Source organism: Natator depressus, chromosome 15, assembly GCF_965152275.1.
Source record: "Natator depressus isolate rNatDep1 chromosome 15, rNatDep2.hap1, whole genome shotgun sequence".
NCBI classification, from domain to species: Eukaryota; Metazoa; Chordata; order Testudines; family Cheloniidae; genus Natator; species Natator depressus.
Window position 1 is genome coordinate 299,714 of NC_134248.1, and position 70,745 is coordinate 370,458.

General features: G+C 49.7%; 1 protein-coding gene across 3 annotated transcripts; it reads left to right on the plus strand.

Annotated features, from left to right (window-relative positions):
* The first annotated feature begins 1,822 nt into the window (after positions 1-1,822).
* On the plus strand, positions 1,823-33,064 carry PES1 (pescadillo ribosomal biogenesis factor 1). Of its 3 annotated transcripts, none has more exons than XM_074973092.1 (17): positions 1,823-1,915; positions 2,629-2,708; positions 7,999-8,152; positions 9,005-9,114; positions 14,329-14,500; positions 14,946-15,035; positions 18,037-18,153; positions 18,448-18,525; positions 18,999-19,088; positions 19,273-19,403; positions 19,957-20,082; positions 20,419-20,603; positions 20,854-20,990; positions 22,136-22,303; positions 23,459-23,530; positions 31,545-31,947; positions 32,529-33,064. In XM_074973092.1, exons 1-17 carry the CDS (start codon positions 1,892-1,894, stop codon positions 33,047-33,049), a joined length of 2,658 nt encoding a protein of 885 aa, XP_074829193.1. In that variant the 5' UTR covers positions 1,823-1,891; the 3' UTR covers positions 33,050-33,064. The 3 variants fall into 3 exon arrangements, with proteins under 3 accessions (XP_074829193.1, XP_074829192.1, XP_074829194.1); XM_074973091.1 differs by having other exon boundaries at positions 1,828-1,915; positions 20,851-20,990; XM_074973093.1 differs by lacking the exon at positions 31,545-31,947 and having other exon boundaries at positions 1,837-1,915; positions 20,851-20,990; positions 32,529-32,692.
* The last annotated feature ends 37,681 nt before the right edge of the window (positions 33,065-70,745 follow it).

The following is a 70,745-nucleotide window of genomic DNA, read 5'->3' on the forward strand; positions in this document are numbered from 1 at the left end:
GCCCCAGGGGTCGGTTTTGTTCAACATCTTTATTAATGATCTGGATGATGGGATGAATTGCACCCTCACCAAATTCACAGATGACACTAAGATGGGGGGAGAGGTAGATACGCTGGAGGGTAAGGATAGGGTTCAGAGTGACCTAGACAAATTGGAGGATTGGGCGAAAAGAAATCTGATGAGGTTCAACAAGGACAAGTGCAGTGTCCTGCACTTAGGAAGGAAGAATCCCATGTACTGATATGGGCTGCAGAATGATGGGCTAAGCAGCAGTTCTGCAGAAAAGGACCTGGGGATTACAGTGGACGAGAAGCTGGATATGAGTCAGCAGTGTGCCCTCATTGCCAAGAAGGCCAATGGCATATTGGGCTGTATTAGTAGGAGCATTGCCAGCAGATCGAGGGACGTGATTATTCCCCTTTATTCAGCACTGGTGAGGCCACACCTGGAGTATTGTGTCCAGTTTTGGGCCCCCCACTGCAGAAGGGATGTGGACAAACGGGAGAGTCCAGTGGAGGACAATGAAAATGATTAGGGGGCTGGGGCACATGACTTACAAGGAGAGACTGAGGGAACTGGGGTTATTTAGTCTGCAGAAGAGAAGAGCGAGGGGGGATTTGATGGCAGCCTTCAACTACCTGAAGGGGTACCAAAGAGGATGGACCTCGGCTGTTCTCAGTGGTGGCAGACGACAGAACAAGAAGCAATGGTCTTAAGTTGCAGTGTGGGGTGGGGGCAAGGGGGTGTCTAGGTTGGATATTAGGAAGCACTATTTCACTAGGAGGGTGGTGAAGCACTGGAATGGGTTACCTAGGGAGGTGGTGGAATCTCCATCCTTAGAGGCTTCTAAGGCCTGTCTTGACAAAGCCCTGGCTGGGATGATTTAGCCGGTGTTGGTCCTTCACTGGATTAGATGACCGCCTGAGATCTCTTTCAACCCTAACATTCTATGATTCTATGATCATAACTCATATGATTCTTAGAATAGGAAAAAATAACAAAGATGAGTTCCTAAACCCTTTAGGTCTATTTAAAGAATATGTTAATACCCTTCTAGCATCTAAAATATGCAACTCAGATGGCCCTTTGTCAGCATGCAGCTTTGGAAAAAATACTGGTAAATTAACTGAAACTTGGAAACTATTTTTGGTAAAAACCTGGGGCCAGGCGTAAGGACTCGCCGCGTCCTCATGAACCACAGCGAGCGGCAGGTCTGCCACCAAGGCGCGCAAGTCCCCGCCCCCTCCGGCTCTCCTCACGGCCCCAGCAGAGAGGGGCAGCGCCGAGCACGCCGCGGCCGGAGCTGCCTTCAGCGCTCAGACCTCCGCAGGCGGCTGCCCCCCCGAGACGCCCAGAGCCGCTCCCCGCCCCTTGTCCGCAGCCCCCGGGCGACTCCGGCGGGGCAGGGCGACGGGGCAGCCAACGCGAGGGGGGCGGGGCGGGGCGGGGTAACAGGCGCCCGTGTGGACACGCCGCGCTCCCACGGCCCCAGATCAGGACCGTCCCTATAGAACCACAGCAGCGGCCGCCCCGCCCCTTTCCCGGCATGCCCCGCGCAGCCCTGCCCCCCCCCCCCCCAGCGTGGCCTGCGCAGTCTCTGGACCCCTTTCCCAGCAGGCCCCGCGAGCCCAGGGTCTGCCCGACTCGTGCCTGAGGGGCGCGCGGGCGCCCCTCGCTGCCCTGCTGAGGCTCCCCGCGCCCCGGGCCGGCGGCGCTGCAGGCTCCGCGCCGGGAGCGAGGCGGTGGCCTGGCGCAGGGCCGCTCGGATGGTGCCGCCCGCGCAGGCAGCGAGAGGCAGCCCCGGCCCGTGGGGTCCTCGGCGCCGCGCGCCACGCGGGAGCAGTCGGAGCAGCCGCCTGGAGACCCGCGAGCGCGCCGCCGAGCCGCAGCCATGGGCGGCCTGGAGAAGAAGAAGGTACCGGCCCGCGGGGCTGCTGCGCCGCCTCGCCCCTCCCCGCTGCCTGGGCCCGTCGCGGCTCGGCCCCCGCGCTGGGCAGCGGCTCGCGAGCTCGCTTCGCCCCGGAGCCGCCTGAGCAAGCGGGTCCCCGCGGGCCGGGCTCGGTCTCCTCCCGGGCGTGCCGGGGCGCCGCTCGCTGCCAGCAGCGCGGCGGCCCCGGTCTGCGGCGGGCCGGGCCTGCTGCCCCGGGCGCTGCTTTCCGTGCGGGCGGGCCACGTGCCGGCACCCGGTAGCCAGCGGGAGTGTCCCGTCCCCCCCCCCCCCCCCGCATTAGGGCCCCTCGTGGTATGGGCTTGCCGGCTCCTAGGGTGCCCACAGATCGCTCTCCGCTGGGTGTCAGGGCACCTCGTGTAAATCCTTTCTTGTCTCAGCTGCTGTGGGTTCCTGCTGCATGTCCTGCGCTCAGGTAATAATCCACAGAATATTGCTGCTATCGATAGATTCCTAGGATCCTAGGTAGCTGTTCTCTACAGGATCCCCAATTGGGAGGTGAGCCTCTTTTTCTGTATCTCGGATCCTGTGTGGATTAGTCTGCTTAATCTCTATACTGAGTTACTCACCTCACCTTCTCTGAATCAGTCACTAGTTTTCCTTGTGCTCGGTGATCCCAGTTCAAGGAAACTTCTGTCCCCTGTGCAGCTAATGAATCTTTGTCCTTGTTTCTTCCTAAGTACGAGAGGGGATCAGCCACAAACTACATCACTAGAAACAAGGCCCGGAAGAAACTGCAGCTGAGCCTCGCAGACTTCAGGTAAGGAATGGTTTAGGGTTTCCAAGTGAGGTGAGAGAAGCTGAAAAATGTTGAATTGTCAGCCTTGGATATTGACTTGTTCTGTTCCTGTGTAATGTGACTTACAGTGCAAGAGCTGTCCAGCCTCCTTTGCTAATCTGTGATAGTCCTGCCCTGCAGCGTTCCTCTTCTAGAGGCGAAAGGGGATTCTGTTTGCTTATGTATATATATGTTGCTCCTCTCAGCCAGTTCAGTCTGTTTTCTGTGTTAAGGTTGCTAGTAAGCATATAAAGAGATGTGAGCATCTGGTCTTAGGGCTTGTCCACACCGGTACTTTACAGCGGTGCAACTTTCTCACTTAGGGGTGTGAAAAAACACAGCCCAAGTGCTCCAAGTTTCAGCGCTGTAACATGCCGGTATAGACAGTGCACCAGCGCTGGGAGCTACGCCCCTCGTGGAGTTGATTTATTTAGAGCTCTGGGAGAGCTCTCTCCCATCGCTTGCTGTGACTACCCAAGCCACATTAAAGCGCTGCCAGTGTAGACAAGCCCGTAGTGAACTGTTTACAAAACCACCATTTTTCTACCCTTTTTTGCACATACCTGGGGCTCAAACTTTAGATCCTCCCCAAGTTGAACTCAGTTGCTCAGAATCTATCTCAGCTAGTACATGGTACCCACTCTCTGTGCACGGAAGCCATATTGGAAAGTTATTAAGGGTAAAACTTGTAACTCCAGGTTGGCCAAGCCCAACTGATGCACCAAAGAGATTCAGATCCTCATGTGTTGCACTGGGAAGCATGTCGAAGTGTACAGTGTGGTGCACCATGGGTAGTCCAGTAGCACTGTCTCTTGGGAAGCTTTGGCAATGCATGGTGAAGCAGAAACAAGTCGCCCAGGGGTGGCTGGCAGCAAGGGTCAACTTCACAGTATGCAACTCTCTCCTTCCCATAATGTTATCTAACTCCCATAATTTTTCACGTCTTTAAAAATATATATATATATGCCCTGTACAGCCCTCTTCCTTGCTGTTTGTCACCTTTGACAGAATCACGGAGCCTGTACAGCTCTGCCTATTGGCATGAGTGTTGCAAGCACAGGACGCATGCTCCTTCGGTATTTACAGAGCCTCAAGAGGAATTAAAGTACATTAACTCCTCACTTAAAGTCGTCCCTGTTAACGTTTTGTTGCTGATCAATTAGAGAACATGCTTGTTTAAAGTTGCTCAATGCTCCCTTATAACGTCAAAAGAAAAGGAGTACTTGTGGCACCTTAGAGACTAGCCAATTTATTTGAGCATAAGCTTTCGTGAGCTACAGCTCAGAATGCATCTGATGAAGTGAGCTGTAGCTCACGAAAGCTTATGCTCAAATAAATTGGTTAGTCTCTAAGGTGCCACAAGTACTCCTTTTCTTTTTGCGAATACAGACTAACACGGCTGTTACTCTGAAACCTGTCCTTATAACGTTGTTTATAAGGGACTGCCTGCTTTGTCCACTGCTTGCAGAAAGAGCAGCCCATTGGAGCGAGCTGGTGGGGGCTTGGAACCAGGGTGGACCGGCAGCACTCCTATCAGCTCCCCTAAGTTTCTTGTGTGGCAGCTGCCCACCAAGCTATCAATTGTCGGACAGTTCAGCTGTCCCTCCCCCCACTGCCCTGTGCTGCTCCTGCCCTCTGCCCTGGAGCTGCTCCCGAGAGCCTCCTGCTTGCTGTGCAGTGGGGGAAGAGGGGTGCTAATGTCTGGGTGTCCCCCTTCCCACTGCTTCTGGCCCCCATCTCCCCAGAGCAGGGGAGACAGGATGGGGCTCAGGACGAAGAGAGCTTGCTGGCAGCAGCTGCTGTCTCAACTTGCAGATCTACTTAAAAAGGCAAAAAGAAAAGGAGGACTTGTGGCACCTTAGAGACTAAAAAACTTATTTGAGCATAAGCTTTCGTGAGCTACAGCAAAGGCAGTGTATTTAAAGTGGGGTCAGTGTACTTAAAGGGGCAATGCGCATCTCTCTCTCTCTCTCTCTCTCACACATGGTGTGTGTCTCTGTCTCTCTCTGTCATGCTGTCTCCCCTCCCTCCATTCGTGCTGCCTTGTAATGTGTGAGGCTTGTAGTGTGTGGAGGGCTCAGTCAAGTGCTATTCATCATTTAGCAGTAAGGCATTCCCTGGAAAATACGCCACCCTCTGCCACTTCAACCAAGCTTCACATCACTGCTGTGTACAGTATTAAATTTTTGTTTAAAACTTATCCTGTGTGTATGTATATGTGTGTATGTATAATAAATATAAAAATATAGTCTTTTGTCTGGCAAAAAAAATTTCCCTGGAACCTAAACCTCTCCTCCCCCTTCTCCCCCCACCCCCTTACATTAATTCTTATGGGGAAATTGAATTCACTTAACATTGTTTCGCTTAAGGTAGCATTTTTCAGGAACGTAACTACAACGTTATGCAAGGAGTTACTGTAGCGGGGAACAAGATGACGTCTTGGAGGGCAGATTGCTGTGGGACATAGAGTGAACCCATTCAGGGTTGTTGATCACAGAGCAGCTGTACGTGGTGGAGTGCCTATTCTGGGACTGAGAAATGAACACTTACTGGTGGGATCGCATCAAAATGCAGGCTTATGATGACAAGCAGTGGCTGCAGCACTTTGGTGTGCACAAGGCCACATTCCTAGAACTGTTGAGCTCACCCCAGCCCTTCAGCGCAGGGACACCTAACTAAGAACTGTGCTGACAGTGGAGAAGCGAGTGGGGATTGCACTGTTGAAATTTGTAATGCAGGATTGCTACTGGTCAGGTCATTCTCAGCAGTGTGCAGGACATAGTGGATGGCTTTGCAGCAGTGGGGTTCCTGACGTGTGGTGGAGTCGTAGGGTTATATGCGTGCCATCTGTTTTGGCACTAGACCACCTTGCCACAGAGTACATCAACAGAAAGGACTACTTTTCTATGGTTGTGCAAGCGCTGTGGATCACTGGGCATACTTCACTGACATCAGTGTAGGCTGGTTCAGGGAAGGGGCATGACACTCATGTCTTTAAGAACACAGGATTGTTCATAAAGTCACAAGCATGGACTTTATTTCCTGACTGGTGGATTGCCATTGGTGATGCTAAAATGCCAATAGTGATCCTAGGTGACCCAGCCTACCCTTTACTCCCCTGGCTTATGAAGCTGTACACCGGCTACCTCAACAGCACCAAGGAGAGATTCAGCTATCGGCTCAGCAGGTGGAGAATGACAGTTGAATGTGCTTTTTGGTGATTGAAGGGACATTGGTGGTGTTTACTGACAAGATTAGATCTGTGGGAGGGAAATTCCCAATGATGGTAGCTGCCTGCCCATGTCCTGCATGATATCTGTGAAGTAAAGGGGAGGAAATTGCTGCTGAGATGGAGGGCAGAGGTGGACTTCTGTCTGCTGAATTTGAACAAGGGCTATTAGAGCTCAACAGGGCTATATGGCTCAGGGAGGATTTGAAAGTGCACTTTACTCCTGGGGGAATTCTGCACCCTTGTGTATGTGCAGAATATATGGGCCGTGCATAATTTTTTTTTTCTCTGCAGAAAATACTTTCTGCTGGAGATGTTCTGCAGTTACACTTTTCACCCACCAGGGGCTGCTGTGGCGCCAGGACAGAGAGCTTGCCCTCAACAACCCTCCAGTTCATACCCAGGTCCCTTCCCAGCAATTATTTCCCTCTCCCTTAGCTCCTCCGTTATCCCTGGCTCCCTCAAGCCTTTGCACTGCTTCTGAGGGGTGTGGGAAATATGGTTCTGTATTGTTGTGTACTCCAAGTTCTCTATTAATATACCTAGTAAGAAATCTATTTGTCAAAAAACATTTCCTGAATCTTTTTGTTGTCTGTATTGTTATAGACATATTTGCTGACATATATTTTTGAAATTAATTACCAAAATAATTGAAACTGATGTGATTATCTTGTTGTTCTGACAAATAAAATTGTCAGAATTTTCCATTTTTTGCCACCAAATTCCCCCAGGAGTAGTACTTTAACAGTGAGCCATAGTAATGCATTGTGGTATACCGTGCTCTCCCTGACCCTGCTATTTTGGAGCCTGTTACGAACTGTGTGCTGCTTGATGTACATCAATGAATATAATACTGACAATGCACCTATTAATTTTGCGGTGCTTGGTGTACATTTGTGGTTATTACAGTGTGTGTCACTGACCTTATGGGTTGTGTCCCACTGTGTACGGTAACAAGTAAGTGGGTGCTTTCAGAACTGCTAGGCACTCTGCAGCATATGCTATGAACGAAGAAAGATGAATTAGTTTTCCAAATAATATAAAGTTATTCAGTAGCAATACCAATGCAAAAAAAGGCTGTGTGATTTAAAAGCAAATACAATAAAAACTTGTTACATTCTGTTTCGTTAATATATTAAGGGGAAAGAACATTCATATCCATTTTAGTTGCACACACTGATGTGTGAGAGCTATGGCTGCTGTATATGTGAAGCTGTTGTCCTTAATGTCCCTTGGGGTGGAGTAGCAGTGTTTATTTCCCCCCTACTGTTCCATGACGGTGGTTTGTGGGGTGTTGGTGCCTCTGTCAAGTGTAGAATGAAGCTCTTCAGGTCTGTGGCGTGGCATCAGATTGATTGTTGGCCTCTTTGACCTTCTGGTATGCCTGACACAGTTCGTTTGCTTTCACTTGGCGCTGCTGCTGGTCCCTGTTGTACCTTTTCTCCTGCGTCTCCCATGCAATCTGCTCATAGGTGTTTACGTTTCCTTGGCTGGTCCATGTCTGTGGCTGTGCCACTGTAAGGTCTCTAGTATAGACATAGCTTCAGCCTGTGACACAGGTGTGTTTATGTTCTTGGGTAGCACAGCTGTCTTCGAAGGGACTTGAATCTATATTCTGAAAGACTGCACATGATGACTTAGGCAGTACTTTTCAGATTATGCTATAAACAGTTATGAGAGAATGACTGCTGGGCCCAGTGCTGCTTTACACTGTTTGGAACGTAGCCTTGAGTAGCATGTTCCAAACTCTGCTACTGCTCTGTATGCTGCAATGCTGTGTATGGCAACTTAGCACGGATCCTGCAAAGTCGGTTGCAGGGAATGTCCCAAACCACTTTCCAAATCAAACATTAGACCCATGCAGGGGGTGGGCTTGAGTATTTCCAGGTTTCCAGAGGTTTGTTTACCACCCACTGCCCACCTTGTACAAGGGCACTAAGCCACCTTAACTCTCTAATAATGAAGTTCAGGGGCATCCCATCACCAGTGCCTTGAGCCACTAGTGTCTTTGTGTGGTTTCTCATCTCTGTGTCTGTGTTGCAGGCGTCTGTGTATCCTGAAGGGGATCTACCCCCATGAGCCCAAACACAAGAAAAAGGTGAACAAAGGCTCCACTGCTGCCCGGACCTTTTACCTCCTCAAAGACATCAAGTTCCTCCTTCATGAGCCCATCGTCAACAAGTTTCGGGAGTATAAGGTAGGCTGAGAGGGCCAGCTGAGCCCTGTGAGTTATATTAGCTCTGTTCCATTTGAAAAAGACATTCCCCTACCACCCCTCTACATACAGGCTCTGGAGCTCCTGGCCTCCCTTGCCTGGGCTGCTGTCCACCTCCCATTAGGTTGTGCGTGTTCCTAACATGCCATGGCTCTTGGGGCTGCTCTTGTCATGGGCAGTCTGGGCTTTGGAAACCGAAGGAGGCAGGCACCAGCTGCTGTGTGTGACTTCTTAGGCTGGTGGCTTGGTAGAGTGGGAAGCTGCGGATCTGAAGCCTGCCTGGGAGTCTGTCACTGCTGGTGCAGATGGTCTGTTGCTGTAGATCCAGCTGTGCTTGTTAACATGCCACAGGACCTTTGCTTAGGATTTTAGGCCTGTGTGAAGGACGCAGCCCTAGTGGTGGGGCACTTATATTGACAGAAGAGAGCAATAGTGGGCTTTGATTCTGAGTGGGTGGAGGTGCCTGGTTTATTACTATGCGCTGAAGGGCAGAGCAGCATGAGCCAGTGAAGAGAGTAGTGGACTGGGAGCCAGGACTCCGGGGTTCTTTCCCCTGCTCTGCTCCTGACTTTCTGGGTGACCTTAAACAAGTCCCCTTAGTCCTCTCTGCCACTGCGTGATGTGCTGCTGTGCTGTGAGAAGGCAGGTTTTGAGGCCTGTTTCCTGTTGGGTCTGTTAATCGAGCCCTTGGCTCCATGGGAATGTGCTGTATGTGCTGTGTACATTCCATGGGAATGTGCTGTATGCCTTGACCTGAAGTGTGATAGGTGCAGGAGATGGTCACATGATTGCATTCCCTTGTATCAACCCCCTGGCCTCTCTGTCTCCGCTCAGGTATTTGTCCGGAAGCTCCGGAAAGCGTACGGGAAAAGCGAGTGGAACACCGTGGAGCGGCTGAAAGATAACAAGCCCAGCTACAAGCTTGACCACATCATCAAGGAGAGGTGAGGTGGAGATAGCCAGGGCTGGGACACCGATAGCACGGTGTGAAACAGCCCTGTTGTTGTATAGCAGATAAGGTGGGCTGGCTGGAACTTAGAAGGCTTAGTCTGATTAGCGAGAATCCATCCGAGCAAGCAGCTGGACCAGGGACTGTCACGCCCCCCAACAGTAGGACTTGTATCTGGGACACTGCTTGGTCTTGACCTCAGGCAGCCTCTTCCAAGCATTGAATCCCACGACTGCAGCTCATGTGACTGACTCATTCCAAGATAGAATCACAGAAGTGGAAGCGACCTCAAGAGGTCGTCTAGTCCAGGCCCCTGCACTCAAGGCAGGACTAAGTATTATCTAGACCATCCTTGACTGGTGTTTGTCCAATCCCCAATGATGGAGATTCCATAACCTCCCTAGGCAATTTATTCCAGTGCTTAACCACCCTGACAGGAAGTTTTTCCTAATGTCCAACCTTGCTGCAATTTAAGCCCATTGTTTCTTGTCCTAGCCTCAGAAGTTAAGAAGAACAATATTTTTCACTCTTCCTTGTAACAACTTTTATGTACTTGAAAACTCTTATCATATCCCCTCTCAGTCTTCTCTTCTCCAGACTAAACAAACCCAATTTTTTCAAACTTCCCTCATAGGTCATGTTTTTTAGACCTTTAATAATTTTTGTTGCTCTTCTCTGGACTTTCTCCAGTTTGTCCACATCTTTCCTGAAATGTGGTGCCCAGAACTGGACACAATACTCCAGTTGAAGCCTAATCAGCGAAGAGTAGAGCAGAAGAATTACTTCTCGTGCCTTGCTTACAACACTCCTGCTAATACATCCCAGAATGATGCTTGCTTTTTTTTTTTTTTTTTTTTTTTTTTTTTTTTTTTTTTTTGCAACAGCGATACACTGACTCCTATTTAGTTTGTAAAAAGAAAAGGAATACTTGTGGCACCTTAAAGACTAACCAATTTATTTGAGCGTAAGCTTTCGTGAGCTACAGCTCACTTCATCGGATGCATACTGTGGAAAACACTTTCCACAGTATGCATCCGATGAAATGAGCTGTAGCTCACGAAAGCTTATGCTCAAATAAATTGGTTAGTCTCTAAGGTGCCACAAGTACTCCTTTTCTTTTTGCGAATACAGACTAACACGGCTGTTACTCTGAAATTTACCATTTTGTATGTGTGCAACTGATTGATTGTTCCTTCCTAAGTGGAGTACTTTGGATTTGTCCTTATTGAATTTCATCCTATTTACTTCAGGCTGTTTCTCCAGTTTCTCCAGATCATTTTGAATTTTAATCCTATCCTCCAAAGTACTTGCAACCCCTCCCAGCTTGATATCATCCGCAAACTTTATAAGTATACTCTCTATGCCATTATCTAAATCACTGATGAAGATATTGAACAGAAGTGGACCCAGAACCGATCCCTGCAGGACCCCACTCATTATGCCCTTCCAGCATGAATGTGAACCACTGATATCTACTCTCTGGGAATGATTTTCCAACCAGTTATGCACCCACCTTGTAGTAGTTCCATCTAGGTTGTATTTCCCTAGTTTGTTTATGAGAACGTCATGCAAGACGGTGTCAAAAGTCTTACCCAAGACAAGATATACCACATCTACCACTTCCCTTCATACACAAGGCTTGTTACCCTGTCAAAGAAAGCTATCAGGTTGGTTTGACACAATTTCATAGAATATCAGGATTGGAAGGGACCTCAGGAGGTCATCTAGTCCAACCCTCTTCTCAAAGCAGGACCAGTCCCCAATTTTTGCCCCAGATCCCTAAATGGCCCCCTCAAGAATTGAACTCACAACCCTGTGTTTAGCAGGCCAGTGCTCAGGCCACTGAGCTATCCCTCCCCTCAAATCCATGGTGACTGTTACTTATCACCTTATTATCTTCTAGGTGTTTGCAAATTGATTGCTTAATTATTTGCTCCATTATCTTTCCAGGTACAGAAGTTAAGCTGACTGGTCTGTAATTCCCCCGGGTTGTCTTTATTTCCCTTTTTATAGATGACTATAATTGCCTTTTTCCAGTCTTCTGGAATGTTTCCCATCTTCCATGACTTTTCAGAGATAATTGCTAATGCCTCAGATATCTCCTCAGTTAGCTCCTTGAGTATTTTAGGATGCATTTCATCAGGCCCTGGTGATTTGAAGACTTCTAACTTGTCTAAGTAATTTTTGACTTGTTCTTTCCCTATTTTAGACTCTGATCCTACCTCATTTTCACTGGCATTCACTATGTTAGACATCCAGTCACCACCAACCTTCTTGGTGAAAACCGAAACAAAGAAGTCATTAAGCACCTCTGCAATTTCCACATTTTCTATTATTGTTTTCCCCCCTCTTTGAGTAACGGGCCTACTCTGTCCTTGGTCTTCCTCTTACTTCTAATGTATTTTTAGAATGTTTTCTTGTACTTTTTATGCTTCTAGCTAGTATGATCTTGTTTTGTGCCATGGCTTTTCTAATTTTGTCCATACGTACTTGTGTTATTTGTTTATATTCATCCTTTGTAATTTGGCTGAGTTTCCACTTTTTGTAGATGTCTTGAGTTTTAGATCATTGAGGATCTCCTGGTTAAGCCAGGGCGGTCTCTTGCCATACTTCCTATCTTTCCTACACACTAGGATAGTTTGCTGTTCCTGTGAGCTGCATCGTTGCCTTTAAAATGTTTATAAACCGCTGCTTATGAGTTGAAGAGACAATGGGGCAAAGCAGGGTTGAGCCTGCACAGCCTTAGTACAAGTTCCAGGCCCCAGGGGCCTGTGTGATACCTAGCAGGATGTCATGGGCTCCCCTTCTCTCCCTGAATAGTGATTTCAAAGATGATGCTCGGAGTCACTCCTAGAGGAGTGTGAATCATGGAGATGATCTGCCCAGTCACATGGTGACTGCAGTGAAACATGAAGGATGCACCCACCAACGTGCCGTAATCAGCAGAGCTGATCTGTGTTCCAGTGTTGCCTGGAGGCCTCAGCTGAGGTCAGGGCCCTGTTGTGCTAGGTGCTGTACAAACACCTCATAAGAGACAGAGAGCTGACAGCCTACATAGACAAGACAGTGGCTGGGAGGGGAAACAGCCAGAGAAGGGAAGATGCACAGCAGAGCCAGAAGTAGAACCTAGGTCTTGTGACTCCCAGATCAGCAGCCTAGCCCAAGCCCATGCTGCCTCCCATCTCTTTTGGTAAGAGCTTTGTTGCAGGGCTTGTTCTATGTGTGTAAAGCACCTGTTGTCTGACAGCACTACGGGGCAGATTTTCAAAGGTCAGTGGCACCAAACGATGCAGTGAGGCGCCTACTTTTGAAAACTGCCCTAGGTGCCTAAATATCTTTTGAGACTCTGTCCCTCTCCTCCTGCTGACTGTAAAGGTAGGTATCAGGGTACGGCCAATCACAGTAACACCGGCTGCAGACCAGCTGGACACTGGAATCCAGGTGTGGTGGTACCATAAACAGACCAAAGGGAATGTTCACAAGCTAATGTGGCGTGGGTTGGTGAAACGTGCATTGTACACAATGCAAACACATGCAGCATACAAGCCAGGGAGCCGCAGGTGTTTGCACAAGTCAGGCAGCAGGAACATGATTTATTCTTGCACTAGTGAGCTTCCCAGGCTGTCTCCATCTTGTTCCTCCCCACTGTGTATTTCCTCTTTGCCACCAGTGTAGGTGTCCATGCCGGGGCTTGTTATTCACTACCTGCCTGAATGGCACCAAAGTGGGTCTGGACTCCGACCCCACACTAGGGTGTCTGCAGATCCCCTGGCTTTGTTGGCATCATCTGTGGATGAAGGGAAAGCAGTGGATGTATTGTTTCTTGACTTTAGCAAAGCTTTTGACACGGTCTCCCACAGTATTCTTGTCAGCAAGTTAAGGAAGTATGGGCTAGATGAATGCACTATAAGGTGGGTAGAAAGCTGGCTAGATTGTCGGGCTCAACGGGTAGTGATCAATGGCTCCATGTCTAGTTGGCAGCCGGTGTCAAGTGGAGTGCCCCAGGGGTCGGTCCTGGGGCCGGTTTTGTTCAATATCTTCATAAATGATCTGGAGGATGGTGTGGATTGCACTCTCAGCAAATTTGCAGATGATACTAAACTGGGAGGAGTGGTAGATACGCTGGAGGGGAGGGATAGGATACAGAAGGACCTAGACAAATTGGAGGATTGGGCCAAAAGAAATCTAATGAGGTTCAATAAGGATAAGTGCAGGGTCCTGCACTTAGGATGGAAGAATCCAATGCACCGCTACAGACTAGGGACCGAATGGCTAGGCAGCAGTTCTGCGGAAAAGGACCTAGGGGTGACAGTGGACGAGAAGCTGGATATGAGTCAACAGTGTGCCCTTGTTGCCAAGAAGGCCAATGGCATTTTGGGATGTATAAGTAGGGGCATAGCGAGCAGATCGAGGGATGTGATCGTTCCCCTCTATTCGACACTGGTGAGGCCTCATCTGGAGTACTGTGTCCAGTTTTGGGCCCCCCACTACAAGAAGGATGTGGATAAATTGGAGAGAGTCCAGCGAAGGGCAACAAAAATGATTAGGGGTCTAGAGCACATGACTTATGAAGAGAGGCTGAGGGAGCTGGGATTGTTTAGTCTGCAGAAGAGAAGAATGAGGGGGGATTTGATAGCTGCTTTCAACTACCTGAAAGGGGGTTCCAAAGAGGATGGCTCTAGACTGTTCTCAATGGTAGCAGATGACAGAACGAGGAGTAATGGTCTCAAGTTGCAATGGGGGAGGTTTAGATTGGATATTAGGAAAAACTTTTTCACTAAGAGGGTGGTGAAACACTGGAATGCGTTACCTAGGGAGGTGGTAGAATCTCCTTCCTTAGAGGTTTTTAAGGTCAGGCTTGACAAAGCCCTGGCTGGGATGATTTAACTGGGAATTGGTCCTGCTTTGAGCAGGGGGTTGGACTAGATGACCTTCTGGGGTCCCTTCCAACCCTGATATTCTATGATTCTATGATCTGGTGCCAGCTGTGTAGTGAGGAGCTCAGGGATGAGGAAGCCTGCTCTCTAGAACTGGTCTGAGATGTCCCCAGACTTGGTTCACAGGGGCCACCCAACAGCTGTTGGAACGCTCCAGCTTTTGGCCACTCCTGGGCTGGGTGCGAGTGCCGCCTTATTAGCGGTGTGGGAGGATGCTGCTCTTTGGAGCCCCCTCCTGCTCTGACCGGGATTCTCTCCTGTGGCGGATGCAGGTACCCGACCTTCATCGATGCCCTGCGAGACCTGGATGACGCACTGTCCATGTGCTTCCTCTTTGCCACCTTCCCGCGCACTGGCAAGTGCCACGTGCAGACCATCCAGCTGTGCCGCCGCCTCACCGTGGAGTTCCTCAACTACGTCGTCGCCTCCCGCTCCCTGCGCAAGGTGAGAGTCCCCTGCCAGCGCAGGCCCTTCGCCTGCCTGGGCAGTGCAGTGAGGGCATCGGCGAGAGGCACCCTGGTGTGGCTGGCTGGGCAGTTGGGCTCAGAGATGCCTTCGGTTCCAGAGCATCTAGTCAGCAACTAACGCTTGCCCTGAGCGTTCCCGGGGAGAAGCGGGGGAGAGGCCTTCTGCAGCAGGGCAGCACTATGCTGTTGTCAGCATGTGCTCTGGAAAAAATTCACTCCCTGGATAGCGAGGGGTTAAGGGATGTCAGTCTCCTGCCTAGTACAGATCTGAGAGCCCTGCTTATGCTGCTGGAGGGTGGAGGAGGCCTGAATGCATGTAGGATTCACAGTGCGCTGGCCAGGCTGTCTCCTTTCCTGCCAGCAGCCATGCCCCCCCCCCCCCAACCCCTTCTCTAGCTCCTCTCCCTTTGCTCTCCCACCAGGTGTTCCTGTCCATCAAAGGGATCTATTACCAGGCCGAGGTGCTGGGGCAGCCCATCACCTGGATTGCTCCATATGCCTTTGCCCACGATGTGAGTACCGTGCGCTCTGCTCCTGTGTCTGTCTGTCCATCCCCCAACCTCCCTAAGGCCTGTGAATAAGATCGGGGGGGGGGAGGCTCTAGTATCCTTCCATCAGTATGGGGGTGGGGGAGTCCCAGGAGAGGTCAGGGTGGCTCCTCGAAGCTGCTGTAGCTGAGCTGCCCCCCAGGGCCTGCATGGTGCTCAGGATATCATGGGGCCTAATGCCCAGGGAACCGTCTGAAACAGCCTCTCACCTGCCCCTCTGGGGAGCCCCTGCCTCTGGGTCAGAGTCATCACCCTGCATGCACTAGTCAGCAACCCTGGTGCGTGCCTGTAACAGCCCAGCCAGCTCATTGTTCTCCTCTTGGGCTGAAAATAATTAACTTTAATTACTTCTCTGAACTTTATTAAAGATTAACGGGCTGTGAGTGGGATGGAAGGCAGACGGAGCCTTCCCTAGCGAGCTCCCAGACAGCTCCAGTTGGTGGAAACTCAAAGCTGGTCCCATCAGAGAGGGTGGGGTCTCATCCCTTGTCCTGGGGTGGGGTCCCTCATTAGCTGCTAATTGTCTCCACACAGGCCAGGTCGGAGCAGACTCAGGGCAGTGTGGGGGGTCCTTTGCTGCCCTCTGACTGCTCTGCCAGATAAGCTGGGGGGAGTCTGTTGTGAACATCTTGACAAAGAAGCTGGGATTTATTTCCAGTTCAGTTGTGCTGGAGCTGGGACTTGGAGAGCAGATGGGGATGCTAGTGTCTGGGCTTCAGGAGGGGAGCCAGGCTGTTAGACTACAAATGTCATCTTCTGTAAACTCTCCTTTATATGAAGGCTGTGAGGTGCCACAAACAGGACTGTCCTTTGCTGCGCAGCAAAGAAGTGATATGAGAGTGTGAAGGACAGCGAACAGAGCAGGGTCCTGGTTGGACAACGGGGTGATCATGTTGTCACGGACTTTTGATGCACGTGCACAAGGGGGCAGAGTTAAGGTTGAATGGCCCCTGCTCCCCCTGCTCGTCAGCATTTCACTTTGCCACTGGCTGTCTCTCTCTCCATACTTATCTGGCGCCCTGCTACCGTGGCATCTGAGTCCCACAGCGCTGCCGAGAGGGCTGTCCACCCCGTTGCACAGGTGGGCAGTGGAGGCACAGAGACTACGTGACTTGCCTTAAGTCACAGGATGTTTGTTGCAGAGCAGGAATCGAACTCGGGTCTTCCCAACACCAGGCTAGAACGCTGGCCACTGGGTCTTCCCTCTGGGCTTGCTCTAGTTATAGATTCATAGAGTGAAAGTCAGACGGGAGCACTCTGATCATGTAGTCTGACCTGCTGAATGACACAGGCTGGAGAACTTCACGCCACAATTCCTGCATGAGGCTCAGAACTTCTGGCTGAGCTAGAGTATCTCTTTGAAGATCCTGCTCTCCTCCCCTTCTGACATGTCCTATCGACCTCAATTTCTAGTTCCCACTGCCCCAGGAAGGTCTTGTCTTTTCTCTCTTCTCTCTTCAGCCCCCCTTCCCCCCCCCCCCCCCACACCCAATGTCTCTGCTGAGTTATTCATTTACTGGCTGGGGATCTGCATTGTGCCCCTCCAGTTGACTAGAAATCAATGACCTTTGCTGACCTTTAAGACACACTGAGATCTGCCAGACCCCTGCAGACTGAGCAGCAGACAGTCCCAGAGATGCTGTCCAGCCATCTCCAGCTGAATCTGCCCAGTCCAGGGCTTTGACCACAGGCGGCACTCCTGTGCATTTTGCTTTCTCTTGGTGATCCCCTGGAGGGTCTCCACGGGTCATTGAACTGAGCCTCACAGGCAGGACCCAGGAGCCCTCTCTGTTAATTGTGTGCTTTAAGACCAACCTCCCATCTTCTTGAGTCTGCCATGCTCTGGGGAACCTCTCTTGCGTGGGTTGATCTTCGCTTCAGGGTTGACAGAAACGTTCCCTTGTTCCTTGGCTGCCCTGGGGTTCCCAGGGTAGAGTGGGTGACATGCAGCCAGTGCCATGTAGGGGCCTACTCTGCTGCTAACGCATCATACCCTGCCCTGCTAGGGAACTGGGTGGGTGGGACTCTGCAGGCTCCCTCCCGTCAGCCCTCAAGGACCTTTTCCCAAGGTTGTTACCTCCCAGCAGTGCCTGCTGAGAGCGCTTAATGAGCAGCCTGGAAATCGCTGGCCTGGGGCATGGAGGCAGCTCCTGTGAATGCTGGGTGGGTAACTGTGCGAGATGGGGCTGGGGCGAGGGGGATGAGTCTTAAATGCAGAGTCAGTGAGTTTCTTCCTGCCGTTGCCTGGAGATGGAGTTCTCCCTGGCTCACTGCACATGGGGCTGCTACCGCTGCAGAGGGCTGAAGAACACCTTGTCCCCTGGTCGGGGGGAGACAGCCCTGTTCAGCTCTGTGCTCCGGCTCTTGGAGCTGAGCATTTGCCAGGCAGGCAGTTCCCAGGCTTGTGTGGGGGCGGGGGCGGTATAGTGGTGTTCTCTGAGTGAAACTGAGGGATATAGGCACGGGAACTAGGGTTGCGGGGAGCGCTGCAGCGCCCCCGGGTTTCACTGTGAGAAGTTGCTTTACAGCAGAGGTCCCCCAGTCTGTGCTGCATGCCCCTCTAGGGGGTGCTGAGGAACATTTTGGGGGCGTGTAGCTGAGGTCTGGGTCAGCCCCCGGAAGGGTGGGGAGGGAGCGCCACCCAGCTCTGCTCCTTGCCCCGCCACTGAGTATTGGCTGCAGGGCCCGGGGCTTCACTCCCAGCCCTACATGCGGGGTCCTGTCTGCCATCGGCTCCGTGCCCGGCCACGCACCTGATCCTGGCTGCAGGACCCATGCCCGGGGCTCTGCTCCTGCCCCCCAGCTATGGTCCCAGCCAGGGCCCCCTTACCCCTGTCCACATCCTCCTGTCCCGGAGCCACAGCCACTCCTGGCCCCAGCTCTGCACGGGGGAAGGTGCTGGTTATCACTGCTTCCCCCTAAGCTCTGTTGATGCCCCTGGTTGACCTCCCACTGTCTCTTCCAGCACCCGACGGACGTGGACTACAGGGTCATGGCGACCTTCACGGAGTTCTACACCACGCTGCTGGGCTTTGTGAACTTCCGCCTCTACCAGTCCCTCAACCTGCATTACCCCCCCAAGGTGATGGGCGGAGGGCACCACCGGGGTTTATGATCCCAGGCCCCTGGTAGCAAGCGGAGAGGTGACTCTTGCAGCAGGCCTGGGGGACTGCACTGTGATCCAGGTTCTTCCCCTTGCCCGGGTGCTTAGTGTTGGGGAGCCAGCCTGCCCCTACTGGTGGGGAGGGAGTGCTGTGGGTGGGTCCAGCACGGTCGGATCCTGCTGGAAGGGTGGTGACTGCCTGAGAGGCTGGGGAAGGGAGCAGCAGGATCATGCCAGACTCTGGCCCTGCCTTCACCCCTCTCCCCTCTGTAGATTGAAGGCCAGGCTGTGGCAGAGCAGAAGCCGGAGGAGGGGGAGGCGTACGCCATGGACTCAGAGAGCTACATGGAGGTGAGAGGCCCTGCCTGCCATGCGGACCCCACATGACACCCTGGAGCTGGTTAATGGGCCATGGGCCCTGCCCCTCCCCAGGGGCTCCTGCATCGCTGGACACTCCCCAGCTGGTCTGGGGGTGGGGCACAGACCCTGCCATTCTTGGCCACCCTGGCTGGGGGGCTGGGCCCCTCTCCCTGGTGCACTCGTTAACGTTTGTAGCCATGCAAACAAAAGGGACTTTGATCTCCAAGGCAGGGGCTAGAGGGGAGCCACTCCCCAGTGCTATGTAATGGACCAGGTGCGTTATGGGGCTTCCTTTGAGCCCTTGGGTATTGGCTGCGGCTGGAGGTGGGATACGAAAGAGGACCCCCGTAGGACCTACAGCCTGCTATTCCTGGGTCCTGCCCAGGGATCTTAACCACCTTTCCGAGCAGCCTCCCCCATATGAGGAGCTGTGTGTGACGCATTGCTGGTTTTTCCCACTGCAGAAGCTGTCGGCTCTGAGTGCCAGCCTAGCCCGAGTGGTAGCACCAAACCCAGAGGATGAAGTGCAGGTGGATGAGTTCCCCGTGGATGGGGTAAGAGCTCAGCAGGTTGAATTTATCACTGCTCCAAGTCCCCCCACACCTCGAAGGAGGCTGGCAGGGAAGGGACAGCCACAAGGGAGGGGGCTCCCCGCTGTCCCTCCCCTTGTCTAGGGTTGGCATGTGGGGAGGGGAGGGCATGGTAGAGGAGCCTCTCATAGCGCCTTGCTCTGGCCAGGAGAGTGCGGAGCAGGAGGCGGCGAGGAAGAAGGAGCAGGAGGCAGTAGAAAAGCAGAAGAAGCTGTTTGAGGGGCTGCGGTTCTTCCTGAACAGAGAGGTGCCTCGGGAGCCCATAGCTTTCATCATCCGGTACGTGCTGATCGCACTCTTCCTCCCTCAGGGCGAGCCCTGGGGATGGGGCGAGGGACTTGGTCTGAACTGGGTGGGTACCAAGTCCAGGAGTAAGTGGGGAGCAAGGGCAATGTTAGTGATGGAGGAAGGCCATGAGCCATCTAGAGATCCTCTAGCCATGAGAGCAGGATTAACCCAGGCGTGATACTCTGGGGAGCCCAGCCAGCGTCCCTGCCTGCGAGAGCTACACAGCGAGGCTGGGGTGAACGAAGTCCCTGGAGCAACCTTGAAGCCCAGCTGTGGCTGTGAGAAGGTGCTGTGGGCCCAGGTGCCTAGGCACATTCCCCTGGGCCCCTTGACAAGGTTGAGGGAGGGGATCTGCATTCCTGATCCTCTTGACAATCCAGGCTTCTCCAGTCTTAGCCTCGTGGGATGTCACTGTGTCCCTGCAAGTTTCCACTGCAAACAGTGAGGCCCCTGTGTGTCCTGCATGGGACTCTGTTCCCTGCCCCTCGGCTGGTGCTGGGCCCTTCCCGCCCAGCCTGATTCATGGGCGTTTCTCATTGAGCAGGTGTTTTGGAGGCGAAGTGTCTTGGGACAAGTCCATGTGCATCAGTGCCACCTACGATGTGAGGAATCCAACCATCACCCACCAGATTGTTGACCGGCCCAGCCTGGGAAAGCAGGTGATAGGCAGGTGAGTTCTGCACCTTTGCCTGGGTGAGATCTGAGCCTCTGCACAAGCGGCAGGAGAGGCCAACTAACTGTCCTGCTCTGGAGCCATTCAGCCCCGCTCTTTGCCCTCAGCGTTTCTGCCGTGCTGCCCCTGGGCGCCTGTCTGCTGGCTTCAGTGCACTTTGAGCCAGGCCCCAGTGAGGTGTCTGCCCCAATCCCCTTCTGGTGTGCAAGTGGCCTGCTCCATGTTCTAGGGACCCTGCTGGGGGTGGGGGCCATCCACCCACATCCACTTCCTCTTGGCTCTTCCTTCCCTCCATCCCTCTTGCTCACTCCAGCCCTCTCCCCACCCTCCTAGGTATTACCTCCAGCCACAGTGGGTGTTCGACTCGGTCAATGCCAAGATGTGCCTCCCGGTGGCTGATTATTTCCCCGGCGTGCTGCTGCCCCCGCACCTCTCGCCCTTCGTTTCGGAGAAGGATGGGGACTACATCCCACCTGAGAAGCTGAAGCTGCTGGCCCTGCAGAAGGGCGAGAACCCAGGTAATGGGGAGGCCAAGTCCCGAGGATCCAGCCAGCTTTCTCACCTTGGGCATCCTTTGCCTCCCTCTGGGCATCGGTCCCTCCCTCCTTTTGCCTCCTCATCCCAGGTTATCAACAGGTCCTTTAGGAGCACAGACCTGGGAAACATTTACCCGGGTTCTCTGCCAGCCTATGCCAGGCTGGTTCTTCCTGCTCTGCTTAGGGGTTAGAATCCTGAATGGTAACTCTGCTCTCTTGACTTCTCTAGCAGAAGAGAGCAGAGAGGAGGAGGAGGAGGACAGTGATGATGATGATGATGATAATGAAGGCTCAGAAGGAGAAGAACACTCTGAAAAGGAAGATGAAGGGAAACTGAAGAAGCTGGAAGAGCAGCGATCCCAGGGAAAGGTACAATGCATAGCCATGGAGCCAGCGTGCCCTGAAGGGGGACATCCCCATTGTGGTGCAGCTCTGGTCAAGCTCCATGCCTCCCCGTCTCAGCCCTCCACTGGGTAGCACCTGCTGGAGGCAGGTTGCTGAATGGCTTCCGTTCTGAACCCTCTGCTCACCTGTGCAGAACACTCCCCTTTGAGCCAAATGCTTCCTGACTTGGTCTCTGCAGGTGATGTCCCTTTCTGAGAGAGCAGGGGTTGGGCAAAGGACTTGGAGCTTGAGGTTTTTATTATTTTAAGGAGTGAATTTTTTTTTTTTAATCTTTGATGGGGCTCCTGCAGAATGGCTGGGACCTCGGCCTGGTCAGGCCAGTCCAGTCTTTATCCAGGGCTAGCACCTGCCCTTAAATCCAGACCACCTCCAGCCTCTCTGAAATCTGCATAGTGATCATGCACAGCAAAAACCATTGCTACACTCACAAGTGAAAAGTCGAGACACTGTGTGTACTCATGGGAGGTTGGAGGGGACAGGTCCCCCTCTGTGCCAGTCCACAGAGGACAGGACTCTGCACAGCCCCAGCTAGGTAATGTTGGCTCAAGCAGTAGCTGCTCATGCTTTTGGCTCTGGAGGTCCCTGGTTCAATCCCTGGTGCGTTGGGCGAGATGGCAGCTGTCACATACACATGTGTTCTAGGGACATGTGTATACGTTGTCTGAGGAACCTTGAAAGTTCCCCCAAGCCAGACAGTGCCATGCTTTCTTCTCTACTTTTTCTAAAAAAAAGTAGAAAGGAAACAAATTGCAAAAGCGTGAGGGAGCACAGCTAAAGTTCGTGGCGCTGGGCACGTGCCCTCTTTCCCATCACAGTCTCTGCCTTAATTCCTGTGGGGGTAGCTCCGAGGACATCCAGGAGGAACCTTGGTGCATTCTCTGCCATGACGTTAATGGCAGTTTGTTAGTGGGGTGCTAGCTCAGCGCTCTGCCTTGCCTGCAGGCAGTTCTAGCTCATGCTGCCCTGGCTGCTCCAGGCTCGGCAGTGGGATCCCCTCAGGATAGGGCCAGGGAATGGGCAGCGCCATCTGCAGGGCTGGGGGTGGAGTCCCTTGCAGTGGATGCAGCAGGGAGCTTCTGAGGTCACTGGCTCTCTTGTGCCTTCCCCAGAAGCTGCCAGTGAAGGTGTCGGCAGGCATTGTGCGGCTGGAGGACAAGCAGCAAGCAGCCCAAGAGGAGCAGAGCGAGGAGAAGCGTCTCGCCATCATGATGATGAAGAAGAGGGAGAAGTACCTCTACCAGAAAATCATGTTTGGGAAGAAGCGCAAAGTTCGAGAGGTATTGTGGCTGGCGCTTGCTCCCCAGCGTGGGGATGAACCCCCTGGTCACTAGAGCAGGACTATAGGCCTTAACACTCAGCCTGTTCCCACCACAAAGTGCACACTGGTGAAGAGAGGTGGGTTACCCTAATCGAGCCAGGCTGCAGCGAGTTCTAACTGGATGGGGATGACACGGCACTGGGGGAGTGGGGAGTGCTAGGCCAGAAACCGTCCGCACGCTGTGTAAAATACTGAGTGAGGCAGAAACTGGCCAGTCCCCCACTTCTGGGAGGTAGGTGGGCATCATGCCTGCTTAACAAATGGGGAAACTGAGGCACAGAGCCAGTGACTTGCTCAGTGTCCCAGGGAGGGTTGGAGCCTCCATGGTGATTAGAACAGAGTTGCCGACTCCCAGCCCTATACTCAGTCCATTAGGCAATGCTGCCTCTCTATGGTGTATACAGAACAGGAGAAGCCATTGAGGGAGGATTGTGTATTCGGAGACTTTGGCCTGGGTTCAACAATGATGGAAATGATTGTGTAAACTTCCTGGGGTGGAGGGGGGCTTTTTCTATAACAATTCCCGTGGCCCACTTGGTCTGTAATGTACACCCCTCGCCTCTGGACTTGGCCCTTTCCCCTGGGGCTTGGTGACATTCAGTAAATGGGAGCAAGGCTGAGCCTTTTGCTGCTGGAGGCACCTTCACCCCCTCCACTCCCCAGGGCATCTGAGTTTCCGCCTGCTTCCTCTTCCCGCCCCCCCCCAAGCTCTCGCTGCCTGCCGGGGTGGATGGAAGTTTAAGCCTGGTGCAGAGCTCTGGCCTGGGAGCCAGCAAGGTTAGGTCCCTGGGGTGGTCCTGGGGTGTCCCAGGGGGCCTGTGTCCATAGCAGTGATGTGTACCGTGATTCACCACTCCCCCCACCTTCCCCCCCCCCCCCCCAAAAAAAAAAAAAAAAAAACTAGAGCTAGTGAGTGACTTAGCTAACCATCCTGATCCAGCAGCAGGCCCAGAGCTTAGGGGTGGGTGGGCCTGGCCCAGAGGCTGAGATCAGGGTATGATCTCCTCCAGTGTTGGAGGGGGTTCGAATCTGGCTCTGGCATGACTGTAACAGGCAGGGGGAAGAACTGTTGTTAGTGTTCAGGGGTTAATCTGGGCGGTTTCTCCCCCCGCAGGCAACCAGACTTGCTGAGAAGAGGAAAGCTCATGATGCTGCCATGAAATCAGAGAAGAAGAAAACCAAGAAGGTGCGACGGGAGTGATGGGGCTGTCAGGCTCTGCCCTCCCTCCAGGACTGGAGCTGCCCCTTGGCCTGGGAGACCTACTTTCTAGGCTGTACCTCGGGCCTCTTCCAGGACAGGCCACACTGAACGGAAGCCAACAGCATCTGGCTGGCCGTGATTTTCAGCTCTGTCGATGCTCTGGGGACACCCCCAATTACCGCTTATCCCCTCTATTTAAAAACAAAACCAGCCTCTTCCCCTATCCTCCGGGACCCCATCCAAGGCTCCTCCATGGGGAGGCTCCGGGAGCTTTCTTTGTCTGCTTCACCCACACCGACGCCAACAGGTCATGGGTGAGAGGGGGCAGTGGATTCCCCCACCTGGTCTCTCCCAGCAGAGCCTCTAGGTAGGCAGATGAGGGGTGTGAAAAGGGAAGAATCCTCCCCGTGGCTGCAGCAGATCATGGATGCAGCCAAAGGTCCCCAGAGAAGCCGAATGGCCTGTTAAGTGTCAGCAGCTCTCCCCGGGTTGGGGAAGGAGAGGCTGTGCCTGGTGCAGGCGAACGTCTTGGGGCTCTGGGTCGTACAGAGCTAATGGTCAAAACGGGGCCCAGGGTGAGCTGGCCCAGGCCCTGAGCTGGGGCTCCTCCAGCAGGCTGGGTGCCTTGGAGCTTGTGGCAGGTGCTGCTCTCAGAGGGAGGGTCCCTTTGCTGTTTGCTTTGCAAGCTGGGGATCTGCACAGTCCCTTGCAGCCAGTGCAGGCAGGTTGTGGGGCCTCCCGGGAAAAGCTGCCTCAGCCCCCCACCCCTGAGCTCCCCTCCGCACAGGGGCTGGGGCCTGTAAAGGGCTGTGATTTTACTGTACTTTAGTAAAGTCAACTTTCACAGCTGGCCTCCCGTGTGGTCTGTTGCCCCCTATGAGCTATGGTAGCTCAGCCCTCTGTGACAGCTGCTGCCCTCCCAGCCTCAGGGCTCTGCTCAGGAGCCTCCAGCTCCTTTTATTTGACTGTAATCCTCCTGAGAGGGAAAAGGTCACTATTCAGAGTGAGCTCAGTGAATGCAGGAAACCCGCTGGGTGCAGCTGGCCCGCTTGGGTGTCTGTAGCTATATGCAAAAAAACCGAGGAGTACTTGTGGCACTTTAGAGACTAACAAATTTATTTGGGCATAAGCTTTCGTGGGCTAAAACCCACTTCACTGGATGCATGCAGTGGAAAATACAGTAGGAAGATACATATACGTATGTGCTAATCCATTGTCTACAGCCATAGCTCCAAAGTCTACAGCTAAGCTCTAAGATACAACTGCATTTGCTCCACTAGTGCTAGTAAGCGATGGGCACATAAACACCACCCTATACTGGAAACCTACTGACCGCTATTCCTACCTACATGCCTCCAGCTTTCACCCTGACCACACCACACGATCCATCATCTACAGCCAAGCTCTAAGCTACAACCGCATTTGCTCCAATCCCTCAGACAGGGACAAACACCTACAAGATCTCTGTCAAGTGTTCTTAAAACTACAGTACCCAGCTGCTGAAGTGTAGAAACAGATTGACAGAGCCAGAAGAGTACCCAGAAGTCACCTACTCCAGGACAGGCCCAACAAAGAAAGTAACAGAACGCCGCTAGCCATCACCTTCAGCCCCCAACTAAAACCTCTCCAACGCATTATCAAGGATCTACAACCTATCCTGAAGGACAATCCCTCACTCTCACAGATCTTGGGAGACAGGCCCCCAACCTGAAGCAAATACTCACCAGCAACCACACAACAAAAACACTAACCCAGGAACCTATCCTTGCAACAAAGCCCGTTGCCAACTGTGTCCACATATCTATTCAGGGGACACCATCATAGGGCCAAATCACATCAGCCACACTATCAGAGGCTCGTTCACCTGCACATCCACCAATGTGATATGTGGCATCAAGTGCCAGCAATGCCCCTCTGCCATGTACATTGGCCAAACTGGACAGTCTCTACGTAAAAGAATCAGTGGACACAAATCAGATGTCAAGAATTATAACATTCAAAAACCGGTTGGAGAACACTTCAACCTCCCTGGTCACTCAATTACAGACCTAAAAGTGGCAATTCTCCAACAAAAAAACTTGAAAAACAGACTCCAACGAGACGCTGCAGAATTGGAATTAATTTGCATACTGGACACCATTACTGGACTCTATTCAATTTGGCTTGAATAGAGACTGGGAGTGGATGGGTCGTTACACAAAGTGAAACTATTTCCCCATGCTAATTTCCCCCCCTACTGTTACTCACACCTTCTTGTCAACGGTTTGAAATGGGCCATCCTGATTATCACTACAAAAGGTTTTTTTTTCTCCTGCTGATAACAGCCCACCTTGATGGATTGGTCTCGTTACAGTTGGTATGGCAACACCCATTGTTTCATGTTCTGTGGATATATATCTTCCTATTGTATTTTCCAATGCATGCATCCGATGAAGTGGGTTTCAGCCCACAAAAGCTTATGCCCAAAAAATTTGTTAGTCTCTAAGGTGCCACAAGTACTGCTCAGTTTTTTTGCTGATACAGACTAACAGGGCTACCATTCTGAAACCTGTAGCTATGTGGTCACTGCAGGGCCGAGAGATGCTCCAGTGCCGTCTCCAAGGATGGTGTGAACAGGACTGATTGTGTGTGTCTCACTCTTCCCACGAGCCACAGCTGCATCCCTTGAACTCAGTCCCAGGGCACCTGTAGAGCGCTTTGGCCATGATCTGACTCTTTCTACCCCCCACTCCCTTTGGCCCCGACATATAGGTGAGGGGTGGGGTTGGGCTGTCAGTGATGCTGCGTGAATTGAGTGCTCAGCACCCCTTGTCAGGCTGGGAACCTGCTGACCTGGGGCAGGAATGCTTGCGTTGCCTGCTAGTCCTGTGTAGTCACCTTGCTTCTGAGATGTTAAAGCTCCCCTGTGTAAGGGGGTGAGGTTAATGTGAGGGACTAAGGCAAGTGCTAGCTGGAGCCTGGCCAAAGGCAGGCTACTGCCTAGTATAGCTCTGCCGGGCCAGCATTGAGGGGCATCAGCAGCCTTAAGTATTTTGTATGGCCCCAATTATCTTAGCCATGTGGGTGTCTCATAATATTTGATGTTTGTCCTTACCTCACCCCTGGGAGGCATGGCAGGGCTGTTGTCCCTGCTTTACAAATGGAGAGCTGGCACAGAGAGACCAAGGGACTGTCCAGGGTCTCACAGGGAGCCTGGCTCTGCAAGGAATTGAACCATGGTCTTCCAAGTCCCAGATGAGCACCCTAAAACCTGGGCCATCCTTCTCCCCAGCCCCGCTCTGCTAGTCCAGCCTCAGGCCCAACCACAACTCTCTCCAGGAATTGCTGCAGGTTACACACACTGCTTTGAGGGCTCCACGTTCTAATTCATGCCTGTGTGTGTTTTCAAACGGAGGGGGGAGTAATGGGTTTTGAAATAACTAGCTGTGATCTAGCCCTTTTTATCAGATCTCAAAACACTTTGCAAAGGAAGTCACTAGCCCCATTTTACAGATGGAAACAGCCACAGAGAGATGGTGGGATTTGCCCAAGGTCACCAGTGGCAGAAGTGGGAATAGAACACAGGTCTTGAGTCCCAGTCCACTACTTCTGAATCCGGTCTGTTATACATGCAAGAGACATGGGCAACTTAGTGAAAAGGGTTTTACCATTAAGGGCAAGCAGGCTTCAAGGTTCCACGCACCCACCAGCTGAGAGCTGAGCCAGTTGGAGCTTATGGGGGAGAGGTTATAAATATGGTAGCAGGAGACAGCTCTGTGGACTCGGTGGTGGATTGGCACAGGACAGAGATGTCTGCTGAGAAGGCAACATGCCAGTACTTGTACCACTTCAGATATGGGCTCTGGATTCCAGGTCTTGCTAGAACCCACAGAGACTGGGCTGTTGGCTCAGAGACTGGGATTGCTGCTGGCTGGGAGGAGGCTGTTTGGACTGTTTTGTGTTGAGTTTCCGGGGCATTTTGAGAGGCTGCCGTTCTTGGGCCCTGGAGAGTCCAGGTGAGTGTGGCATGCATTACTGAGGTGCCGCAACAGACCGACAAGTCCTCTCAGAAAAGTCAAAAAGTGATGTGTGTCCTACAGCAGAAAAGTGAATTCTGTGTAACAGCAACAGCCTGGGGGCAATCTACATAAAGAACACCCCTGGAGCTAGTGCTGAGCGGGTTTGTTTGAGTTATTCCAAAGTATTCTGATAGACATGGAGAGGTGACAAGTCCAATCCACTGCACTGAGGTAAACCTAGACCATCCCTGACCAGTGTGTCCAACCTGTAGGTTTTTAAAAACCTACAGTGATGGGGACTCCACAACCTCCCTATTCCAGAGCTTAGCTATCCCTTATAGTTAGAAAGTTTTTCCTAATATCTAGCCAGAAATCTTCCATGCTGCACATTAAGCCCATTACTTCTTTTCCTTCCTTCATTGGACATAGACAAAAAATCTAGTTAATGGCTGTTAACTGGTTCCACTCTGTCGTCTTTTCTCAGAACTAAACATGCCCAGTTTTTTTAACCTTTCCTCATAGGTCAGGTTTTCCAGACCTTTAATAATTTTTGTTGCTGCTCTTTGGATTCTCTCCAGTTTGTTCACATCTTTCTTGTACTGTGGTACCCAGAATTGGACACACTGGTCCAGTTGAGGCCAATTTGTGATTCACTATAACCCCCAGATTCTTTTCAGCACTACTAACACTTAGCCAGTTATTTCCATTTTGTAGTTGTGCATTTGTTTTTTTTTCCTTCCTACGTGTGTTTTTTCCTTTGCACTTGCCTTCACTGAATTTCATCTTGATTTCAGGCCAATTCTCTAATTTGTCCAGGTCATTTTGAATTCTAATCTTGTCCTGCAAAGTGCTGGCACCCTCTCCCAGCTTGGCATCATCCACAAATGTTATAAGCACACTCCTTACTCCATTATCCAAGTTAATGAAAATATTGCATAGTACTGGACCCAGGACTGATCTCTGCAGGACACCATTAGATCTAGTCTCCCCAGTTTGACAGTGAACCGTTAACAACTACTCCTGAGTTAGTAGTTAGTAGTTTTCAACCAGTTGTGCACCCACCTTATAGTAATTTCATCTAGATCACATTTCCCTAGTTATGAGGATTATCATGTGGGACTGTGTCGAAAGCCTTCCTAACAGCAAGATACATTACGTCTACTGCTTCCCTTCCATCCACTAGGGCAGTAATCTTCTCAAAGAAGGAAATTAGGCTGATTTGGCATGATTTGTTCTTGACAAATCCATGCTGGCTATTTCTTATAACCCTGTTATCCTCTAGGTGCATAACTGATTGTTTAATAGTTTGTTCCACATCTTTTCAGGTATTGAAATTAGGCTGACTGGTCTATCATTCTCTATGTTTTCTTTGTTCCCTATTTTAAAGACTATGTTTAAAAAGGTACTATGTTTGCCTTGCCCCGCCCTCTGAACCTCACTCATCCTCCATGAATTCTCCAAGGGCTTGTCTACACTGGCAGGTTCTTTTGATGAAACTAATGTTGCCAAGGAAAAATCAACAAAAGCAAAGTCGCCAAAGCGTGTTTACATGTGACAGTTGTGTCCACATTTGGGGCACCTTTGTCAACAGTGAGAGCAATGGACTGTGGGTATGTATCCCACAGTGCCTGGTGACAACATCTGTCACTAGGTGTTGTGGAAATGTGGAAATGGAGCCTGGCACATCCTGGGATGTGCAAAATGTACCGTCATGCACCGCTTTGTGTCCCACCCCTCCAAAGGTCTCTGGCTTCCTTTCGTGCTGTTTTTCCAACTCCCATTCTTTTGTAGTGCGCGCCAGCATCTGCAGTGAGAGGACGGATCCCGCACTTCTCTCCTATGTGCTGTTAGCTGTCATGAGGACATCGCGCATGGCAGCACAGTTACTCTCTGAGTTACTCGCAAGTTGGCAGAGGATGAATCACAGGCACCCAAGTGTGATATGGACGGCAGCAACTTATCAGTGCTTTGTGCATTTGCAGAGCAGCTGCATACTGTAGAGTGTCGCTTTTGGGCTAGGGAAACAAGCACTGATGGTGGGATCGCATTGTCATGCAGGTGTGGGATGACAAGGAGTGGCTGCAGAACCTTAGGATGTATAAAGCAACCTTCATGGAGCTACGTGCTGAGCTGGCCCCCGACCTGCAGCACAAGGACACCAGATTGAGAGCTGCCCTTCCCGTAGAGAAGCGTGTTGCCATTGCTGTGTGGAAGCTGGTGAATCCTGACTGCTACCAGTCAGTCGCAAGTCACTTTGGAGTGGGAAAGTCCACTGTTGGGACTGTATTGCTCCAAGTGTGCAGGGCAATAAATTGTATCCTGCTGCATGGGACCGTGACTCTGGGAAATGTGCATGAAAGAGTGGATGGCTTTCCCTAGCTGTGACGGGGCAATTGGTGATTCCACTTTTAGCGCCAGACCACTTTGTTCTGAATACATCAATAGGAAGGGATACTTCTCCATGGTGTTGCAGGTGCTTGTGGATCACTGGGAGCGTTTCACAGACATCAATGCAGGCTGGTCTGGAAAGGTGCATGATGCACGCATCTTCAGGAACAGTGGCCTGTACGGAAAGCTGCAGGCAGGGACTTTCTTTTCAGACCACAAGTTCACAGTGAGTGATGTGGAAATGCCCATAGTAATCCTGGGAGACCCAGCTTACCCCTTACAGCCCTGGCTCATGAAACCTTACACGTGGCACCTGGACAGCAGCAAGGAGCGTTTTAACAACAGGCTGAGCAGGTGCTGCATGGTAGTTGAATGTGCTTTTGGCCCTTTAAAAGCTTGCTGGAGGTGTCTCAATGGCAGGCTAGACTTTACTGAGGATAATATTCCTGTGGTCAGAGCAGTGGGTTGCACTTTGCATAATCTGTGTGAATCTAAGGGTGAAAGGTTTGCTCGGGTGTCGAGCACTGAGGCAGAGTGCTTGGCTGCACAGTTTGAACAGCCAGGGCCGGCCCACAACATTTTGGCACCTGAGGCGGGGAGCTCAAATGACGCCCCCATGGCCCCTCGCTTGGGCCAAAACTTTGAAAGGCTCTCTTCAAAACTTTGAAGGCTCACCATGAACATTTGTGTCTATGTATCTCAGGAAAGCTCCTTCCTGCTTAGATAGAAAAGCTTCCTTTGCTTTCTTTCTTTTTCTGAATGCTGCCCCAGAGAGGCGTTTTCTTCTTTCACTCATGACTGCTGTTCTGGACCAGCTATAGTGGCTCCCAGCACTCAGTTGAAGGGGACAAATAAGCAGGCTGGTAGCAGGGCCTGAGTGAGGGAAGATGTCAGCGTCTTAAGGGCTAACTGGCTCCTACTACTTCAGTTGGCTGCCTGTTCTCCTCATGTGGGTTCAGGGAAGCAGCAGGAAACAGGAAGCTCCCTGAGAAGCTGGGGTTAATCAGTCCAGGCTCCTGGGGGGGGCTAGAGAGGGACATAAGAGGCTCCTCCTCCTCTCTCTCCCTGCAGCTCCTGCTGCTTTCTGTTAGCCCTGGTCTACACTAGGACTTTAGGTCGAATTTAGCAGCATTAAATCGATGTAAACCTGCACCCGTCCACACGATGAAGCCCTTTATTTCGACTTAAAGGGCTCTTAAAATCGATTTCCTTACTCCACCCCTGACAAGTGGATTAGCACTTAAATCGGCCTTGCCGGGTCGAATTTGGGGTACTGTGGACACAATTCGACGGTATTGGCCTCCGGGAGCTATCCCAGAGTGCTCCATTTTGACCGCTCTGGACAGCACTCTCAACTCAGATGCACTGGCCAGGTAGACAGGAAAAGAACTTTTGAATCTCATTTCCTGTTTGGCCAGCGTGGCAAGCTGCAGGTGACCATGCAGAGCTCATCAGCAGAGGTGACCATGATGGAGTCTCAGAATCGCAAAAGAGCTCCAGCATGGACCGAACGGGAGGTACGGGATCTGATCGCTGTATGGGGAGAGGAATCTGTGCTATCAGAACTCCGTTCCAGTTTTCAAAATGCCAAAACCTTTGTCAAAATCTCCCAGGGCATGAAGGACAGAGGCCATAACAGGGACCCGAAGCAGTGCCACGTGAAACTGAAGGAGCTGAGGCAAGCCTACCAGAAAACCAGAGAGGCGAACGGCCGCTCCGGGTCAGAGCCCCAAACATGCCGCTTCTATGATGAGCTGCATGCCATTTTAGGGGGTTCAGCCACCACTACCCCAGCCGTGTTGTTTGACTCCTTCAATGGAGATACGGAAGCAGGTTTTGGGGACGAAGAAGATGATGATGATGATGACGAGGTTGTAGATAGCTCACAGCAAGCAAGCGGAGAAACCGGTTTTCCCGACAGCCAGGAACTGTTTCTCACCCTGGACCTGGAGCCAGTACCCCCTGAACCCACCCAAGGCTGCCTCCTGGACCCAGCAGGCGGAGAAGGGACCTCCGGTGAGTGTACCTTTTAAAATACTATACATGGTTTAAAAGCAACCATGTGAAAGGATTACTTTGCCCTGGCATTCGCAGCTTTCCTGGATATACTCCCGAAGCCTTTGCAAAAGGTTTCTGGGGAGGGCAGACTTATTGCGTCCTTCATGGTAGGACACTTTACCACTCCAGGCCAGTAACACGTACTCGGGAATCATTGTACAACAAAGCATTGCAGTGTATGTTTGCTGGCGTTCAAGCAACATCCGTTCGTGTGTTATCCTCAGGAGAGTGAGATATAATCCATGGTCACCTGGTTGAAATAGGGTGCTTTTCTTCAGGGGACACTCAGAGGAGCCCATTCCTGCTGGGCTGTTTGCCTGCGGCTGAACAGAAATGTTCCCCGCTGTTAGCCACAGGGAGGGGGGAGGGTTGAGGGGTTAGCCACGCGGTGGGGGGAGGCAAAATGCGACCTTGTAACGAAAGCACATGTGCTATGTATGTAATGTTAACAGCAAGGTTTACCCTGAAAGAGTGTAGCCAGTGTTTTATAAAATGTGTCTTTTTTTAAATACCGCTGTCCCTTTTCTTTTCTCCACCAGCTGCATGTGTTTCAATGATCACAGGATCTTCTCCTTCCCAGAGGCTAGTGAAGATTAGAAAGAAAAAAAAACGCACTCGTGATGAAATGTTCTCCAAGCTCATGCTGTCCTCCCACACTGACAGAGCACAGACAAATGCGTGGAGGCAAATAATGTCAGACTGCAGGAAAGCACAAAATGACCAGGAGGAGAGGTGGCGGGCTGAAGAGAGTAAGTGGCGGGCTGAAGAGAGGGCTGAAGCTCGAATGTGGCGGCAGCGTGATGAGAGGAGGCAGGATTCAATGCTGAGGCTGCTGGAGGACCAAACCAGTATGCTCCAGTGTATGGTTGAGCTGCAGCAAAGGCAGCTGGAGCACAGACTGCCACTACAGCCCCTGTGTAACCCACCGCCCTCCTCCCCAAGTTCCATAGCCTCCACACCCAGACGCCCAAGAACGCGGTGGGGGGGCCACCGGCCAACCAGCCACTCCACCACAGAGGATTGCCCAAAAAAAAGAAGGCTGTCATTCAATAAATTTTAAAGTTGTAAACTTTTAAAGTGCTGTGTGGCATTTTCCTTCCCTCCTCCACCACCCCTCCTGGGCTACCTTGGCAGTTATCCCCCTATTTGTGTGATGAATGAATAAAGAATGCATGAATGTGAAGCAACAATGACTTTATTGCCTCTGCAAGCGGTGATCAAAGGGAGGAGGGGAGGGTGGTTAGCTTACAGGGAAGTAGAGTGAACCAAGGGGCGGGGGGTTTCATCAAGGAGAAATAAACAGAACTTTCACACCGTAGCCTGGCCAGTCATGAAACTGGTTTTCAAAGCCTCTCTGATGCGTACCGCACCCTCCTGTGCTCTTCTAACCGCCCTGGTGTCTGGCTGCGCGTAACCAGCAGCCAGGCGATTTGCCTCAACCTCCCACCCCGCCATAAACGTCTCCCCCTTACTCTCACAGATATTGTGGAGCACACAGCAAGCAGTAATAACAGTGGGAATATTGGTTTCGCTGAGGTCTAAGCGAGTCAGTAAACTGCGCCAGCGCGCCTTTAAACGTCCAAATGCACATTCTACCACCATTCTGCACTTGCTCAGCCTGTAGTTGAACAGCTCCTGACTGCTGTCCAGGCTGCCTGTGTACGGCTTCATGAGCCATGGCATTAAGGGGTAGGCTGGGTCCCCAAGGATACATATAGGCATTTCAACATCACCAACAGTTATTTTCTGGTCTGGGAATAAAGTCCCTTCTTGAAGCTTTTGAAACAGACCAGAGTTCCTGAAGATGCGAGCGTCATGTACCTTTCCCGGCCATCCCACGTTGATGTTGGTGAAACGTCCCTTGTGATCCACCAATGCTTGCAGCACTATTGAAAAGTACCCCTTGCGGTTTATGTACTCGCCGGCTTGGTGCTCCGGTGCCAAGATAGGGATATGGGTTCCGTCTATGGCCCCACCACAGTTAGGGAATCCCATTGCAGCAAAGCCATCCACTATGACCTGCACATTTCCCAGGGTCACTACCCTTGATATCAGCAGATCTTTGATTGCGTGGGCTACTTGCATCACAGCAGCCCCCACAGTAGATTTGGCCACTCCAAATTGATTCCCAACTGACCGGTAGCTGTCTGGCGTTGCAAGCTTCCACAGGGCTATTGCCACTCGCTTCTCAACTGTGAGGGCTGCTCTCATCTTGGTATTCATGCGCTTCAGGGCAGGGGAAAGCAAGTCACAAAGTTCCATGAAAGTGCCCTTACGCATGCGAAAGTTTCGCAGCCACTGGGAATCATCCCAGACCTGCAACACTATGCGGTCCCACCAGTCTGTACTTGTTTCCCGAGCCCAGAATCGGCGTTCCACAGCATGAACCTGCCCCATTAGCACCATTATGCATGCATTGGCAGGGCCCATGCTTTCAGAGAAATCTGTGTCCATGACCTGATCACTCACGTGACCGCGCTGACGTCGCCTCCTCACCCGGTAGCGCTTTGCCAGGTTCTGGTGCTGCATATACTGCTGGATAATGCGTGTGGTGTTTAATGTGCTCCTAATTGCCAAAGTGAGCTGAGCGGACTCCATGCTTGCCTTGGTATGGCGTCCGCACAGAAAAAAGGCGCGGAATGATTGTCTGCCGTTGCTCTGACGGAGGGAGGGGCGACTGACGACACGGCTTACAGGGTTGGCTTCAGGGGGCTAAAATCCACAAAGGGGGTGGCTTTACATCAAGGAGTAGTTCAGGCAGGACTTCACGGAGGGTTCCTGTTAGGATATAGATATTCAGGCCTGTCTGCAAAAGCCTGTACTTTAAGAATTTAGGGGTATTCTTATCACTTGGCTAGTTCTAGAGGTATAAAAGAAAGAATCAAAATCACTGTCTGCTGGTGTAAGGGCCCTCTCTTACTGTGACTGTTTGAGGCCCTGTTCTTAGGCTAAGGCCTTTGGCTAAGCAGCAGAGGCAGCCATAAGCCAGGAAGCGACCGGTCACATCCTCACATTCCAAACTAGTCACATTGAAAGAAGGTGCTATTGGGCTGTTAGGAATACAATCCTGTCTTGATAGTGCCTATCACCTCCAGAGAAAGGGAAGTGCCTAGAAAATGTAAAAGGAAAAGGATAGCATCCTGTCTGGCAAGAACTCACTTATCAATAGCTGGGATGTGAAATCCTCACTTCTGTATTGTTTTGTCATTATAGTTCCCACTTTGCTATTGTTTGTATAATCTCTGTCTGGTTCTGTGATTGCTTCTGTCTGCTGTATAATTAATTTTGCTGGGTGTAATCTAATTAAGGTGGTGGGATATAATTGGTTAGCTAATCATGTTACAATATGTTAGGATTGGTTAGTTAAATTTCAGTAGAATGATTGGTTAAGGTATAGCTAAGAATATTACTATATAAATTAGGGGCAAACAGGAAGTAAGTTGGGATTCGAAAATAAGGAAAAAGGAACTTGTATTTAAGCTTGCTGGAAGTTCACCCCAATAAACATCGAATTGTTTGCACCTTCGGACTTCGGGTATTGTTGCTCTCTGTTCATGCGAGAAGGACCAGGGAAGTGGCAGAGTGAAGGAATAAGCTCTCTAACAGTTCCAATAAGAAATGGTGCACCTAAGTTATTGTTCTTATTGGAACAAGGAGGTTAGCCTGGCCTCTGATTGATACATGGCTAGATTTACCTCGCTGCACCTTCTCTGTGAGTGACTGCAGTGTGACCTAGAGGAATGAGTCCCCTAGACAGGGGAGAAGACAAATGAGTACAAAACAAATCTGGTCTATTTCTTGTTTTGATCCACTCCATCTATCTTTTACATCTTTGGCTGGCAGCAGACGGTGCAGAAGGACATATTGCCTGCCTGCTCACCATAAGAGGGTTCAATAGGACTGACTGCCGGACTTAAGAGAATGACCTGGTCAAGTCACTAAAAATTTAGTCCCTGCGCCCATGTCTGCCCAGGCGCTCCTGATCGACCTCACACGGGCGACCAGGAGTACCTCGGACATGACGAGGACGGCTACCAGTCGTACTGTACAGTCTGCTGCCACAAGGCAATGGGTTGCTGCTACTGTGTAGCAATGCCGTACCGCGTCTGCCAGCACCCAGGAGACATACGGTGACGGTTACCTGAGCGGGCTCCATGCTTGCGGTGGTATGGCGTCCGCACAGGTAACTCAGGAAAAAAGGCGCGAAACAATTGTCTGCCCTTGCCTTCACAGAGGGAGGGAGGGAACGGGGGCCGGACAATATGTACCCAGAACCACCCGCGACAATGTTTTAGCCCAATCAGAGTGCTCCATTGTGACTGCTCTGGACAGCACTCTCAACTCAGATGCACGATTGTTTGCCGTTGCTCTGACGCAGGGAGGGGCGACTGAGGACACGGCTTACAGGGTTGACTTCACGGAGGGTTCCAATAAGAAATGGTGCACCTAAGTTATTGTTCTTATTGGAACAAGGAGGTTAGCCTGGCCTCTGATTGATACATGGCTAGATTTACCTCGCTGCACCTTCTCTGTGAGTGACTGCAGTGTGACCTAGAGGAATGAGTCCCCTAGACAGGGGAGGAGGCAAATGAGTACAAAACAAATCTGGTCTATTTCTTGTTTTGATCCACTCCATCTATCTTTTACATCTTTGGCTGGCAGCAGACGGTGCAGAAGGACATATTGCCTGCCTGCTCACCATAAGAGGGTTCAATAGGACTGACTGCTGGACTTAAGAGAATGACCTGGTCAAGTCACTAAAAATTTAGTCCCTGCGCCCATGTCTGCCCAGGCGCTCCTGATCGACCTCACACAGGCGACCAGGAGTACCTCGGACATGACGAGGACGGCTACCAGTCGTACTGTACCGTCTGCTGCCACAAGGCAATGGGTTGCTGCTACTGTGTAGCAATGCCGTGCCGCGTCTGCCAGCACCCAGGAGACATACCGTGACGGTTACCTGAGCGGGCTCCATGCTTGCGGTGGTATGGCGTCCGCACAGGTAACTCAGGAAAAAAGGCGCGAAACGATTGCCCTTGCTTTCACGGAGGGAGGGAGGGAAGGGGGGACTGACGATATGTACCCAGAACCACCCGCGACAATGTTTCAGCCCCATCAGGCATTGGGATCTCAACCCAGAATTCCAATGGGCAGCGGAGACTGCGGGAACTGTGGGATAGCTACCCACAGTGCAACGCTCCGGAAGTCGACTCTAGCCTCGGTACTGTGGAAGCACTCCGCCGAGTTAATGCACTTAATGCACTTCTGTGGGGACACACACACTCGAATATATAAAACCGATTTCTAAAAAACCGACTTCTATAAATTCGACCTTATTCCGTAGTGTAGACATACCCTCATTCTCTCTCCCCTTTTCTCCTGCCTGCCTGTTATGTCTCTTGTGCCCTCCTCTCTCCAGCCCAGCACTCCCCCCGTCTCTGTGCATCTAGCGCAGAGAGAATCCAGATACACCAGCAGCAGACACCATTTTCTACACTCTGGGTCCTACTGGCGCCCACCGTGGCTGCCTCAGTTCACCTCATGGTAAGGCCAGCCCTGTGAACAGCCGGATGCTAGGGCTGGCAGGAGCCCAGAGGGCTGCTATTAACATCAGAGAGGCTCTGAGGAACCACTTTGATAATAAGGGGCAGTAACATATGTCTGCTTTGGAGGTGCTTCCCTGATGCATCCATGTACAATTTTGGGGCCCAAGATCCGTGCAACACAATGCTTTAGAAGACCTTCCTGAGAGTGAATTGATTGCTATATGCTTTTGTAGAACGCAGAATAAAAACACTGTACCATTAAACACCTTAGCCTCTATATATTGTTTTAAAGGGTAAAACCTCACAACTGTGTGTAGCTCAAGCTGTCGTTGTGCAAGCTGAGACGGGGTGGAGTGCTGGGGAAACTCAGGAGAGCTGTGGAGTGAAAAGGAACGTGTGGGCATAGAGGGGGGTGGGGTTGGCAAAGAATCGTGCATCTGCAGCAGTGGCGCTCGAACTCTGATCTGCTCAGTCTGCAGCTGGATCAGGGACTCAAGCATCTCTGCCTGATCCCCCATCACTTGTATCATACCCTGTGTTGCTTGCCTAGCAAAAGCAGCGTTCTCTTTTCTGTCCTGCCTTTCGGCTTCCCAGCACTCTTTCCGTTCCCTGGTCTGTCTCTCATCACGCTGTATAACCTTGAGGGACATTTCTTCTTTGCTGCGCCTAGGTTTTTTTCTTATGTGCTGCAGCCGGTCCGTGGGGGTGCATGATGTGTTCTTCAAGGTCTGTGCTGAACAGAAGAGGGATTGTTACATTCCAGCAAATGACTGAAACATTTTAGTAAAAAGGGCATTTTGCTAGTAGAAATCACTTTCTCTCTGAGACTCTAGGCAGGCACACAGCTTCGCGAAGACCCCAGTCATGGTGAGTTTCGGGAGTCGGGGGAAGGTGGGTATGCGTATGGACAAAAAGGTTTTGGCTTTCTGGGCAGCTTTGGAGGGAACTCATTCTAAAATTATCCCACACTTTTTCACAGGCGGCCAACCTGCTAGCTGACATCTTGCTGCTGAGAGTGACCAGAGAAACCAGGGCTCAGCTGCTGAATGCTTGCAGTTTTCACCCCAGTCTCTATGCAGCTCAGCTATGTGCCGCTTTGGTCCCAGCTTCAGTGATTGCTAAATGGCATGGTACAGTTTCCTACAATGGGGGAACTAGCAAGGCTGCAATCCCTTGGAATCTGCGGCAGAGGATTAACAAGTACCTCTTGGAAACTTTCCAGAGCCTCTCTCTGGAGGATTCTCTGCAGGTCTCAATGTCCCTCAACACCCTGCTTGGCCATGCAGATTATCTACACAGGGCAATGTCCAGCTCATAGAAAACACTACCTGCCTCCCACTTTTCGATTCCCTACACAAGCCACAGCAACTTACCTAGAGTCTCATCTGCTTCCCACTCATTGAGCATTTCTGGAGTGGAGAAAAGTTCCTGGCTGCCTGCCCCATCAGGCAACCCCACTGGGAGCACCACATCCTCTTCTAGCTCAACTTCTTCATCCACAATTTCAGCTTCTGGATAACCCCTCTTTCAGCTGTATGCGAAGTATCCACGGGGCAATCGGCAAAGGAGGTGGGATCACCACCAAGGATAGCATTCCGCTCCTTATAGAAGTGGCAGGTCTTAGGTGCACCACTGGAGCAATGGTTCCCTCCCGCACCTTATGGTATGGCTGCCTCTGCTCCTTTATCTTCGCGCTGCACTGCTGCATGTCCTGATCATAGCCCTTTTCGCACAAGCCCCAAGAAATTTGCCCATATGTGTCCCAATTCCTACAGGTGTGACTGAACAGCCTCCTCTCCCCATATACTGATCACATACAACAGCTCCGCAGTGGTCCAAGCGGGAGCGCGTTTGGTGCGATAGCCAGCCATGCTCATCTGGGAAGCTCCTCTGGGAAGCCAGCAAGCAGGAAATGAAATTTAAAATTCCTGGGGCTTGCAAGGGGGAGGGTAGGGTTGGCTGCAGGCCAGGGTGAAAGTAACTTAAAGGACTTACCGGTACGCCGGAGTCTTGAGCAGGGGGTGTGGCCTCAACCGGAAGAGGCGGGTCCTTCAAATACCCAGGCCCTTTAAATCAAGATTTAAAGGCCCCGGGGCTCCGGCTGCGGTAGCGGCGGCTGGGAGCCCCGGGCCCTTTCAATCACTCCCAGAGCTACCAGCTGCAGAGGTGGCTGGGAGCTCAGGGGCTATTTAAAGGATTCAGGGCAGAGGCTGCCGCTACCGCAGCAGAGCTCTGGGCCCTTTAAATCGCCGATGGAGTCCCAGGGACTCCCGGCTGCTGCCGCTACCCCAGGCTCAGGTGGCTATTTAAAGGCCCCGGGGCTCTGCTGCAGTAGCAGGGGCTGGGTGCCCCAGGCCCTTTAAATCACCACTGGAGCCCTGCTGCTGCTACCCTGGGGCTCTGGCCACTGCAGGGAGCCCCAGGCCCTTTAAATCACCAGCCAGGGGAAGCCGGTCCAGTCCAGCAGGCATACCGGTTCTTGCCAGTATGCCGTACCGGCTTACTTTCACCTCTGGCTGCAGGGCAGCAGAGTTCAAACCGCTGACCAGAGCGGCAAGTGTGGGACACTTTCTGGAGGCCAATAAAATTGGGAAAAACCCTGTGGTGTCTACACTGGCTGTTTGTCGACAATAAAGGGAGGGGAAAAGACAAAAGTATCTCGCAGGGTGGAAGTTTTTTGTCACCAAAACTAGGCAGGGTTTTTTTTTCCAAAAAAAGTGACCTTGCAGTGTGTACGCTATCACTGTTTTGTCACCAAAAGCCAGTTTTTGGTGACAAAACTTGCAAGTGTAGACAAGCCCTAAGATAACTGCTAAGGGTTCCAAGATTGCTTCAGTGAGTTCCTTAAGTACCCTAAAAAGAAAAGGAGTACTTGTGGCACCTTAGAGACTAACAAATTTATTTGAGCATAAGCTTTCATGAGCTACAGCTCACTTCATCAAATGCATCTGATGAAGTGAGCTGTAGCTCAGGAAAGCTTATGCTCAAATAAATTTGTTAGTCTCTAAGGTGCCACAAGTACTCCTTTTCTTTTTGCGAATACAGACTAACCCGTCTGCTACTCTGAAACCTTAAGTACCCTAGCATGAATTTCATCAGGCCTTGCTGGCTTGAATACATCTAACTTACCTAATAATGGGTTCTTCGTCTCGAAGACAAAGGTGTAAAAGATCTGCTGGCTGGAAGCTGAAGCTAGACAAATCTGGAGTAGAATTCAGATTTAGATTTGTAATAGAGGTGAGTAACCATTGGAACACCTTATCAAGGTAATTTTTAAAGCACAATCAAAGGCTTTTTAAAAAGATCTGTTCTAGGAATAATTTTGGATAAAGTCTATGGCTTGTGTTATCCAGGAGGTCAGACTAGATGATCACAACAGTACTTTCTGGCCTTGGAATCTATGAATCTAAATCGTCTTTAGCCTGTTCTTTCCCTATGAATCTAAATAGTCTTTAGCTTGCGTTCCTTCTCCCTAGTTGTTAATATGAATTGTGTTAAGTAGCTGGTCACCATTAACCTTGTTAGTGAAGATTGAAGAAAAATAGGCATGAAACACCTCCGCCTTCTTGATGTCACATTTATTAGCTCTCCTTCCCCACGAAGTAGAGGACCTACTCTTTCCTTCATTTTTTCTCTTGATCCTAATGTATTTAAAAAGCAAGACAACAAGGTTCTTTATGTCCCTTGCTAGGTCCAACTCATTTTGTGCCTTAGCCTGTCTGATTTTGTTCCTATTTTGTGCTATTTTTATTCTTGGGGGTTTTTTTGTACTCTTCCATATCTGTTGGTTCATGTTTCCACTCTTGGGATTCCTTTTTGAGTTTCAGGTAATCAAAGAGCTCCTGATGGAGCTCTTGGCCTCTTCTTCTTCTTCTTCTCTTTCCTTTGTAATGGCATAGTTTGCCATTGTGCCTTTAAATGGCCTCTTTGAGAAACAGCCAGCTCTCCTGAGCTGAAGAAAAGTTGGCGTAGGCTTGAAAGCTGGTCTCTCTCACCAACAGAACTTGGTCCAGTAAAAGATATGACCTCTCCCGCCTTGTCTCTCTGATACCCTGGGACCAACATGGCTCCACCAACGCTGCATTAAGATCTAGATTCAGGTTTGGTTGCACACTAGCTCCGAGGCTTAATTCTTTTAGAGTACTTTCCAGAAAATGCCATGAGAACAGTGAACTCGCGCTGCAGCAGCCAGGTGAGCTGAGCTGCAGGCAAAGGGAAGTGGAACCGCTGTACACGCTTACTCCAGCAGTCTCCTACCCTATTACCTCACAGGAACATGAGGAGGATACAGAGCTGAGCGGGAGAGTTCTCTTTCTGAGAGAATCAGTGCCCCTCAGCCAAAGCGAGAGCAGGGCTGTGCTGTGGGCTGAGGGGTTGTTTGTGTAAATGGATCCATGCAAGGATGCTCGCAGGCTTGTTGTGCTGCATCCCTGCAGCACCATTCTCACCTGTGAGCTGCCTCTTGATGACAGTACAGCAGAAGTCAGGTGGGCTGATGAGGTGTGTGGGTAGGTGAGAGACATGCAGGGATCTGATGGGAAATACACAGACCTGTCCTTTGTGACAGTGCAGCTCCTCTCTCTAACACACATAGGGAGAGTGATTGTGACCCACTGAGGCATGCAAAAATGGCACCTGTTCTTCAGGGGGCTCTGCAGGCACAAAACCCAACTGCCTGAGAGCAAGTTAATTATTTCAGCTCCATTAACGATGGAGCCGGGGCCTCAGCTCGGGGCTGCTCCAGCCTCTTCTTCCTCCAGCACTTCCAGGCCTGACCGGCAGCACCCTATATTCGTCCCACCCAGGGGCTTGCTGCATACCCTGAAAATGGAAGGATTTACTCACCTAGCTGGAGACAGCTTGTCCCATAGGGGCTTGGGCTATGGATTTAGTGAAGGTGAATGAGGCCAGATGGTCAGGCTGCCCCTTGGCCCGGGAGACCTCCTTTCTAGGCTGTATCTTGGACTCCCTCCAGGATAGGCCACACTGAACGGAAGCCGACAGCATCTGGCCGTCCATGACCTTCAGCTCTGTCGATGCTCTGGGGACGCCGCCAATTACCGCTTATCCCCTCTATTTTAAAACAAAACCAGCCTCTTCCCCCATCCTCTGGGACCCCATCCCAGGCTCCTCCACGGGGAGCCTCCGGGAGCGTTCTTTGTCTGCTTCACTCACGCCGATGCCAACAGGTCATGGGTGGGAGGGGGCAGTGGATTCCCCCACCTGGTCTCTCCCAGCAGAGCCTCCAGGTAGGCAGATGAGGGGTGTGGAAAGGGAAGAATCCTCCCCGTGGCTGCAGCAGATCATGGATGCAGCCAAAGGTCCCCAGAGAAGCCGAATGGCCTGTTAAGTGTCAGCAGCTCTCCCCGGGTTGGGGGAGGAGAGGCTGTGCCTGGTGCAGATGAACATCTCGGGTCTCTGGGTACATACAGAGCTAATGGTCAAAACGGGGCCCAGGGTGAGCTGGCCCAGGCCCTGAGCTGGGGCTCCTCCAGCAGGCTGGGTGCCTTGGAGCTTGTGGCAGGTGCTGCTCTCAGAGGGAGGGTCCCTTTGCTGTTTGCTTTGCAAGCTGGGGATCTGCACAGTCCCTTGCAGCCAGGGCAGGCAGGTTGTGGGGCCTCCTGGGAAAAGCTGCTTCCTGCCCACCACCGCCCCTGAGCTCCCCTCCACAAAGGGTCTAGGGCCTGTAAAGGGCTGTGATTTTACTGTACTTTAGTAAAGTCAGCTTTCACAGCTGGCCTCCCGCACGGTCTGTCCCCTCCTGCTTGGTGCTGGCAGGGCTGGAGCATGTTGCAGGTGCCGGTTTGCAGATGCTGCGATATCGACAGCATTAGATGGCAGCGGAGCAGCAGGGTTGGGCATCTCAGAGGTGCCTAAATGTTGGCTTGAGGCATCTAAAGCAACCATTAGGTCTTGTCTGTGCAAAAGTGGCTACGGCAGCACAGCCAGGGCACTGCAGCTGTAGCCCTCTAGCATAGACACTCCCTACATCGAGGCCAGGGGGCGGTCTGTGGCTGTAGTTATTCTACCTCTCCAAGAGGCAGTATCGAGGTTGGCGGAAGAATTCTTCCATCACCCTAGCTGTGTCTGTACTGGGTGTTTCGCAGCCCTGAGCAACGTAGCTGGGTCCATAAGTTTTAACTGTGGGCCAGGCCTAAGTTCCTCTGTGGCTCTAGCCCAGAGATACCAAGTGACTGGCCTAAGGTCCCACAGGAAGCCTAGCAAAGCAGGGCCTTGACTCAGGGTTTCAGTCCTAGACATGCAGTGGGCCATCCTTCTCCATAGTCCCACTGTGTTAGTCCACTCTCAGGGCCCCACTCTACTCTTTGGCCATACTTCTGCCCTTTAGTTGCAACACCAACGGCTCACTGATGTGGCAAATGGAACTGAGATAACTAAATTAATCACAACGTATGCATTTCGCGTTTGGAGGGGGGGAGGGGGGCACGGGATCCACATGTTTATAGTGCAGTATTTGAGCTTTTAGGTGCAAAGAAAGGGAGAGAAGCAGTAGTGAGGAGTCATTGGTTTTATAATCCCTAGCTCTTATTAGATCTCCAGCACTTTCAACGAGATCCATAGCATCCCCTTTTTACAGCTGGAGAAGCTGAGGCAGAGGGAGGCGAGGTCAGCCTGCAAGGGATAGTGCTGGGAATAGAACCCAGGTTTCCTGAGTCTCATTCAAGTGTCCACTCTACTGGGCTACACTGCCTCTCTAGCTGCAGCTAGCCAGAGAGTGGGGCAGATTAGCTAAAAGGAGCCAGAGAGCTCTGACCAAGGGGTGCTGGAGTTACTGGACATGTTCTTTCTGTTAAGTGTAGGCAGTCTTGCAGGTTCCACATGTTCACCCTCTGAGAGATGAGCCAAGGGGAAAAGGTTATAAATATGGGAGTTGGATAGAGTCCTGTGGACGCAGTGGCGGATTGACCCAGAACCAAGAGAGGGCTGCTGTGGCGACTTCATCCCAATACTTGTACCACTTTGGATACAGAATCCTGATCTACTAGCTTTGGATCTAGCCCTGCTGCTGCTCTGTCTGAGTAATTGCCATTGAAGACAATAGGGGCCTGGTATACAAGGCAGCTGCTGGTTTGAGCCCCTGTTCTTTGTCATGTGGCTCCATGCAGTGAGAGGTAGGCAACCTAACCAAATGCTTTCCAGATGGCAATGGATGACGTCTGAGCTTAAGTCCATTAATGGCTATTAGCCAGGATGGGTAAGGAATGGTGTCCCTAGCTTCTGTTTGTCAGAGGGGTGGAGATGGATGGCAGGAGGGAGATCACTTGATCATTACCTGTTAGGTGCACTCCCTCTGGGGCAGCTGGCATTGGCCACTGTCGGCAGACAGGATTCTGGGCTGGATGGAACTTTGGTCTGACCCAGTATGGCTGTTCTTATGTTCTTATGATGTGCACCAGCCTGCACAGGGTCTGAATGGGTAAAAAGCTCTGCATCGCTGTACTCCACCCACTGAACTGTGAAATTCCTACCATTGGAAATTATTTTGCACAGTTAAGAACACTGATAAGCTTCTATCTCTTTGCAGGGGTCCAGCCCTCTGAACTTCAACCTGCAGATCGTAAGGGAATGATAAGGGTGTGGCTGGCTGGAGCATGCAAGATTGGACTCTACTTTCAGCCTGAGCTAGGTCCTGCTCATAAACTTTAGTTCCTGTCACATGGCAGTTGGTTGGGGGGTTAAAACTGTATTTTGCAGATGGCCCCTGTCATAACTATAAAGGGTTTTGTTCAATATCTTCATAAATGATCTGGAGGATGGTGTGGATTGCACTCTCGGCAAATTTGCGGATGATACTAAACTGGGAGGAGTGGTAGATACGCTGGAGGGCAGGGATAGGATACAGAGGGACCTAGACAAATTGGAGGATTGGGCCAAAAGAAACCTGATGAGGTTCAATAAGGATAAGTGCAGGGTCCTGCACTTAGGACGGAAGAACCCAATGCACCGCTACAGACTAGGGACCGAATGGTTAGGCAGCAGTTCTGCGGAAAAGGACCTAGGGGTGACAGTGGACGAGAAGCTGGATATGAGTCAGCAGTGTGCCCTTGTTGCCAAGAAGGCCAATGGCATTTTGGGATGTATAAGTAGGGGCATAGCGAGCAGATCGAGGGACGTGATCATTCCCCTCTATTCGACATTGGTGAGGCCTCATCTGGAGTACTGTGTCCAGTTTTGGGCCCCACACTACAAGAAGGATGTGGATAAATTGGAGAGAGTCCAGCGAAGGGCAACAAAAATGATTAGGGGTCTGGAACACATAACTTATGACGAGTGGCTGAGGGAACTGGGAATGTTTAGTCTACGGAAGAGAAGAAGGAGGGGGGATTCGATAGCTGCTTTCAACTACCTGAGAGGTGGTTCCAGAGAGGATGGTTCTAGACTATTCTCAGTGGTAGAAGAGGTCTCAAGTTGCAGTGGGGGAGGTTTAGGTTGTATATTAGGAAAAACTTTTTCACTAGGAGGGTGGTGAAACACTGGAATGCGTTACCTAGGGAGGTCGTAGAATCTCCTTCCTTGGAAGTTTTTAAGGTCAGGCTTGACAAAGCCCTGGCTGGGATGATTTGATTGGGGATTGGTCCTGCTTTGAGCAGGGGGTTAGACTAGATGACCTCCTGAGGTCCCTTCCAACCCTGATATTCTATGATTCTATGAAGGGTAACCACCTTTCTGTATACAGTGCTATAAAATCCCTCCTGGCCAGAGGCAAAATCTTTCACCTGTAAAGGTGAAGAAGATAAGGTAACCCCGCTGGCACCTGACCCAAAATGGCCAATGAGGGGACAAGATTCTTTCAAATCTGGAGGCGGGGAACAAAGGGTTCTGTCTGTCTGTGTGATGCTTTTGCCAGGAACAGATCAGAAATGCAGCCTCACAACTCCTGTTAAATTAGTAAGTAATCTAGCTAGAAATGCGTTAGATTTCCTTTTGTTTAGTGGCTGGTAAAATAAGCTGTGCTGGCTGGAATGTATATTCCTGTTTTTGTGTCTTTTTGTAGCTTAAGGTTTTGCCTAGAGGGATTCTCTATGTTTTGAATCTGATTACCTTGGAAGGTATTTACCATCCTGATTTTACAGAGGTAATTCTTTTACCTTTCCTTTAATTAAAATTCTTCTTTTAAGAACCTGATTGATTTTAAATTGTTCTTAAGATCCAAGGGTTTGGGTCTGTGTTCACCTGTACAGATTGGTGAGAATTCTTATCAAGCTGTCCCCAGGAAAATGGATGTAGGGCTTGAGGGGATATTTTGGGGGAAGACGTCTCCAAGTGGGCTCTTTTTCCCTGTTCTTTGTTTAAACGCTTGGTGGTGGCAGCATACAGTTCAAGGACAAGGCAAAGTTTATACCTTGGGGAAGTTTTTAACCTAAGTTGGTAAGAATAAGCTTAGGGGGTCTTTCATGCAGGTCCCCACATCTGTACCCTAGAGTTCAGAGTGGGGAAGGAACCTTGACAGCCCCTGTTTTTATAAAGTGCTGAACCAAAAGCCAGGATCCAAACAGCCTGGACAGCAATATGGGATGAAAGCAGGCTTCTAGTTTTGTGTCTTCTGTCTCTGCTTAAAGTAAGGGCAGTATATTGTGAAAGTAGAATGAATTATATTGAAATTATAATTCATTAAAGAAATGCTGCTTGAAGAGTTTGTTGAAATATAGTTGTCAGGAAGAGAAACATTAAGGAGTGTGAGACAATGGGTCCTCAAACTAATTAACTTAGAGCTCCTACTGAGCTAGGAGATTGGTAAACGTTAGTATGCAAATAAGATATGTATGTATATTTGTCAGTTTCTGCTTCCTTTTGTCTGCTATGTTAAATTGGCTTTGGCTTCTGTATAAATAAGTTAGGTTGAGCTTTTGCAGGGGGCTCACATATATCTGGGTGCATTGGCAAAGCGCTTTGCTAATAAACAGAGTGGTCTGACAATTCTGTGAGCCTTGAATCTGACTTTGACAATTTGGAGGTCCCACCAAGATGGCAACCGTCTTCACTGGGGCCATGTGACTCCTGACCGTTCTTAGGACGGCTGTGGCAAGCTGGAACCTGGGCATTTGGCCCAAGCGGTCCTCCGCCAGAGCGGAAGGGTGCATGACCACAGTGAAGTCTACGCCATCGAACCTGTTGGTTCCCACTCTGTTCTGGTAGGGATCCCGGGATCTGACATCAGGAATCTGGTCAGGTAATTATTTCTGTGTTTTGTCCACACTGAGGACTGTCTTGTCTCTGTGTCTACCCGTCCTCCCTGTGGTGTGTTTGAGTCTGGGTGCCGTCTCCGTCCGGGGATTGGCTGACCAAAGGGTTCCTGTCCCCACAGTCTGAGTGAGTGAAATCTGCACAATCGCAGCCGCACTGCACCTTGGGTAAAACCCTTGGTGTGAAAGCAAGGGCGATTGAGGCAGTAGCCTGTGGGCTCCTTTTGTGTGTTGCACCAGGCATCGCTCTGACGAACCCGACTTTTCTTCTTGTGTGACTGGTGTGTAAAGTCCTCCTGTATGGGTAACCAGACGTCTAAGTCGGGACAGTTCCCTAAAGGAACGCCGGCTCAATTTATGTATTTTAGGAAGGGTCCAGACTCCTGTAAATTTCTGGAAAAATGATCTAGGCTAACTCAGGAGAATCCCAAAATTCAGTGGCCACTGTTAGGATCTTGGGACAAAGACCGAGTAGACGTCTTAAAAGACAAACTCGGCCAACCTAAAACTAAACTGGCAAAAGGAGAGGTTGATTGTTTCATGCAGTGGTGGGAAGAGGCAAATCATAGGTGGACAGAATCAAAACTTGCCTCTCTCAAAGATTCTGGCTTCTATCCCACCAGATACAACTCATTTTACTGTTGTTGATTTGTGATCTGCTTTCTTTTCTGTCCCAGTTCACCCTGACTCCCAGTTCCTGTTTGCCTTTTCTTACAAGGGGCAACAGTACACATGGACCACACTGCCCCAGGGGTATACTGAAAGCCTATCATATTTTTCCCAAGCATTAGCCCGAGACCTTGCTGACCTTGTTTTCCTGTCCAGGTCCACACTAGTCCAATATGTAGATGATCTACGCCTCTGTTCCCCTTCATTGTCTGCCTCTGAAACTGACTCTTTAGTGCTCCTTACTGCCCTAGCAAATAAGGGTCACAAAGCTTCTCACTCTAAACTACAACTCTGTCAAGCTTCTGTCACATACCTTGGCTTTCTCCTCTCCCAGGGTTCCCGTGCACTTTCTCCCACCCGCGTCCAAGCTATCCTTAGCTTTCCCCAACCCTGCTCCCCACACCAGGTCCGGAAGTTTTTAGGCATGGCTGGATTTTGCAGACAATGGATTCCCCAATATGCCTCCCTTGCAAAACCTCTCCAGGAACTCACTCGATTCTCTGTGCCTGACCCCATGCCGTGGCCCCCTGAGGCCAATTCTGCCTTTGTTTCCGTCAAACAGGGTTTGGCTTCTGCCCCTGCCTTATGGCTGCCTGACTATTCTAAGCTTTTACCCTTTTCTGCCACGAACAATCTGGGTGTGCACTTGGAGTTCTCACTCAGATGCATGGAGAAAAGAACTGCCCAGTGGCTTATTTCTCTGCCACTTTAGACCCTGTTTCCCAAGGCTTACCCCCCTGCCTGTGTGCTGTGGCTGCTGCAGCGTGCCTAGTCGAAATGTCTGATTCCCTTGTTCTCCGCTCTCCTCTTAGCCTCCTGGTCCCTGGTTCACAGGTTCGAGCCGCCTGGCCCACGGAACCCACCTCCGACGCTTGCCACAACCTCAAGCCAGGTGATTGGGTCTACGTACGGCGCCATCATCGAAAGCACGCCTTGGAGCCCCGGTGGAAGGGTCCTCATCAGGTACTGCTTACTACACAGACGGCTGTTAAACTATCTGGCATCGCAACGTGGATACATGCTTCACAGTGTAAGAAGGCACCATCCCCAGAGAACCAATCATCACCTCAGGACAACGCAGAGTCAGTTTTGACTCCAGAAGACGACGCAGAGGAACAGTCTGCACTACCTTACAATCTACGCTCTCGTAAGGGTTGCCAGAAGCAGACAACGAACAAAAAAAAAAAAAAAAAGCAGTAGCGAGCCTAGCGCCTGCTGCCTGGTGGGCGTAAAACCGTGACTGCGGTTCCCTCAGTTGAGGTTGTCAGAACCAGAAGAGCCTTGCCTCCAACATGCGCCTCTGCCTGTTCCTCGGCTGCTGGTATCTTACGGTCTGGGGAGACCACGATGACAATTCTTTTACCCAGCAGCAGGTGTGGATAGCTCAGACCCTTAATATTTCTAATTGCTGGGTCTGCAGCCACATCCCAGCCCACCCTCAAACTGGTGTTCCTGTCCTGCCTATCCCACTCAAGTCCCCAGACCTCACTGGAGGGCCTCGTCCGTTTAACAAAATATGGAACAGCAATGACACTTGGGAAGCGGTGGGAATAAATGCATCTAAATGGATAAGTGTGGTAGAGGGAAAGGGTCATTGGTGCTGGGTGTGTAATGGGACAGGGCTGGATCTGGGGAAAAGCCATTGCTTTCAGCATATTGTGGCCAATGGTGTATGGGATTATTCAAACAAAACTAAAAAGTGGCGGGCCGGGTATGGAGATATGAATTTTTTTCTCAACCTGGGATCAAACAGAGAAATCAATCTCATGTTCCCCTACAGTAACCTTAGTGAAAACAATACAATCTTTCAATGTCATGCAAATAACACCACTCCTCGTAAGGAGAATTACCCTGTACCCTTTGGGGGATACTCCTCCTCCTTTGCAAACACCTATATGACAAATGGGTGCAACCGACCCTTCCCGGCCTTAATAGGCCATTACTGGGTGTGTGGGACCAGAGCTTATACCGCACTACCAGCTAATTGGTCAGGAATCTGTTATCCTGCCCGACACTTCCCACAATTCCGAGTGCTAGGAACCTTCCCTTGAGAACGCCTCCGCAATTTCAGGCGAAAAAGAAGGGACTTAACAGATGCCCAATGGTATGTAAATAACATAAGCCCCTTAACCTGGGAAGAGGCCATTGGCGGTTCCTTAATTCCATTAGGGGGAGTAATACACCATGCAAAAAGGCTCCTAAGGTTACAAGCATTAGTTGAAATAACGGCAAATGAAACCGGAGAAAGTTTAAGAGCCCTGGCCATAGAAACAGGGGCAATCCAACAGATGGCCCTCCAAAACCGTCAGGCATTGGACATAGTGCTGGCAGCAAAAGGAAGGACTTGTGCTCTCATTGGAAAAGACTGCTGTGTGTATATACCAGACAACACCAATGAGGTAATAGATCATGCTAGCCACTTAGAACAAATCGCATATCTTCCCCACAAAGAGCCAAGTTCTTTATGGAAGTGGCTAAGTAACCTTTTCCATTTCTCTGGCATAGGAAACTGGTTGTTTCAGGGAGCCCTAACACTTCTGTTTGGAATCCTAATAATTTTTGTATGTTTTCAGTTACGTTCCTGTTGTATCCAAAATTGTGTCAGGCATGCTACACAGATAGCTACCCCAAACCAGAGTGCTAATTTGATTATTTTAAATATCACTGATGAACAAAGAGATAAAGAACGATTGATATGTGGAACCCAGTAATTGTTGGTCATTGTGTAGCTTGACCAAAAGGAGGGATTGTGAAAGTAGAATGAATTATATTGAAATTCATTAAAGAAATGCTGCTTGAAGAGTTTGTTGAAATATAGTTGTCAGGAAGAGAAACATTAAGGAGTGTGAGACAATGGGTCCTCAAACTAATTAACTTAGAGCTCCTACTGAGCTAGGAGATTGGTAAACGTTAGTATGCAAATAAGATATGTATGTATATTTGTCAGTTTCTGCTTCCTTTTGTCTGCTATATTAAATTGGCTTTGGCTTCTGTATAAATAAGTTAGGTTGAGCTTTTGCAGGGGTTTCACATATATCTGGGTCCATTGGCAAAGTGCTTTGCTAATAAACAGAGTGGTCTGACAAATTCTGTGAGCCTTGAATCAAGTGCAGAGTCCTGCACTTAAGATGGAAGAATCCCATGCACCGCTACAGACTAGGGACCAAGTGGCACAGCAGCAGTTGTGCAGAAAAGGACCTAGGGGTTACAGTGGACGAGAAGCTGGATATGAGTCAGCAGTGTGCCCTTGTTGCCAAGAAGGCTAACAGCATTTTGGGCTGTATAAGTAGGAGCATTGCCAGCAGATCAAGGGACATGATCGTTCCCCTCTGTTCGGCATTGGTGAGGCCTAATCTGGAGTACTCATCTGGAGTACTGTGTCCAATTTTGGGCCCCACACCACAAGAAGGATGTGGAAAAATTGGAAAGCATGCATCGGAGGGCAACAAAAATGATTCGGGGGCTGGAGCACATGACTTATGAGGAGAGGCTGAGGGAACTGGGCTTATTTAGTCTGCAGAAGAGAAGAATGAGGGGGGATTTGAGAGCTGCTTTCAACTACCTGAAAGGGGGTTCCAAAGAGGATGGATCTAGGCTGTTCTCCGTGGTTGCGGATGACAGAACAAGGAGTAATGGTCTCATGTTGCAGTGGGGGAGGTTTAGGTTGGATATTAGGGGGAAAACTTTCACTAGGAGGGTGGTGAAGATCTGGAATGGGTTACCTAGGGAGGTGATGGAATCTCCTTCCTTAGAGGTTTTTAAGGTCAGGCTTGACAAAGCCCTGGCTGGGATGATTTAGTTGGGGTTGGTCCTGCTTTGAGCAGAGAGTTGGACTAGATGACCTCCTGAGGTCCCTTCCAACTCTGATATTCTATGAATCTGACTTTGACAATATCAACAGAGAGATAGTAATGCTTTCCAGACCACTCTCTGCTGCTTGGTAGCCTTCTTTCTGTGCCAGCCTGGGGCCTAGTTTGAGCAGACCACACCAACTTGGGTGTACTTTGTACAAGCCACCAAACTCCTGTAATTGCGATTATAGTTTCAATTGAAAAGACCTATGCCCCAGCCTGCTTCAGCACATCTCAGTATCCGCACACCAGTCTGCTCAAACCACCACCATTGTATTCTGAGCAATGTCTGTCATACAAACCATGTCCCCCAAAACCTTCCACCATTAAACAGCCGCAGTGGAACGCAATGAGAGATGTAAGAAGGCAATGACTGGTTGATACTGTCTACAACTAAGGGAAATTTTTTGAATGAAGTGTTTTTTTTTTCATAGAAAAACAGCCTTGTTTTTTAAATAAACCTTTTTTTTCTTCAGAAAATTGTCTGTTTTTGACTTTTCTATCTAAATTTGTTGGTCGTTGAGTTTTATTTCTTGGTTTTCCTTCTTTTCTCCCTCCCCCCTTTTCCCTATTTTTTGTTGTTGTTGTTTTTGAATATCATTTTTCCCTAAACTAAAAAATTAGCAAAACACTTTTAAAAAATTGACCCATTTTGAACCCTGCTGAAGAAAAATAAGTGAACTAATTTGTACATTTTTTAAAAATGTGTTTCCCCCACTTTTCTGACGAGCTCTAGTGGGTGTGACTGATGAGGTGTGGCACAGGACGATGCGGAGAGACACAGGGAGGCTGCTGTGGGTGGCAGGAGTTGCGGTGGCGGAGGCTCTCTCACCACGTGGCTTACTCCGCGTGAAGGGAGGCAGAGGAGGTGGCCAGGGTTAGCGAGCTGGAGATGTCGGGGGGAGCAGCAGGACTCTCTGGAAAGCCCGGAGGACCATTTTGAGCCGGAGGAGGGAGGCACTGGGTGGGGGGTACTTGCCGTTCTGCGTGAGGGTGGCAGCAACGCTGCAGCGCTGGGCTCTGTTCGGGAGAGGCTCTGCCTGGATGGATGCTGTGGGGCGGAGGGGCCCGGTCTGGGCCCGGGTACCGGGCCAGCAGGGCGCGCTCAGGGCAGGGCCAGGCCCGGGGGGAGAGCCCCCTGCTGGTGGCCCAGCCACGCAGCAGGACTGTCTCCTCAGCACGGCTCCCGCAGGTGAGGTCTCTGGCTCGGTTCAGGTGTGGGGCCTGGCTGGGCGGGGGTGACCCCGGTCCCCTCTCCGTGCCCAAGGCAGGGGTCGGGGGAAGAGGGTTACAGCGCTGGGGCCACGGGGCACGCTGGGGGCTCTGGCTGAGGGAGGGAGCAGCTGCCCCTGGTTTGGAGCAGAGGGGCTGGCAGTGCTCTGGGGTGTAATTTTACCTCAGGCCCCAGGAGGGCCCCAGATGTAACCCCAGGTAGGCCAGCCCCCTGAAAGCGGGCCCCACCCCACCCTGTGGCGATCCTGGCCAGCAGGCGAAGGAGAAGCACTTACTTTCCCTACAGACTTTTGTTTTCCAATGATGACTTCAGTTGTAGAGCAGCTGCCCCAAGCAACCCTACAATAACAAACCCGTGTTTCCAGCTCAGCACTCGCAAGTCACCCCACAATAACAAGCCAGAGTAGGGGTAGCCTGCGGCTGGTGGGCTGCCCTATGAAACCCAAACAAGTGCCCCAAAGCTAGGGGTCACGAGTAGGTGTCCAATAACAAACCATTGTCCGTAGCCCAGCCGTCACGAACAACCCTACAATAACAAAACCAGGGGTGAGCCCAATGCAGGGGAGGGTGGGGGGCATTCAGTAATGAAATGGGTTTCTGGGTCAAGCTTCTAGTGAGGTTAGCAGTAAATACAAAGGGAGGGCTGGAGTGATTTTTAAAATGATAAATACCTCTGAGAAGCCTGCAGGCCACCTCCCCCAGCATTGCTGTCTTGGAGGCGGGTTTGAGCTGCCACAGGTTTGCAGACATCACTAAGCAGTGTTACAGGGTTGCCAGCCCTCCAGGATTGAACTGGCAGCCCTAGCCAGGATGTGTGTGCTGGGTTGGAGCCAGCCCAGTTAAAGGTGACACTGCTGAATCCCAGGGTAACTGAAATGCATCACACCCTTTGCCAGGGTTGTTCCCAGGCACAGTCTAGCCAGGAGGGGGCAGACGGGAAGGGATGTTACTCTTTGTGTGTCACACCTGATCAAACCAGAAAAATCCAATAGCCTTGTTCCAGGCCTAGTTTTTGTGTGTTGAAGGGCACAGGGAACAGCTGTCCCTTGAATGCATGCTGGCTTTGTCAGACACTTCGCTGAGCTTGTGTAACCCAGAAACAGCTTCTTGTTTAAAACACCAAGCAGCATTATCCTGAGCTGGGCCCTCAATGATTATTTATTGTTTCTGTATTAAAGCACCGTAGCGTAGATCAGAGCCTTGCTTTGCTAGATATTCCACAAAGACCTCTGGCCCGGAAAGCGTATAATCTAAATGGACAAGACACACCCAGGGCAGGATGGGAAACAAGGGCATAATAAAGAACAGGTGTCAGAGCATTGCATGCAGACCCATCCCCTGAGGCAGCCTGGGCAGTTTATCACTGGCTCGTTTAGTTCTGTCCATTCAGCATGTAAATTCCAGAAGTATCAGCCTCTGCATCCACACTTAAATACTCCTCATGCTCCAGGGGCAAGGTGTGATGGAAGCTCAGATGGCCCCTGAGCCTGGCCAGCCAGCCCCACCCTCCTCCCCAGGAGGCCTCCTTGCTAAGTATATCTGAATGTACTCTCAGGGGATCTGACCCCATTTCTTCCTACAGACTAAGAAATCTGATGATTTGTACTGTGGGCAGAGCACTCTAGAGGGGAGCCTGTCAGTAAGGGACACTCCAGAGCATGCCCATTATCTGGCTGTTATTTGCATTGGGAGTGGGGAACCTCCTCCGTTCAGCAGGGCTGATTCACTTTCATTCAGATTAAACTGCACAACCAAATGGACACTCCCAGGGCTGAATCCAGAACTGGTGGAAACAGTCACAGCTCGGCTCCATTTCCTGTCCATCTCCCAGGCTTACTACTGCAATTCCTTTTCGCTGCCTTGCCTGTTTCCATTTCCTGGGTGGTGCTTCAAGCTGGCTCAAGTCTGTCTGTTCACCAGCCTATACATCAGGTTGATCTCAGTGTATTTATACACCTGGGCTTGGGGTTTCCAGGTGGTCACATAACACAGTGTTGTGATAGGGATAACAATTCCCACAGGACAGAGATTTACCTGGCTACTAAGACAGGTGACTACACTTAGCAGGTGGCTATTAGGACAAAAACAATGAGGAGTCCTTGTGGCACCTTAGAGACTAACAAATTTATTTGGGCATAAGCTTTCGTGAGCTAAAACCCACTTCATCAGACTCATGGAGTGGAAAATACAGTAAAGAGGTATAAATACACTGCATATGAAAAGATGGGAGTTGCCTTATCAAGTGGGGGATCAGTGCTAATGAGCCAATTCAATTAAGGTGGAAGTGGGCTATTCTCAATAGTTGACAAGAAGGGAGGACAAAATCACTTTTATAGTGTTAATGAGTTCAATGTAATCAAGGTGGCCCATTTCAAACAGTTTCATAGATTCATAGATATTTAGGTCAGAAGGGACCACTATGATCATCTAGTCTGACCTCCTGCACAACGCAGGCCACAGAACTTCACCCATCCACTCCTGCAAAAAACCTCTCACCTATGTCTGAGCTATTGAAGTCCTCAAATCGTGGTTTAAAGACTTCAAGGAGCAGAGAATCCTCCAGCAAGTGACCCGTGCCCCATGCTACAGAGGAAGGTGAAAAACCTCCAGGGCCTCTGCCCTGGAGGAAAATTCCTTCCCAACCCCAAATATAGCGATCAGCTAAACCCTGAGCATATGGGCAAGATTCACCAGCCAGATACTACAGAAAATTCTTTCCTGGGTAACTCAGATCCCACCCCATCTAATATCCCATCACAGGCCATTGGGCCTTTTTACCATGAATATTTAATTACCAAAACCCTGTTATCCCATCATACCATCTCCTCCATAAACTTATCGAGTTTAATCTTAAAGCCAGATAGATCTTTTGCCCCCACTGCTTCCCTTGGAAGGCTATTCCAAAACTTCACTCCTCTGATGGTTAGAAACCATCATCTAATTTCAAGTCTAAACTTCCTGGTGGCCAGTTTATATCCATTTGTTCTTGTGTCCAAATTGGTACTGAGCTTAAATAATTCCTCTCCCTCTCCTTTATCCCTCTGATATATTTATAGAGAGCAATCATATCTCCCCTCAACCTTCTTTTAGTTAGGCTAAACAAGCCAAGCTCCTTGAGTCTCTTTTCATAAGACAAGTTTTCCATTCCTTGGATCATCCTAGTAGCCCTTCTCTGGACCTGTTCCAGTTTGAATTCATCCTTCTTAAACATGGGAGACCAGAACTGCACACAGTATTCCAGATGAGGTCTCACCAGTGCCTTGTATAACGATACTAAAACCTCCTTATCCCTACTGGAAATACCTCTCCTGATGCATCCCAAGACCGCATTAGCTTTTTTCACAGCCATATCACATTGGCGGCTCATAGTCATCCTATGATCAACCAATACTCCAAGGTCCTTCTCCTCCTCATAGAATCATAGAATCATAGAATATCAGGGTTGGAAGGGACCTCAGGAGGTCATCTAGTCCAACCCCCTGCTCAAAGCAGGACCAATCCCCAATCAAATCATCCCAGCCAGGGCTTTGTCAAGCCTGACCTTAAAAACTTCTAAGGAAGGAGATTCTACCACCTCCCTAGGTAACGCATTCCAGTGTTTCACCACCCTCCTAGTGAAAAAGTTTTTCCTAATATCCAACCTAAACCTCCCCCACTGCAACTTGAGACCATTACTCCTTGTCCTGTCATCTTCTACCACTGAGAATAGTCTAGAACCATCCTCTTTGGAACCACCTCTCAGGTAGTTGAAAGCAGCTATCAAATCCCCCCTCATTCTTCTCTTCTGCAGACTAAACAATCCCAGTTCCCTCAGCCTCTCCTCATAAGTCATGTGTTCCAGACCCCTAATCATTTTTGTTGCCCTTCGCTGGACTCTCTCCAATTTATCCACATCCTTCTTGTAGTGTGGGGCCCAAAACTGGACACAGTACTCCAGATGAGGCCTCACCAATGTCGAATAGAGGGGAACGATCACGTCCCTCGATCTGCTCGCTATGCCCCTACTTATACATCCCAAAATGCCATTGGCCTTCTTGGCAACAAGGGCACACTGCTGACTCATATCCAGCTTCTCGTCCACTGTAACCCCTAGGTCCTTTTCCGCAAAACTGCTGCCTAGCCATTTGGTCCCTAGTCTGTAGCTGTGCATTGGGTTCTTCCGTCCTAAGTGCAGGACCCTGCACTTATCCTTATTGAACCTCATCAGGTTTCTTTTGGACCAATCCTCCAATTTGTCTAGGTCCCTCTGTATCCTATCTCTGCCCTCCAACGTATCTACCACTCCTCCCAGTTTAGTATCATCCCCAAATTTGCTGAGAGTGCAATCCACACCATCCTCCAGATCATTTATGAAGATATTGAACAAAACCGACCCCTGGGGCACTCCACTTGACACCGGCTGCCAACTAGACATGGAGCCATTGATCACTACCCGTTCAGCCCGACAATCTAGCCAACTTTCTACCCACCTTATAGTACATTCATCCAGCCCATACTTCTTTAACTTGCTGACAAGAATACTGTGGGAGACCGTGTCAAAAGCTTTGCTAAAGTCAAGAAACAATACATCCACTGCTTTCCCTTCATCCACAGAATCAGTAATCTCATCATAGAAGGCGATTAGATTAGTCAGGCATGACCTTCCCTTGGTGAATCCTCCGTTACTTCTAATTGATGCGTCCCCAGCTTATAACTAAAATTCTTGTTATTAATCCCTAAATGCATGACCTTACACTTCTCACTATTAAATTTCATCCTATTACTATTACTCCAGTTTACAAGGTCATCCAGATCCTCCTGTAGGATATCCCTGTCCTTCTCTAAATTGGCAATACCTCCCAGCTTTGTATCATCAGCAAACTTTATTAGCACACTCCCACTTTTTGTGCCGAGGTCAGTAATAAAAAGATTAAATAAGATTGGTCCCAAAACCGATCCTTGAGGAACTCCACTGGTAACCTCCCTCCAGCCTGACAGTTCACCTTTCAGTAGGACCCGTTGTAGTCTCCCCTTTAACCAATTCCTTATCCACCTTTCAATTTTCCTATTGATCCCCATCTTATCCAATTTAACTAATAATTCCCTATGTGGCAAGGTATCAGACGCCTTACTGAAATCTAGGTAAAGTAGATCCACTGCGTTTCCTTTGTCTAAAAAATCTGTTACTTTCTCAAAGAAGGAGATCAGGTTGGATTGGCATGATCTACCTTTTGTAAAACCATGTTGTATTTTGTCCCATTTACCATTGACTTCAATGTCCTTAACTACCTTCTCCTTCAAAATTTTTTCCAAGACCTTGCATACTACAGATGTCAAACTAACAGGCCTATAGTTACCCGGATCACTTTTTTTCCCTTTCTTAAAAATAGGAACTATGTTAGCAATTCTCCAATCATACGGTACAACCCCTGAATTTACAGATTCATTAAAAATTCTTGCTATTTCATGTGCCAATTCCTTTAACTTTCTTGGATGAAAATTATCTGGGCCCCCCGATTTAGTCCCATTAAGCTGTTTGAGTTTCACTCCTACCTCAGATATGGTAATATCTCCCTCCATCTCCTCCTTCCCATTTGTCGTGCTACCATTATCCGTAAGATCCTCTTTAGTCTTATTAAAGACTGAGGCAAAGTATTTGTTTAGGTATTGGGCCATGCCTAGATTATCCTTGACCTCCACTCCATCCTCAGTGTTTAGCAGTCCCACTTCTTCTTTTTTTGTTTTCTTCTTATTTATATGGCTATAGAACCTTTTACTATTGGTTTTAATTCCCTTTGCAAGGTCCAACTCTACTTGACTTTTAGCCTGTCTCACTTTAAGTCTACATGTTCTGACCTCAATAAGGTAGCATTCCTTGCTGATCCCTCCCTTCTTCCACTCCCTGTATGCTTTCTGCTTTTTCTTAATCACCTCCCTGAGATGCTTGCTCATCCAGCTTGGTCTACAACTCCTGCCTATGAATTTTTTCCCGTTTCTTGGGATGCAGACTTCCGATAGCTTCTGCAGCTTTGATTTAAAATAATCCCAGGCCTCCTCTACCTTTAGATCCATAAATTCTTCAGTACAATCCACTTTCCTAACTAATTTCCTTAATTTTTGAAAGTCAGCCCTTTTGAAATCAAAAACCCTAGCTGCAGATTTATTTTTGTTAATCCTTCCGCTCAGTTTGAACTGAATTAGCTCATGATCACTTGAGCCAAGATTATCCCCTACAACCATTTCTTCTATGAGGTCCTCACTACTCACCAAAACCAAATGTAAAATGGCATCCCCTCTAGTCGGTTCAGCAACTATTTGATGAAGGAATCCATCAGCTGTCGCATCTAGGAAAATCTGAGCCCTGTTATTATTACTAGCACTCGTCCTCCAGTCTGTATCTGGGAAGTTAAAGTCTCCCATGATCACACAGTTTCCATTAGTATTTACTTTAATTAAAAACATTAAAAAGGGCTCTATGCATATCCAAATTAGATCCCGGCGGTCTATAGCACACCCAAAGCACTATCCCAGGGGAGGCTCTAATAGTTTTCTTCCCCAGTTGACAAGAAGGTGTGAGTATCAGCGGGGGGGAATTAGTTTTTGTAGTGACCCATCCACTCCTAGTCTTTATTCAGGCCTAATTTTATGGTGTCCAGTTTGCAAATTAATTCCAGTTCTGCAGTTTCTCATTGGAGTCTGTTTTTGAAGTTTTTTTGTTGAAGAATTGTTACTTTTAAGTATGTTATTGAGTGTCCAGGGAGATTGAAGTGTTCTTCTACTGGTTTTTTAATGTTATAATTCTTGATGTCAGATGAATGTCCATTTATTCTTTTGCATAGAGACTGTCTGGTTTGGCCAATGTACATGGCAGAGGGGCATTGCTGGCAGATGATGGCATATATCACATTGGTAGATGTGCAGGTGAATGAGCCCCTGATGGTGTGGCTAGGTCCTATGATGGTGTCCCGTCACTAGATATGCAGACAGAGTTGGCACCGGCATTTGTTGAAGGGTTTGGTTCCTGGGTTAGTGTTTTTGTTGTGTTGTGTGTAGTTGCTGGTAAGTATTTGCTTCAGGTTGGGGAGCTGTCTGTAGGACACCATCATAGGACCTAACCACATCAGCCACACCATCAGGGACTCATTCACCTGCACATCTACCAATGTGATATATGCCATCATCTGCCAGCAATGCCCGTCTGCCATGTAAGCCCACGAAAGCTTATGCCCAAATAAATTTGTTAGTCTCTAAGGTGCCACAAAGACTCCTCATTGTTTTTGCTGATACAGACTAATACGGCTATCGCTCTGAAACCTGACTATTAGGACAGTTTTCACTCCAGCCAATCATCATAGGTTCTGAGCAATCAGAAAAGTGTGGACTCCCAGGCTATAGGTATGTAGCATGGAGCACTTTTCAGCATAGGTCTCAGTGGCTTTGCAGAGGTGGAGTAAGAATTATTGCCATTTGATAGATGAGAAAACAGGCAGAGAGAGATGAGGTAATCCACCCATGATAAAGGAGCAAGTCAGTGAAGTGCTGGGACTAGAACCCATACGTAACTGCTGCCTCTTACTCTGGTGCCCTATAACTTGGACTAATCTCATTATTTCTTTGTGGTGAGAAAAATAAACCAACACAGGCACTGACTTCTGGTGTCATTTATATGTATGTACAATCTTGAAGAAGGATAGTAGATAGTGCAGCTCAGACTCACAACTCTTTCAGATCATCAGCTGCTAGCTGTTTGCACCCATGGCCTGGGTCGCCTCTCATTTGCAATAGTCTAACTCTGCTAACTTCAGGGGAGCTCCTCCGGATTTATTCTGGTGCCAGTGAGAAGAAAAGCAGGCTAGATGGTTTCTTTGTTTCTTCTCAGCTCAGCTGTATGTCTGTTGGTTTTAGCTCATCTCTGAGCACACTTAGGGCTTGTTTTCACTGCAGTGTTAATGAGTGAGCAGCAAACAGAGGACAGGCAAACAGGGAGAGGAGCTACGGTGAGTGCTGCATTAGGGGGGCTGTGTTGTGAGCTAACTTTCTGGATATAAGTCAGCATTTGTACTGCAGGCACAGCATGCTGAAGAATCAGACAGGTGTGACAGGAGAGTAATAGAAGGCAGATATATTAGCCCCAGGTTAAGTAGGTCCCTTTTCTCTGGGTAAGGTAACAGGGAAGGTTCCAAAACAATCAGGAACCTTCTGGAGACAATTAAGACAGACAGGCTGATTAAAACACCTGCAGCCAATCAAGAAGCTGCTAGAATTAATTAAGGCAGGCTAATTAGGGCACCTGGGTTTAAAAAGGAGCTCACTTCAGTTTGTGGTGTGCGTGTGAGGAGCTGGGAGCAAGAGGTACTAGGAGCTGAGAGTGAGAACGTGTACTATTGGAGGACTGAGGAGTACAAGCATTATCAGACACCAGGAGGAAGGTCCTATGGTGAGAATAAAGAAGGGCTTGGGAGGAGGCCATGGGGAAGTAGCCCAGGGAGTTGCAGCTGTTGCACAGCTGTTCCAGGAGGCACTCTAGACAGCTGCATTCCACAGGGCCCTGGGATGGAACCCAGAGTAGAGGGCGGGTCCAGGTTCCCCCCAAACCTCCCAACTCCTGATCAGACACAGGAGGAGTTGACCTGGACTGTGGGTTCATGAAAACGACCAAACTGAGGGCTGCCGTGAAGCTCCAAGGCGAGCAAATCTGCCAGTAAGCACAGGACCCACCAAGATAGAGGAGGAATTTTGTCACACAGGGCAGTGCAGAACGGGGAAGAAAATTGACAGCATGTGACCTCCAGAAGAAGAAAGAGGAGAACCCATGTACCCCCAATGCAGATAGAGGTAAGAAACCATTTTCAGGCTCTCTGCACAGGTACCACAGTGGAGAATGGTTTGGAAGAGTTATCTGAGGGAAGAGATCAGAAGGAGACCTCATCAACCGAAAGGCATGGGATGCATTGTCCTAGAGATGGGGGTTCTATAACCACCACTCCCAAAAGTAGGAGACGGGTGGTGGTAGTCAGGGACTCCCTCCTAAGGGGGACAGAGTCATCCATCTGCCGTCCAGACTGGGAAACTCGAGAAATGTGCTGCTTGCCTGGAGCTAGAATTCAGGATGTGACGAGTGTCTGCTGAGACTGATCAAGCCCTCGGACTTCTAACCCTTCCTATTTCTCCACTTGGGCACCAATGATAATGCCAAGAATCTCCTTGAGTGGGTCACTATAGCCTACGTGGCTCTGGGAAGAAGGATAAAGGAGTTTGAGGCGCAAGTCGTATTCTCGTCCATACTCCCTGTTGAAGGGAAAGGCCCAGGTAGGGACCATCGAATTGTGAAGGTAAATGCATGGTTGTGCAGGTGGTGTCAAAAAGAGGACTTTGGATTCTTTGACCATGGGATGTTGTTCCAGGAAGAAGGATTGCTAGGAAGAGATGGGATTCACCTAACGAAGAGAGGGAAGAGCATCTTCTCTTGCAGGCTTGCTAACCAAGTGAGGAGGGCTTTATCTAGGTTCACTGGGGGATGGTGACCTAAGCCTTGAGGTAAGTGGGGAAGTGGAAAGGAGAAAACACAAGGAGGAGGGTGCAACTGATTCATACTGAGAAATTAGGGCAATCAGCTAGTTATCTTAGGTACCTGTACATGAATGCAAGAAGCCTGGGAAACAAAAGGGAAGAATTGGAAGTCAAGGAACTATGATGTGATTGGAATAACAGAGACTCAGTGGGGTAACTCACGTGACTGGAGCACTGTCATGGATGGGTATAAACTGTTCAGGAAGGACACGCAGGGGAGAAAAGGTGGAGGAGTTGCACTGTATGTAAGAGAGCAGTATCATTGCTCAGAGCTCCAGTACGAAACTGGAGAAAAGCCTGTTGAGAGTCTTTGGGTTAGGTTTAGAGGTGAGAACAACAAGGATGATGTCGTGGTGGGACTCTGCTGTAGACCAACAGGCCAGGAGGATGAGGTAAACGATGCTTTCTTCAGACACCTAACAGAAGTTTCCAGATCATAGGCCCTAGTTTTCATGGGGGGCTTCAATCACCCTGACATTTGCTGGGAGAGCAATACAGCAGTGCATAGACAATCGAGGAAGTTTTTGGAGAGTGTTGGGGACAACTTCCTGGGGCAAGTGCTGGAGGAACCAACTCGGGGTCATGCTCCTTTTGACCTGCTGCTCACAAACAGGGAAGAATTGGTAGGGGACGTAGAAGTTGTTGGTGACAAGCTGGGCAGCAGTGACCATGAGATGGTTGAGTTCAAGATCCTGACAAAAGGAAGAAAGGAGAGCAGCAGAATATGGACCCTGAACTTCAGAAAAGCAGACTTGGACTCCCTCAGGGAACTGATGGGCAGGATCCCCTGGGAGGCTAATATGAGGGGGAAAGGAGTCCAGAAGAGCTGGTTGTATTTTAAAGAAGCCTTATTGAGGGTGCAGGAACAAACCACCCCAATGTGCAGAAAGAATAGCAAATATGGCAGGTGACCAGCTTGGCTTAACAGAGAAATCTCTGGTGAGCTTAAACACAAAAAGAAGGCTTACAAGAAATGGAAACTTGGACAAATGACTAGAGAGGAGTATAAAAGTATTGCTTGAGCATGCAGAGGTGTATCAGGAAGGCCAAAGCACAATTGGAGTTCAGCTAGCAAGGGATGTAAAGGGTAACAAGAAGGGTTCCTACAGGTATGTTAGCAACAAGAAGAAGGTCAGGGAAAGTTTGGGACCCTTACTGAATGGGAAGGCAACATAGTGACAGATGATGTGGAAAAAGCTGAAGTACTCAATGCTTTTTTTGCCTTGCTCTTCACAGACAAGGTCAGCTCCCAGACTGCTGCACTGGGCAGCACAGCATGGGGGGAGGTGAGCAGCCCTCAGTGGTGAAAGAACAGGTTAAGGACTATTTAGAAAAGCTGGACATGCACAAGTCCATGGGTCCAGATCTAATGCATCCAAGGATGCTGAGGGAGTTGCCTGATGTGATTCCAGAGCCATTGGCCATTATCTTTGAAAATTCGTGGCGATCGGGGGAGGCCCCAGGCAAATTGGAAAAAGGCAAATATAGTGCCCATCTTTTAAAAAGGGAAGAAGGAGAACCCAGGGAACTACAGCCTCACCTCAGTCCCTGGAAAAATCATGGAGCAGGTCCTCAAGGAATCCATTTTGAAGCACTTGGAGGAGAGGAAGGTGATCAGGAACAGTCAACATGGATTCACCAAGGGCAAGTCATGCCTGACCAGCCTGATTGCCTTCTATGATGAGATAACTGGCTCTGTGGATATGGGGAAAGCAGTGGATGTGATATATCTTGACTTTAGCAAAGGTTTTGTTACAGTCTCCCACAGTATTCTTGCCAGCAAGTTAAAAAGGTATGGATTAGATGAATGGACTATAAAATGCATAGAAAGCTGGCTAGATCATTGGGCTCAATGGGTAGTGATCAATGGCTCAATGTCTAGTTGGCAGCCGGTATCAAGCAGAGTGCCCAGGGGTCGGTCCTGGGGCCAGTTTTGTTCAACATCTTCATTAGTGATCTGGGATGATGGGATGGATTGCACCCTCAGCAAGTTCACAGATGACACTAAGATGTGGGGAGAGGTAGATATGCTGTAGGGTAGGGATAGGGTCCAGAGTGACCTAGACAAATTGGAGGATTGGGCCAAAAGTAATCTGATGAAGTTCAACAAGGACAAGTGCAGAGTCCTGCACTTAGGACGGAAGAATCCCATGCACTGGTACAGGCTGCGGAACAACTGGCTAAGCGGCAGTTCTGCAGAAAAGGACCTGGGGATTACAGTGGATGAGAAACTGGATATGAGTTAACAATGTGCCCTTGTTGCCAAGAAGGCTAATTGTATATTGGGCTGCATTAGTAGGAGCATTGCCAGCAGATCAAGGGAAGTGATTATTCCCCTCTATTCGGCATTGGTGAGGCCACGCCTAGAGTACTGCGTCAAGTTTTGGGCCCCCCTCTACAGAAGGGATGTGGACAAATTGGAGAGTCCCATGGAGGACAACAAAAATGATTAGGAGGCTGGGGCACATGACTTATGAGGACAGGCTGAGGTAACTGGGCTTATTTAGTCTGCAGCAGAGAAGAGTGAGGGGGGATTTGATAGCAGCCTTCAGCTACCTGAAGGGGGATTCCAAAGAGGATGGAGCTAGGCTGTTCTCAGTGGTGGCAGATAACAGAACAAGGAGCAATAGTCTCAAGTTGCAGTGGGAGAGGTCTAGGTTGGATATTAGGAAACACTATTTCAATAGGAGGGTGGTGAAGCACTGGAATGGGTTACCTAGGGAGGTGATGGAATCTCCATCCTTAGAGGTTTTTAAGGCCCAGCTTGACAAAGCCCTGGCTGGGATGATTTAGTGGGTGTTGGTCCTGCTTTGAGCAGCGGGTTGGACTAGATGGCCTCCTGAGGTCTCTTCCAACCCTAATCTTCTATGATTCTATGAGTTATATCTTGAGTGTTAGCCCTAACTTGAGTCCTGTCCAAACACAAAACCCTTCCCTCAAGCGTGTTGGTATTTTTAATTGGAGTTGGTTGCCTAAGAGGTATAGGGGTATAGATTACAGCTTGAGTGAGCACAACTCATCAGCCGCTAACGTGACCACTGTGTCGTGTGGACACAGGCTAGCTCCACTTGCGTGCGGCTAGTCCTCCACTGCCCTCCAAAATTCTCCCCAAATGCTCAGAAAGGACAGACAACTTCTCCCACAATTCACTGGGAAAGAGTTCATAGAACTAAGGACCAGGGGCTGGGCCTGCAGCAATCTTAGCACCACTCCCGTGAGTGCAGCACCAGTATGGGTGTTGCAGCTCGAGTATTTATCGCAGTGTGGCTACTGTCACTTGAGCAAGGCCAGCTTGAGAGAGGTGTAACTACAGCATAGATAACTCAAGGTAACTCTGCAAGGATGACGCTCCAATCGCCTCAGCCAGCGGTCAATTGATGCCCTTGAGTTGAAGCCTGTGACACAAATTCTGCACTGAATCCCATCCCATGTCACCCATAAAAGTGTATGCGATTGCACAGTGGCAGATTTGGGCCCTCCATGGCTCTATCTGCATTAGGCAGCCTTTCACAGATATGTCGCACTGTTGCTAACGCCCAGCAGGAGCCACCCCCAGTGCAACCGCCACCAGCATGACCACTGATTGAGTTGTGCCCACTGGGAATTACAGGGCTAAAAACCTAGTGTAGATGCTGCCTTCGATGTGAGGCTGTTTGTGGTCTGTCAGTTAGGAAAACCATCTTGTTACTTATAAACTGAGCTCATTTGATCTGGAGTCTCTAGGAGACAATAAATATGGAGCTCCAGTGGCATGGTTACAGAGACAAAGTACGAATGCAGCTTTATTCCACGCTCAGCACTAGCTATTGCACTGGGTGTCTCTGTAGTGGCCAAGTTTGGTAACCTCTTGTACAGGGAGTTCCCTCCCCAGCTGAAATACTGCCACTACCAATAAAGGGTGGTGGTGCCAAGTGGATAGCACACTGGACTGGATCTCAGGAGACCTGGGTTCTATTCGTAGCCATGGCCTGCTGGGCAAGACATGTGCCTCAGTTTATCCATCTGTAAAAGTGAGTTGTTGATACTGACAACTTTGGAAAGTGCTTTGAGACCTATGATGAAAAGCGGTTTTTAAGAGCTAGGTATTATTATTATCATTTTCCTATCGTGTATTTGCTCTGACACCTCAGGGAATTACAGACCAGTCACCTTAACAGATAATGGAGCAAATAATCAAACAATCAATCTGTAAGCATCTAGAAGAAAATAAAATAAGTACCAATCAACATGGATTTGTTAAGAACATATTATGTCAAACTAACCTAATAGCTTTCTTTGGCCGGGTAACAAGCTTTCTGGGTGGGGGAAGTAGTAGATGTGGTATATCTTGATTTTAGTAAGGCTTTTGAAACTATCCCAGATGACCTTCTCATAAACAAACCAGAGAAATACAGCCTAAATGAACCTACTATGAGCGGCATGCCCAAGTGGTTGGAGAAGCACACTCAGAGTTATCAGTGGTTCACAATCAAGCTAGAAGGGTATAGAGAGTGGGTTGCCACAGGGATTTGTCCTGGGGATGGTTCTATTCAATATCTTCATAAGTGATTTGGATGTTGGTGTACAACATACACTTATAAAGTTTGCAGATGATACCAAGCTGGGAGGAGTTGCAAAAGCTTTGAAGGACAGGATTAGCATTCAAAATGATCCTGACAAACTAGAGAAATGGTCTGAAATAAATAGGATGAAATTCACTAAGGACAAATGCAAAGTTCTATGCTTAGGAAGGAACAATCAATTGCACACATACAAGATGGGAAATGACTGCCTAGGAAGGAGTACTGCAGAAAAGGATCTAGGGGGTTATAGCGGATCACAAACTAAACGTGAGTCAACAGTGTAATGCTGTTGCAAAAAAAGCAAACATCATTCTGGGATATGTTATCAGGAATAAGCAAGACTTAAGAAGTTATTCTTCCACTCTACTCAACATTGAGAAGTCCTCAGCTGGAGTGCTGTGTCCAGTTCTGGGCACCACGCTTTGAGAAAGAAGTGGACAAATTAGAGAAAATTCAGAGGAGAGCAACAAAAAGGGTCTAGAGAACAGGACTTACAAGGAAAGATTGAAAAAATTGGGTTTGTTTAGTCTGGAGAAGAGAAGACTGAGGGTGGACATGATAACAGTCTTCAAGTACGTATACGAATATTATAAAGAGGAGGGTGATAAATTGTCCTCCTTAACCTCTGAGGATAGGACAAGAAGCAACGGGCTTAAATTGCTGCAAGGACGGTTTAGGTTCGACATTAGGAAAAGCTTCCTAACAGTCAGGGTAGTTAAGCACTGGAATAAATTGCCTAGGGAGGCTGTGGAATCTCTGTTGTTGGAGGTTTTTAAGACCAGGTTAGACAGACACCTGTCAGGGATGGTCTAGATCAGTGCTTGTCAAACTTTTTCAGTTCAGGGCCCATTTGTAAATTTCGGTGTCCTGTCATGACCCAGTAAATTGCTTTAGTACAAATAATATCTGGCTTACTGATTACACATGAATGCAATAAGTACTAAGTACATGGTACCACAGCAGTGGCTCTTGTCCCCCCAGAGTGGGCTTGGCTCTGAGATTGCAACACTGCTCAGGTTTGCCTTGGCTGGGCCAAAGTTGTGTGAGTGGCACTGTAACCTGAGATATAGGATCACAGCACCACTCACTCAGATTTGGTCCAGACAGTACCCCCATCATCAAGACAGAGGGGCTGGTGGGCCAAATCTGAGCAGTGCTTCCACCCCATGCACCAGGTCACAACACCCAGAGCAGGAAGCCAAGCCCAGCTAGCTCCATAGGACTGAAGTCCCAAAAGTCACTGCTGTACAATGAGCATGGGCTGGCTTTGCAACATACCCCCTTCCCATAGGCCTCCCATGAGACCCTTTGTCACATTCTGGTGACCCACAGGGTGAGAAGCCCTAGTCTAGATAATACATAGTCCTCAGCGCAGGGGACTGGACTAACTGACCTCTCAAGGTCCTTTCAGCCCTACATGTCTCTGATTCTATGTGTAGGACCCTAGACCGGCAGAGGCGTCTTTCAAGTCTGTGACAAAGGCCCGTGTGAGATACTTCAGAAGGTGTAAATCCTCCACACTGGACAGTTATAGAGAAGACTGAGGGTGGACATGAGTTGGCTCTTGCTCTGAACCATGAGAATTGATTTCTCTTCTATGTTTTTATCCTAGCTAAAATAGCTGTGGCTGTTCTTATTCTTATCTATGTCTATTATTCCCTTATTGTGGGACATTGGTTTACAGGAGGGTGGGACTGTCCTTTTACTCTGGTTTGAAGGGATAAGCCAATCCCTTTGTCTGTATTTAATGTTAAAGCCCCATTCTTACTTTCCAGCTGTTGTGAGAGTTTCCCAGGCAGGGCCAGGTGTGGTTGTGCAGACGGATTGATGCCAGGTGTCAGGGTAAGTCCTTCCCAGGTTCAACTGATTGCAGTGTTTCTTCTCCCCTCGTGCAAGGGTGGGTGTGGGGCATGAGACAGTGGCAAATCCACATGGTGCTACACCAGGACAGTCCCATTACAAAGAGACTCACGCTAGAATCAGGTGATGCCCAACAGCACCCAGTCAGGCCTCTGTCTTGGATGTACCAAGGTGTAAATCAGGGGTCAGACTGGGAGGAAAAAATGGTGGTATTTTCCTAAGCTCAACCCACAAAATAAGTTCCGCCTTCTGGGACTCACCACAATGAGACTGCTCACAGCAGATTGTGCAGATGTTCAGAACATGAATGTGCCTAGTCTCCAGGGTCAGCTGGCCTCCTGGAGCTCAGTTCCCCCTCCCTGGGGACCAGAAGTGCCTTGGGCTTGTCTCCTTCTTGATTGGGGGAAAAAATAAGTGGTGGCATCTCCCACTCACTTGTGGCACCAAAATGAGATGTCACTCACAATAACTTGTGCAGCTCCATGACCGTCCCTTTCCTTCCTCACTTGAGCAATGAAATATCATCACCGGGCATGTGATTAAACCGCTCAATGGGACGAATGGGGTGGTTCACATCTCTCAGAACTATTATCTCAGGCTCTCTGCATACTCAGGTAGACTTCTTAGGGCCAGTTCAGATTTGTGAGGTTTTCATAGCGACCGTAATAGCCAGAGACTTGCTTTGTTTTGTAATTGAAAGCTGAGGTTCTGATACAGGATATAGATGCATACTGGCTGTTTCCTAGCCCTAGTTAAGTTAGTTAGAAAGGTAACTACCTATCTAAGAGGTTAGAATCCCTTTGATAACAGATATCAGAGTATATGGGGTGGGAGAGTTGTGCTATATACCAGATGACTAGGGCCCTACCATTTATGGTCATGAAAAACACGTCACGGACTGTGAAATCTGGACTTTTGTGTGCTTTTGCTCTATGCTATACAGATTTCACGAGGGAGACCAGTGTTTCTCAAATTGGGAGTCTTGAGTTGCAGGGGGGTCACAAGGTTATTTTATGGGGGATGAGGTATTGCCACCCTTACTTCTGCTCTGCCTTCAGGGCTGGGTGGCCAGAGAGCATTGGCTGCTGACTGAGGGCCCAGCTCTGCAGGCAGCAGTGCAGAAGGAAGGGTGGCAATCCCAGACCAGGCCATCCTTACTTCTGCGCTGCTGCTGGGGGCAGCTCTGCCTTCAGAGCTGGGCTCCTGGCCAGCAGCCGCCGCTCTCCAGTTGCCCAGCTCTGAAGGCAGCACTGCCACCTGCAGCAGTAAGCTTAGCAGTAC

What these genes read in the sequence shown, in the direction of transcription:
- PES1 (XM_074973091.1), top strand. Translation starts at nt 1,892, where the DNA reads ATGGGCGGCCTGGAGAAGAAGAAG. An exon ending in CCTCCCGCTCCCTGCGCAAG is followed by an intron (nt 14,501 to 14,945) that starts GTGAGAGTCCCC and finishes CTCTCCCACCAG; the next exon opens with GTGTTCCTGTCCATCAAAGG. An exon ending in GGAAAGCAGGTGATAGGCAG is followed by an intron (nt 20,083 to 20,418) that starts GTGAGTTCTGCA and finishes CCACCCTCCTAG; the next exon opens with GTATTACCTCCAGCCACAGT.